Genomic DNA, 70724 nt, shown 5'->3' on the forward strand with positions numbered 1-70724 from the left:
ACGTGCAGAAAAGTGGCACACGCGGTTTGCGTGCCCTTCTCCGGTGCGATCCGGTGCAGGCATGTTTGTTGCTGCTTCGGACCCTGCATCCCGCTGCTCCTAGAGCTGCAGCAGCCTCCCGCAGCAGCTCCGCGACCGTCTTTTCCACGTTATTGCTATATATGTCACAACGCTAGGCATAGAAAAGAAAGTGCTAAGTGCTAGGGCGTGGATGATCAGCTGGTCTGACGAGGAAGTGACGTAGTTCCCCGCCCAGACGCGAATGGCTGATACGTTTTGCAAAATCTTTTGCAAAACGTTTCACAAAATCGTTTGCAAAGCTTTTTGTGTATTGAAATGTAATTTGAATTTCGCACCACACGGAGCCTGGCGAAGTGCATTGCAATCACGGGGACGCTATAGCTGTTCAATTTGAATAAAGGAACTCAAAGAAATGGACAAAATGTCATTCTTTTTTTGTTATTATAACTTTTGTAAATTTAATTGAGGATTTCATTGTCACTTTGCATATTAAAATACACTTTGAATAAGGTATTTACAAATTACATTATTAAATTGCATAATGAATTGTCAATGGCATAATGTAATGACTTGCAAATTGCATTGCCATTTGAATTTTGCTACATATATGCTTCCATAGAATCAGGTAATTTGTGTGATTGATTATTTACCTTCCAATCAAGATTATCTGAGTAATTAACCATGCCTAAAAGCCCAAAACTGTATGTTACAGTATGTTAATTACACAATTAGTAGTTGCATACAAACAATGGTGATGGCAGATGAGAAATATCCAACTATGGCAAAGTGTATTTATTCAACAAAGCGCTCATGAAGGAGAAAACATTCAATACAAAACAAGTTAAGTAAGCAGTGACTTAACCTGTTTCATTCTTAACGTGCATTAAAGTAAGTAAGAGCATTTCAAATCGACATTAAAATGACAAATACAAAGAAAACTCCAAGCACACATTTCACAGGAGAATTAAGGGCTTTCTTAAAATAGTACAGATCTGAAAATTTGCACTGTTAATGGTATCCACCTAATGATAGCCGTATTGTAGCTATACAATAACGAAATGGTCATATAGGCAAAATGGGTTGAGACTGTGGACGTTTGGCTTTTCTACGAAATTGTGGGAAAAGTAAACATTTTTAGAGCAGAAGACCAGGTTGAAAAAGATCCATCTGATTTTAGAGATAAATATGATGAAAGAATTTTGAGTCCAGGTCAATCTAGCGAGGAGAATTAAGGCTAGTTCATAATTATTTTTTAAATATCGCCACCTTTGGGTGCAGTACCACAATTTGGGTTTATGGGGGGGTATTGGTATCCACCAAATAAAAGTCGTATGTTTTTTTTATACAATAACAAAATGGTCATGTAAGAAAAATGGGCTAACTGCTACAACTTTATTGGCCAATATTTCTCAAATGGAACTAAATAAAACAAATTCTGTTTGATGATTTTTTGGAGGCTTGGTCTAAAGATTTTATGTGGCGATACATGATGAATTTTTGATTATTTTTGTACCCTTTGAATATTTTTATCATGTTTGGCTTTAATATGAAATTGTGGGAAAAGTAAAAGTTTTTTTCATTTCCAGGGTTTTATAGATGCATCTGAATCTAGAGATTAATATTATAAACTAATTTTGAGTCCAGGTCAATCTGGTGAGGAGAAATAAGTAAATTTGGGTTTATGGGTATTGGGGGTTATGGTAACCATACCTGAAAATGTCAAGAGTTTTCGACTTACGGTATAGACTGCAGTATGACTTTTACAGTATTTGTGGGGGAAAAAAAACGTTACAGAAACAATAGGGGACCAAGCAGCTTCGCTGCTCGGACACCTAATAAATCTCTTCACGGGCGCAGCCATTTTGTTGATAGCGTCATCACTGCTCTCGGTCTACTCTCAGAATTCCGAAAGATGAAGACAAAAAGGGGGCGTGCCTCCGAGAAATGCCGTAAGAAAGCTGGGAGATCTTCGACTTTCGACCGAAAGTCTTGCGTCCGAGGATTGAGGAACACACCATTACCCCCGAGAGAACATCGGCCCTGGAGGGAACGTCTCTCTTGTGCTCTTCGACTCTCGGTCTGGGAGCCGACAGCAGGAAAGATGTAACGCTTCGATTTCACCCAAGGCTGGATTCAAAGTACATGTCTTTCTAAATGTTGGTCATCAACGAGGTTGTAAAGTAGTAACTTCAGGCACATCTGTCAAAATAAATGTTTTTTTTTACGAATGACGGGGATATTCTCTGATATTATGAATCTTAAAGGAAAACTTCACCACAGAACCGGCGTTCTATCATAAAATGGCTATTATAATATATATTTAAAAAAAGTTTTTTCTTCTCGGAAAATCTCCCAGAGTCACGCCCCCTTTTTGTCTTCAACTCTCGGAATACTCTTGCACACTTGATTACATTGCTACTTTATTCCGGTCACCAATTTATGCATTGCATGCATGGTCTTGCTGTGCGTGAAGTACAATGTAAAGTTGTGTTGTTTGTTTTCGAGCTGGTTTGCTAAAGAGGCTAATGTAGCTAACAATAAACAACGACTAGCCATTTTTATGACACAATCATGAAGTCGAACAGGAACGCTATAAATGCTACAAGACCGGAAATGACATCAAAAGTGCAACTCGGAAGGCTAGCATCCGAGGATTTAGGAACACACCATTTGCTTGCCTGCTAGAAGGGGCAGGGACTACAAACCACTGGTTCCGCAAATTTGTAAGCCCACCAATAAGGAATGAGGGGGGCGAGAGCTAGCGTACGAGATGTAAACACAATGTCCGCCATTTTCTTCGACGCTTAGCTAAAGAACTAGACCGACACAAACCTCCGACCATGGCAGAAGCAAATTTGCAATGAGAAACAGCCGAAGTGGAGACCCGTGTATTGATTCTCGGCCATGGTGGAGAAGGAATTGGGGGAAACCGTTGGCTTTGACTCTCTGGAGTCCAGATTGAACTGCAACTTCAGATTGATGTGGAAGGACCAGAGACGTCAGAGAACCCGACGCAGTCGTTTCTTCATAATATCATCTCAAACGACTGCGTCCTGGTCTCCGACGTCTCTGGTTCTTCCACTTCCACATCAATCTGAAGTAGACTGAACTGCGACATGGAGGAGAAAGGGATTGTTGCCTTCGATTTTTGAGCGCAATTGTCATCCGCCAGAGCCCCGCTGCCCGTGCCGAGGCACCACCGCCTCGGCAGCGGGCAGAAGTGTGAACACGGCCTTAGATTGCTGTGCAAAAAAAGCACATCATCCACTGCAGACAGTTTTAGTTGACTCCTTTGCTTCTGAATAACATCTCCAGCACCGGAGAAGTGTTGCCCTAAATCGCAAAACCCGTGACCGACCCGACCCGCTGCTGGTCGGGTCGGTCACGGGTATTTTTCCCCCGTTTCTTTCAAATTGTGCATGTGCAGATCACCCGTCGGGTAGCCTACCCGAACCCGTGCAGGACTCTGGCCGAGATAACCCCCACTACGAGTCTTTACTTGTTGTGGAAGTAGCCTACCAGAGACGTCCGAGAAGCCGACGCTTCTCGGATTCCGACGTCTTTAATTCATAATATCAACCGGAGGCGCACACAGCTTTTGGCCGTGATATTATATATTATATTATATTATATAGATACATATATATATTATATTATTTAGATATAGAGCTCCTGGAGTCCACAAACGGCAACAATCCCTTCTCCTCCATGCTGCTGTTCACGCTGGACTGCAGGGAGTGAACGCTGATTGGCTGTTATGTTACGTCCCTCAGGGTGTGAAGGCTTATTGGCATTATGGGAGTTGTCGTCTTCAATAGTGGGGTCGGATGCATGTGTAATTTTTCTCAGTCATTTCAAATTCGTGTTAAAGTTTGGTTTTCACTTCTAAGTTGAAGTTTAGGGTCTATAGAAAAATTTGAGTCCGAGCGTCAAACACACAGATAAAAAATGGCCTCTAGAGGGCGCCGCAAAATATGCAAACTGCTACAACTTTTGATTAGATTAACCAAATTTAACAAATGAGGTATGTATGGATTCAGAATTAAAAGGAGAAACTGGTATGCTAAGCATTAGATAAAAATAAATACACTTTTAGCCCAAAATATTACATGGACACAAGCGAAATTATGCTTTTTTAAAGATAAAGTCTGAAAATATCCTCACAGTTGCTAAGGAATTTTACTTTTTAATGTTATTTCACAAGTCAAGACTGTGTGGTGATTAAACTGAAATTGAAATGCTCCTCACTCTTCTATTCTATGCCCTAGGAGGCGCCTTGGCAGTGCCAGAGATGCGTTGTCGGGTGCCTGATCCTCGCTTTTCTCTTGTTCCTCTTTTGATTGTCAAAGCACGATACTGGTCCCAGATGATGTCCACTCGTGTTGATCTTTTCAGGTCATGTTGAACTCTTGGGCAGAACACCTTGTCGAAGTAGGACTCAAAGGTCTTCCCTTGGACAGTCGTGCCAGGCAGTGAATGAATAAGTGCTCCACCTTCAATGACAATGAAATCATAAAGATCTGGTGCAACTATCTCCTCACTGTCAGATATTCCTCCACTCTTAGGATTCCCCAGGATGTAAAACAACAAATCTGATTTCGTACAGGAGTTGAGGGATCCTTCGCATGACAATGCAGGTGGGTATGGAGAAGACTCGTGGCAGAAAAAATCTTCCAAATTCCCACTCCGGCTTTCCAGCACAATGAAAGCTTTCCCATAAAGCTCTGCATGACGTTTAAAGTGCTGCATCCTCAGTTTAGCTGCTGTCTTCTTGCGTGTTTTCTTCTCATGGAACAACATCAAGTTGTTTCGCTTGATCGGAGCTGTCAGTGGTGTGTCATGTGAGTCCAGCACATTCTTTTTGAAGTTGTTGTACTGCTCTTGTCCCATTGACTCAACTTTAAGGACCGATGCTGCAGCGGCTGCAGACTCGCACACCTTGTTATCTAAAGTAACCAGGTCTTTACTGCTCTCCTTAAAGGGATTCCCATTGCTGAGCAACAGCTCCATCAGGTCTTTGGTGTGACATTGAAAACGCTGCTGTGATGCTGATCCTTCCTCGTGATGAGGACGCCATTCGGAGTCATCACTGTCATTTACAGTGGTAAACTCTTCCAGGACACGGCTGATTTCCGGGCCTGTCACAATCCAGTGTTCCAACATGTCCGGGTTCTCTGTGAGGCCAATTATGCCACCCACTCCTTTCACCCTTTTGTTGGCTTGCTCGTGTGCTTGGTCAATCGGCATAGCTGAAAAGCATCGATTGCTGCGAGTTACCGTCCAATGTCCCTTTTCGAACTCTGCCCGGATACTATCTGGGAGACAGTCCATGTCCTTTATAAAGACTGGAAGCCACCGGGCAAAGTTATGATGGTCGAGAGCAAAGAACAGAGGAACAAGCTTCTGCAGGGTTGTGACCATGAGTTCGATCTTCCGTTCGCGATGTGCTCGTATGAACATGAAGATACTCTGTTGGTACTTGTACACAAGCAGCCAGAAGGAGAATGTTGGGCTCTCATGGGCAACTCTCTCAATCCAGTCCTCAAGGACCATCTCAGTTCCACTGTCCTCATAGGCTCGCTGTAGAAGGCTGTGGAGTACCACAACAGAAACTTGATGGGCATATCTTGTTCTCATTACATTGGATGCCTTCAGAAATGATGTGGCTGCTGCCACTGAATTCACCCAGCTTCTTTACTGAAGAAGCCCAGCTTCTTTCAGGGCTTCAGGCCATCCTGATCCACGCAGAAAATCTCCCATGGTACTCCACAAAGCCATTTCAATGTGGAGCCCACCTAACATCACCACAAACTTGTCTTCTCCGAAGATGTCAGGGAAGGTCCACTGCATTTTTTTTGCAAGGTCATACAGGGGTTGGTCCACTACCATCACAGGGACTTGTTGTGGGTTGAGGTGCTCAGTGTTTTTCTTCACCAGGTTCATTCCATGGTGAATCATTTCTGGGGTTGCTGCTTTGTCATGAAAAAGTGGCAGGAGGTCCTCAATGCTTTTTTCCGGCTGTCCAACAACATCAGATCGAGCAGCATGGAATGAAGACCACATTGTTGGAGTGCCACTTTCTAAATCAGAATTGACATAGAGGATGTCATTTACTGCCTTCATCCATGCCTCCTCATGCTGTCTCTCTGCATCAAATGAACCTCTCACCACTGGCTGCACAACTTTAACTGGAGGTTGGGTAACAAGATTCCGGCCCACAGGTAGTACAGATGTATACGAATGAGGCAGGATGGGTCCTACTATGCTGCTTTCTCCTGATTTCTTTGAGTTGATTTTCAGACATTCTTGGTGCAACCCAGGCTTCTCTGATGTAGGAAACTGAAATAGTGAAATCCCAGTTCCATGGAAGGATGAGCTTGCAGTGCGTGGGATTATGATCCAAGTTATCAAGGGCTGCAACTGTGAAAATTTGCCAACGCAAATTTGTAGGACAGACTATATCTGCATTCTTCCTGGTCTGTTGTGCAATGGCCTGTGCAAAGCAAACTTCCATGCTGAGGACCTTCTCATATGATACTGTGAGTTTATATTTGTGTAGCAGATTGACTAACTTCTTGCTTCTTGTTTCCGAATGCAAATCAAGGGCAAGGAACACTGCAAGTGGAGGCTCACATTTCAAGTTTGTTGAAAGAGAGGTCATATTTAGCATGGCCACCTGACTCACAGACAGAGTCTGTCCGGAATTATCTTGATCTGTTGAGGATTTGGGTCCTGTGAGGAGATGGCGGAAGAAACACTTCATTTTCTGGGGAACAGACGTCTCTTCACAACCACTGGGAAATGAGCCATCAAATTTAAATGGAGATTCATGATTAAAAACTGCTTTTCTGAGGATTGAAGCTGCCATTAGTAATGTGTGCGCTTCTTCATCTGGTGTTTGTGATGTGTCTGATATGATCTTCCTAGCAGTTTTCGAACACATAATGAAAACTCTGTCCCTGATACCTTTCTCCTCTGTCAAATCAGGGAAGTTCTTGAGGACTGTTTCCTTTAGGCGTGTCCGGTTCACGATTTTCTGGATACCATATTGTTCCAGTCTCTCAGTCATCATCTTTGTTAGATCTTGCAAAGCAAAGACTCTACTACCCCCGCTAATTTCTTCTTTTATGAATTGTAGCAATTCATTTTCTGCTGTGATTTCAAGGTTTTCACTCACTGTGGTTTGTTTACAAATCACATTGTAACGGCGGTTAAACATTGTGTAGCATTTCAGATGATACTTTGCTTCAATAGCAACCAGATCTCCTTCTGCAAGGAGTGCCAGAATACGATCTTCTCCTAGTTTAACTGCCTTGTCATGTATCTCTTGGGTAAGTGATAATTTCTGGAAAGAATGGTCTACTGCATCTGTTTCTTTAGCACAGAAGAGACATAGATTGCGGTTAACAGGTTCTCCAGTCCGACAAGATCTTCTATTTACACCAGGCAATCCCTCACGGGCAGTGCGTTTTTTTGCGTGTTCAAATGCTGAGGATCTGTAAAGCTGACGACATGATTTGTGCCAGGATGCACGATTCTGCTGCATCAATTCTTCATCTGGAAGATCTACATCTGGGTGGGGAGCCGCACCAATAGCTCTAAACTGACTCACAAGGTTGATGATTTCTTTGTAGGCTCCCACTCTACGACTGGTAACTGGATTAGCAAGAGGGCAAACAAGTTGTTCCTCAGTTTCTTTTTGGCACAGAATGCACAATTCCCATTATCTTGCCTCAGCCATCTCATAAAAACAGAATTCAAGCAGCCCATACCCTGCTTGTTGAACTCCTGTATTTTGTCAACAGGAAAGATAAAATATAATAGTTTTGTATTTACCTTATTGTAACCAAATCAAACTTAAGTATGTTATGTAAAATAAACAGCTAAAAACCTAAAATTTACACAAGTGCAAGACCCAGTAGACCTATTCATTCCATCCTGCTGCCAGCATTAAAGTTAGCTTTAACTGGTGCTAGCAAAATGACTAATGTTAATGCTAGCTACTGTTTGGATTTATTAGCTACTAGCTGTGGTTGATATTTTACAATTTATCACACATTATTTGTCGTACAAGTTCATTAAAAACATAACTTAGCATCCAAACATGTTCATTGTTGTTTTCTTACCTTCAACATACCAATATTGCCAGAGAGAAATTAGCACAGATGCTTGATTGTCAAATGAAGGGAAATGTGTCTGCTAGTCTGCCCTCTTGTGGCAGTAGATGGCATAACTCTACTATAACCTTATTTTTCATGGATGAAAGCAGCAAAATAATTAAAAAGTGCAACAATAACAAAAGGCCTGCAAGTTGGGTGCTTCATATCACGTAGGCTATATGCAGCCATATTTGTGTACGGGTATCCTAGCTATGTTTGTGCTATAGGGATATTCTGAACACCAATCTTAAATCCAGTTGAGTCATTACACAGCGTTTATTTACAATAACTTTAAAAATCATGTTTCATAGCAACTTTGAGGACATTTCCAGACTTTATCTCCAAAAAAAGCATAATTTCGCTTGTGTCCATGTAATATTTTGGGATAAAAGTGTATTTATTTTTATCTGGTCACCAAATGCTTGGTAGACCTGTTTCTTCTTTTAATTCTGAATCCATACATACCTCATATGTTAAAATTGGATAATCTAATCAAAAGTTGTAGCAGTTTACATATTTTGCGGTGCCCCCTAGAGGCCATTTTTCATCTGTGTTTGACACTCGGACTCAAATTTTTCTGTAGACCTTAAACTTCAACTTGGAAGTGAAAACCAAACTTTAACACGAATTTGAAATGACTGAGCCTAATACGACCCCACTATAGTCCCTTTTTCCGCCAAGATGCCCTAGAGCAGGGGTCGGCAACCCTAGGCACGCGTGCCACCACTGGCACGGGGCAGCATAATCATTGGCACACTTGGAAAACTTTTTTTTTTAATGTTTATTATTATTATTATTATGATTATTATTATTATTATTATTAAAAAAATTCACAGCACAATGCGGCAACATAATCATTGCTACCATTTTTTTTTTGCACTTTATTCTGTTTTGGGCATTTCCTCCCAGTGCAAATATGTTTAAATTAGCTACAGAAAGCAGTGTTCTGAAATGGGATCAATTAATAGTTTTTAAACCTATGTTGTGAGTAATAGAGAAGAAAATATTTAAAATATTGTTGCAAGTGGCCTGTATGCATTGCCTTCACATGGTTTTGCAAAGCTGTACATGTCTTAAAGACATTGATGTGGATGGTTCCAACATTCTCATATATTCTAATTTTTTACATTTCTCATAGTGCAAATATGTTTTTTGAATGAGTTTCTGAATGTTTCTGACATGTAGTTATAATTTGTAAGCCCATGTTGCAAATATAACAAACCAAAAAACTTTTAAAATGTTGATGCATGATTGTGGACTATATGGAAATAGTACAATTCCAGGTCTGCTGGAAATGTTTTTGGTCGCTGTGTCATAATTCAGCTTAATTTTTAATATATTGTTGCTTAAGGCACACTCATTAACGAGAAAATGTCAAACTGGCACTGCATGTTGAAAAGGTTGCTGACCCCTGCCCTAGAGGGAGTCGAAACAGCGACCAATCGACCCATAAAGTGTTATAGAACCATCACAATGACTCTTAACCTGTTATGTTAATGTTAATTAAGCCAAAAAAGTTGCATAGTTCCCCTTTAAAGAAGCGAACAATACCAAATCGAGAAGAGAGCAATCAATGCCAGAGCACTGAAACTCTGCGAGCAGCGGGGCGCTCTGCTATCAGACAGAAACACGCTAACCTTAAAGCACGTGCAATGCATGTCGCTCCTTTATTTCCTCATAAACACTGAGAAAGCCCTGTGCAGATAACATCCGTCGGTGACACCGACTTATCCCGACCCCTCTTTCTTTAACCTTGCTGATAGCCGTACATGAGGCCAACTCCGGTCTGATATGTCGGCATCCATTGTGCGCCACCCTACCAACGAACGCCATCTGCCCCGCCGTCGGCTCGGCCAATCCCGTCTCCCCTGAACTTCTCTGAGCATATTCATGAGGCTTTACCACCGGGCTTTTACTGCTTTGTATTGCGTGTTGCTCTGCAGCTGCTGGTTCCTGTGTGCATAGTTGCCAGATTGGGCCGAATTTCCCGCCCAATCTGGCAACAGTGGCTCCAGCTCGCTGCAGCCAGTGTTGCCAGATTGGGAAAGATGTCCCGCCCAATCTGGCAACACTGACTATGAGCGCTGAGGAGGGAGGGCGAGAGATAGCGAGAGGGACGGCGCGTCGGCGGAGAGAGAGAGAGAGAGATTGCAGAGCAGCAGAGCTTCGGAGGCTTCAGCCATGTTAGTTTTGTCTTGTGCGGGCCAGCGATGAGAAGGAGCCACCATGGCCTTTTCACTGAGCGGAGACGAGGAGGATTACGAGTCAGATGCCGAACAGGTCAGTACTCATGGATTCTTTGTTTATCCTGCCTGCTGCTGCTGCAGTATTGTCAATTAGTGTGTGTGTGTGTGTGTGTTTGTGTTTGTGTTTGTGTTTGTGTGTGTGTGTGTGTGTGTGTGTGTGTGTGTGTGTGTGTGTGTGTGTGTCTAAATAGCGATACCTTTTTTGTAAATGATACACATTCTCTTCATTCGAATAAGCGCATCTTTCCTTTTTGAGAGAAATTAAGATGCATTTCAATACCCGTTTCACAAGACCCCTCTGCGAGGATAATGGCTTAATATCCGAATTATGTTTACATTGGAACCCACCTGGAGATCACTAGATAATTTTCCTTCAGCCTTTGGTTGTAGCACGCAGTGACCCGTCTTAATATAGTCGTATGTGACGCGGCCTGACTGATGGCGACGTTATCGTTATGCACACGGATGCCATGACTTGACTCTATATGAACCCCTTTGACTTTTAGGAAAACATTCTCCTTCAGCCCGGGCCATAGCATCGATTTGAATGTTTACGTTGAAGCGCAGTAGTTGGGCCTGGGGAGCCTTGTTGTGTTGTCTGCTTTCCCCCCCATATGCGCTCCACCAAGTGCCCCCTGCGCCTTTAAGAGAGCTGCAGGCTTCAGTGTTGTGAAGCAGGAACTGAAGGGGGATGGGGAGCAGGAACAATGAGGTGGCTCTTACAGCACTTTGCCTGTTAGGTCAACAAAAAGCCCATAATGATCATCAGACCCGTGTTATCATATGAGGAAACGCATAATTTGTTTTCGCATTTGATAGATGGCATTGCAATGCAATGCAGGACCACTCCTCTGTTGTAACATATCAACAGTGTGGAGGAACCGGTTTATTACACCAACAGTGAGCCATATGACTTTCCAGTGAAATCCAGACGGATGCTAACACGCATAACATAAGTAATAGACCGTGCTGTTTTTTTTGATAAGCACTAGGCAAATAAATCTCCAAATTCCTGAAGTATTACACATTCAAGTTACTGTAGCTACAGTATAGGTCAGCTGATCTCCTGCCTCCGGGCAATATCTGTAATAACAGCCACTGACTGTTCTTCTGTTCTGGTTTTAAGTTGTGATGTTGATTTAGTGATTTAAGACACAGGTTTAAGGAAGTAATCTACAACTTGAGTCGAAAATGGAAATGCCATGGAGTGGATAGAGAAACCAAGCAGGCCTTTTACTGACATTGCTAACAGTTGTTCCTAAATAGACCTAATCTAAAAAGCCCCCTGGTCACAGATTTCTGACGAGGGGTGCACAGTAAGAAAAAGGTTAAATGGAAACTGCTCTCATGGTTCAGAATTGGAAAACATCTGCTGCTTCCCGCTCATTCGTATACTAGTACCCTCTGTCTTAGTTCTTTATTTCACAACATATTTCATGAAAATAGGAGCATGACCCCATGACTCAACCTCTTGTATGTTTCAGATTTTAGTGTTTGTTGAATAGGGCAAACTGAGCAAGACGTCTCTCGAATGGAGTGGTGCTCCACCTAGACTCATTATGTTGGGTCGCCTACAGCTCCTTGCTGTGCTCTTGTTTTGAACAAGCGTCTAATGGGAAACAAGCAACCACTACCAGTGTAAACAAACATGCTTCTATGTTTTTCCTGGTCATCCTACAGGAGTTTCCATCTCGTCTATTTAGCAAGATATGTCATCACACTTGTTTCTGTAGTCTTGTCAACAAAGCTGCCGGGCTGGGACAATGTGATTAATCACGTTGATTTTGTGTACTAAAGTCAATCTGAGCAAAAGTGCGGGAAACAGAAATTAAGTAAGAAAAAGCTAAATAAAATGTCAACACCCAAATGAGAGGCTACTTTGTGAGTGGCCCTGACTTCCGGACTGGATGTTCCCTCTCTTTTTGGTACTTTGATGTAAACAAATCGGCCTGGATTTGAATTTAGCCTGGAATGTTCTCATGCTAAGGTCGTATTATTTATTTACTTATTTTTTTATAAATACACTGCATGTAAAATAAGGATTTTCATAGTGGACATCGGGCACGACGTGTTTGTAAATGTGTTTTAACCACAATGTGGGTGATTTATCATTATGAGCGATGGGAAGACTGGGTCGTTTCATTATGTTAAAATAACTAACTGCATTCATCTTTGCCATGGCAACAAATGCCCCTGCTTTGCATTCCCTGCCAGAGACCAACAGCAACTAAAATGATCCCAGTCCAACATAAGGCCTAGTGAGACCGAGACAGCCTGGTATATTTTTCTTTCTGGTTAATAAGGCCCATCTCGGCTGCTTCGCACCTCTGGATTACCACTAGTGAGCCAATGTGTTGCCAGGGAAATTATTCTTCCTGCAGCGGGAATCCCAGAACTGATGGGGTGTGCCTAGTCCTGTCTCCCTGTTCTTTCATGGGAAATGGGAAGTTGGAGAATGTTTCATGTAGGTAGTGTTAATATCCTCGCCCGGGGGGGGGGGGGGGGGGGGGTAGAGGACGATCGGGTTGTGGTCGGGGTCATTCGAGGGGAACGTTGCCCGGTTTGGGGGTCTGATAAGGAAAGAAACTGTGAGGACAAGACCTTGTGTCTTACTACATTTTTTCCTTGAGCTCGGAGCCACACTGAAACAATCCCTCTCTCTGTCTCTGCTTGTCTTGTGTGCGTAGCAACGGGCCGCCAATCGCCCGAAGCCCAAGGTGGGAACGTCGGCGGCCATCAAGCTGCCGTCCAACCGCAACTCTTCAGGAGCGCGGCGCCGGCGGACGCGATGCAGGAAGTGCGAGGCGTGCCTGCGCACAGAGTGTGGCGAGTGCCACTTCTGCAAGGACATGAAGAAGTTCGGGGGGCCGGGGCGCATGAAGCAGTCATGCATAATGCGTCAGTGCATCGCGGTGAGTCCCGACCGGCGGTCAAAGACGAGCACTTAACACACCTGGGGACAATGCCCGCCCTACGAGAGCACTTCATTAGTTATTGTAGTAAGTTATGTGGAGTTACACTTTGTTTGTCCTCTAGGGGGGGAGGCGGGCCGGACACCCGTGGTTCATTGAGACCGGTCATCATTCACACATCAAGGATTCAATAAACAACGTGTGTGTATGTGTGTGTATGTGTCCCATCAGCCGGTGCTGCCCCACACGGCGGTGTGTGTGGTGTGCAAAGAGGCTGGGAAGGAGGACACACTGGAGGAGGAGGAGGACAAGTTCAACTTCATGCTAATGGAGTGCTCCATCTGCAACGAGATCGTCCACCCCAACTGTCTCAAGGTGAGGACGGGAGGGGCGTGTGTGGGAGTGAAGTCTGTCTTTGACTCTCACCCAGAAAACCGATGAGTCACAGCACGGGCATTCCACGCTCTCTCCTGGCACACATGTTTGTGTGTTTGTGTGTGTGTGTGTGTGTGTGTGTTACAGTAACACAAAAGGCATCCCGGAAGTCGAACCCTCTGCTTTGTTCAGGCTGACTCACGGGACTGACTCAGAGGCCTCAGACCGCTTAGTCACAATGAACACAGCAGTTACTCACTACACTTACTATACATTATTTTGAGCGACTGTTTTTATCCCCCATAGGCATCCATTGCGAGGATATGTGTCATCTTTTGACACGTGTCTTGTGTCAAATCACAGGAATTATTTTAGATCAGGCCAGGCTTAAAGGTCCCATGGCATGCTACTTTATGGATGCTTTAATATAGATATTAGTAGGCCCCTAACACCGTATTTGAAGACGTTCCCCAAATTCAGCCGTGGTGAATTTGGGGAACGTCTTCAATGTGCGAAGTCGCACATTGAGCTTTCCCCAAATGTGCTGTTTCGGTGTCTGTAGCTTTAATGCAAATGAGGAGGAGAGAGGCGGGTCAAGGAGGAGGGTGGGGGTGGGGCCCTGAGCAGCTTGCGGCCGTGTCTCATTGGTGGGCCAAATTCTCTGGGCTGGCAATGCAGAGAAGGGGGAGGATGCATCTCCCCTTATGACGACATACAGGGAATATTCCAAAACGGCGCGTCTGATTTTCGTTATTTCAAAGGTGGAGCAGAATGCCTAGTGCTCGTTTTACACCCAACAAAAATTCTAGCTACTGAGGGAGGCTAGGGGAACTCATATTAATGTTAGAAAGCCTCAGGAAGTGAAGTGATTTTCATGCCACGGGATCTTTAACCAGTTTGATTTGAACAAAGGGCAGTAGAGCACGGCAGTACCCAACACATTTGTTCATCCTAATTCTTCTTAATAACGCTCTCTGCTACCTTCCTCCCTAAGTTTACCTACACTGAGAAGGGGTGCATTTCTCCCTCCCGGGATTGACGGGCAAAATGGATTCCTCAGAACAATTATGCCCTCATTGGTCAGAACTCAGCCGGGAGCGATGGAAACGGGCTCATCCAGAGGCAGGCGCAGTGTAGTTGATGATCTTTTTCCTGCTGTTTATTCCCCCAGGTGAGCGACGCTACGGGTGTGGTGAACGATGAACTGCCCAACTGTTGGGAATGTCCCAAGTGCAACCATGCAGGGAAAACAGGAAAAGTAAGTACCAACATAGAGGTGTTTTGATCAGGGTTCTGTTTTCACTCTTTAGCCTTTCAGTTGGATCAGGAAATAGTCCACTCCGCTTCTGGCAGTATGATATTAACGATGCAAAGGTGGACACTAGGCTACGTGTTTTGAGTTAACTATTCGTCAAAATCAAACATCCAAGACAGCATCCTCTCCAGTTACCAAGATCCGGCCTACCGCATGCGCTTCTGATTGGCTGGTGATGTGAGTGACAGCCCCTTGCTGTAAACTGAGGTGTTTATCAATACTTTCTGCTCTAGCAGCAACTCTGTGTTGGTGTGGCCACGAAGGAGTGTTAGTTTAGCGTTTGGTTAGGCCTGAGCATGTGTTAAATGCTGGTTTTACTTATCCACCACTGAGGTGGTTGCGTCTCAAATGGTAAGGCATGGGGTTATCCCTGCCAGGGTCTGCAGGTTCGATTCCCACTGGGCCCACTCTCTGCCAAGATGTGTATGCCCTCATGGTGTTGTGTGACGCCGTTGACAGAATCCAGCAGATTGCTTGTTTGTTGATGCATTTATTCACGTAGATTATACTCCTCGCGTAGCCATCAGCTCCGGTGGCTCTGCCGGTTCGCGATAGGCTGAAGGTATAAAGTTGTCTCTCTCCGTTTCCCCCCCTCTGGTATGTAAGCAAAAAAGAGGCCCAGGATTCAAGTATGCCTCCAACCTCCCGGGCTCTCTGCTGCGGGAACAGAGGCCCCAGAAGGAGGAGGGGGGCGAGGTCCTGGTGGCCCAGGTCGCCAAGAAGCGCCCCGACCGGGAGGAGACGCCCAGGTACCGGCCGGAGGAGGTCCTGCACCACCGGCAGCCCCCCATGCTGTCCCCCAGCGGCCTGAGCCGACCGCGCTTCGAGGAGAAGCTGAGGAAGAAGAGGAAGCTCTTTGACGAGGACGAGTACGAGGATCTGGGCGTCAATAAGAAGGTAGGTCTGGTGTTTCCACGTCAAAAGCCGGTGACTTTAAGACGCTTCCGGAGGTTGTTGCATTGGTAAAGTTGTCCCTTTGTTTCTCCTCCCACAGGAAAGATCGGACGAGCCCTTCTACCCCAAACTCCTGCATCAGATCAAAAGGGAAGAGGAGGACCAAGAGGAGGAGGAGGAAGACTACGACGAAGAAGACAAGGAGCCCCACTACCGCTCGGCGGTGGCGGAGAGACGCGGGCGCCCCGGGGACGAGTTGGACGACAAGGAGCATAAGGCCGACCTGCTGCCCCCGCCCGTCAAGACGCCGGTGCCCGACAGCGACCAGTCGCTCTGCAGCTCCCCGCAGGCGGGCCCCAGCAGCGAGGGAGGCAGCGAGACGCCTGAGAAGGGCCCGCGGCCCAAAGTGCGGCGCAAGCGGCGGCTGCCCAACAAGGAGCTGAGCCGGGAGCTGAGCAAGGCCCTGAACCAGGAGATCCAGAAGACGGAGGACTGCCTGGCCAACGAGAACCGCCAGCCCTTCAAGACGGAGCCCGAGAGCGAGAACGAGGAGCCCAAGAAGCCCTTCCGCCACCACGGCGGCGACCTGGGGGACCAGCGGGCCCACCTCCGCGCCAAGGAGATGAACGGCGGCACGCCCTGGGAGCTGCGCCACTTCTACCCCAGCCCCATCACCCCGCTGGGCTTCAACCGCAGCACGCCCACCACCCGCCCGCTGCCGCCACACTCGCCGCCCAAGTGCGTCCAGATGGAGCGCCATGTGATCCGGCCGCCCCCCATCAGCCCCCCGCCGGACCGGCTGCCCACCAGGGAGGGCCGGACCCACGTGCTGCAGCGGGAGCTGTGGATGAGGGCGTTTGGTTTCCTCTCGCACAAGGAGCTGTGCGCCTGCATGCGGGTCTGCAAGACGTGGAACAGATGGTGAGCACGCCGCGGCGCTCGATCTTGTGGGGATGGTATGTGAGTCAGTGGGGGGGGGGGGGGGGGGCTCTTGGATGTAATTCAGAGCTCCTGTGCGGACCCTTGGGAATTAAGTATGGTAGAGTCATGTGTTGAGCTGGCGCCCCTTAAATGTTGTTGTTGTTATTGTTGTTGTAACTAGGGATCGACCGATACAGATTTTTTAGGGCCGATACCGATTTATTTTCATCAGCCATAACCGATAACCGATACGCCGATACCGATTTTCTTGAGCAGATATTTGGAGCCGATACTACCCTGGAAATCCAGAGTTCTCGCGAGAGCACAATTTGAATTTGCTCAGCGAGTCACTCTGGGAACGAGCAATATACTTGTGTATATTCTGGGCCTCCCCTGGCCCAGCACATTAATCAATCACATCGATGTATCAATATAGGCGGGCCAAAAGCCTTGCTGTTTTACAGACCGGATACGGGAAAAAAAAAAAAATCAGCCGATACTGAAAGAAATATCAACCGATACTGATACACGTAAAAAAACGCAAATATCGGCCGATATATCGGTTGATCACTAGTTAACAGTGGTTAAAAGGGGTGGTGTTGTGCCACCAAGCCCGAGTGTGATCAGCCATTACAAACTGTAGGAAAATCTGCCTTTTGCTGTGTTTAAGTGAGATCCAAAGTGGGAGTGTCCCCCTAGATGTATGCTGGATAGACCAGTTAACCAGCCTACCCAGTGGACTGTATGTAGCTGATGTTGCTTATCGTCTATGTGGACGCTCCCACTTGTTATGTCAGTAAAACATTTTTTGTTATATCAACAAAACAGATTTTCAAACGGCTTGTAATAGCTACTCACGCTCACACCTGATGCCATGATATCACGCCTTTAAGGTTCGGTCATGACTTGCAGCTGACGCAGCAGTGAAGGGATTCCTTGCGTTACACAGAAACCAGGAGAAGAACTTTAGATAAATAGTAAATGAGGTGTGGACGTCGAGTTGTTGGACCTGTTGTGTAGTAGTAAACCTTTAGAGGTCTTCTTAATGACAAATGGGCAAAAAGGATTTGTGTTCATAAAACATTCATTACCGTTAAACAACCTGGTGTGTTGACCTCATAAGGCTGAACCTCTCGAGTGGCAGGCCGTGAGGCGCCTGCCCGTCAGTTGTCACATTATGGGGTCTGACCTGTCCGTCCGTCTGTGCAGGTGCTGCGACAAGCGGCTGTGGACCACCATGGACCTGAACCGCTGCACGTCCATCACCCCGCTGATGCTGAGCGGGGTGATCCGCCGGCAGCCCGCCTCGCTGGACCTCAGCTGGACCAACATCTCCAAGAAGCAGCTCAGCTGGCTCATCAACCGGCTGCCAGGTGGGTGTGTGGGTGTGGGTGTGTGTGTGTGTGTGTGTGTGTGTGTGTGTGTGTGTGTGTGTGTGTGTGTGTGTGTGTGTGTGTGTGTGTGTGTGTGTGTGTGTGTGTGTGTGACAAGGCAACATGTATATTCTCAGGTAGATCCTGGTGGATTTCTTAACATTAATGGTTACCATTATTATGGTTTATTTAATATGTGACATGACTTCTTTATTAGGATTATTATAACTAGTACTACTGTTGTTATTATAACAAACGCGCCCTCCTGTGCCTTCAATACTAGTCATGTCAGGAATGTAAAGCTAACACAATCCATTCACAAGACAAGAAGACGTTCCCTGTGCAAAAGGACCTGTTTTGACTCCTGTGTGTGTGTGTCTGTGTGTGTGTGTGGGGGGGGTTCAGGCCTGCGCGTGCTGAAGCTCTGTGGGTGCTCCTGGGTGGCGGTGTCCGCCCTCTGCACCTCCAACTGCCCGCTGCTCCGCATGCTTGACGTCCAATGGGTGGAGGGCCTGAAGGACGCCCAGATGAGGGACCTGCTGTCCCCCCCCACGGACAACCGACCAGGTAGCCCATCACCTTGTGTGTGTGTGTGTGTGTGTGTGTGTGTGTGTGTGTGTGTGTGTGTGAGTGAAGGGGATGGGGAAACAACTGTTCAGTATGTGTGTTGACCAGTCCATGTTGGAAGAGGTTCACTGGACCTGCTGGAACTCACTCAAGCTAAGCTGCTTCTGGACCCACTAATCTCTGGATGGGCTCCAAACGCAGGTTGCATCGGACACAGAGGCAGTCAGCGCAGAGTTTCTCAGTTTAGAACTACCAAAAAGCCTTTCGGCTCGGAGGAGGGATTCCTCACTGAGACCTACTCACCCTCTCCCCCCTGCTGCCCCCTCCGTCCCGTCAGGCCAGCTGGACAACCGCTGCAAGCTGCGCAACGTGGTGGAGCTGCGTCTGGCGGGCCTGGACATCACGGACAGCTCGCTGCGCCTCATCAGCCGCCAGATGCCCCAGCTGGCGCGCCTGGACCTTAGCTACTGCAACCACGTCAACGACCAGTCGGTCAACCTGCTGACCGCCGCTGGCACCACCACCCGGGACTCGCTCACCGAGATCAACCTGTCAGGTGAGCCAGGCCGAATGAGGGGGACGGGGGGAGATCAGGGGTAGGGTGGGGGAGGATGGGGTACCTGATCACCCTGAAGAGGCTAAACACCGTCAAATGAACCGTCCTCTGATTTCCCTGTCTCATGTCCTTCTGACCTTGATTCCCTTTTGGGCCCTCGAACTCGGCACAGCCATTTGTGTATTTGCAAATTAAGTTTGAGCATTTAATGAGACGGTGACTTTGGTTACAGTATGTAAATGTCAGGAAAATAGCTTCTCCAATTTAGGAGCTGGTATTGTGTGATATGATAGGCACACCTGCAAACTTGTCGCTTTTCGGCGACAATCGCCGTTTTCTTGGTCAATTGGGTCATTCACGTGAATCACGTAGAACCGGAGAGGTTTTTTTTTTGGGGGGGTTGCGGGGAAGGCTGTCCTTCATATGAAACATTATTGGCTAATTGTTATAATTGACATTTCTCTGGGCCAATCGGAATCTCAGCACTTGCTTCAGCATCTTGAAGCACACAGCGCCAACTGAGCTCACCTTTGGATGAGACGCCTGGCTACCGCGTGAGTCTGAGGGAAACTCTCAACGTCAATTTGAAGTAGGGGTGTAGGCCTATATTATAAACGGTATAGAAAGTACACCAGTGTGAATCTGCACTACGGTATGGATTTTGACATTACCATGAGACCGGTGTGACCGGTAGACAGTGTTGTGTGTAACGCGTTACTGTTAATACAGTAACCTAACTACTTTTTCATCTAAAAAGTAAAGTTATGCGCAACTACTGAAAATATGGTAACGAACCATAGTTACTTTTCCCAGGGACAGATTTGACAGCGATACTGCCTTCTCAGACAGTATGCTATTGCGCAAGCACGCAGGCGCGCAGCAAGCGCTCCTGCATGCTTGCGCAATAGTCCCTTCACGAGCTCTCATTCCACACCGTACGAGACAGACGCTGGTAGCGTCCTTACACAGGTAAACAGTGACGGCGTTTGTTATCTTGTTCCGCCGCTGGCATTTTGTTGTAAGGACTGGCTTTCAAAATGCCTGCGGAAGGAATGTCTGATTGCATGGTTCCCTTTCAAAATGTCGATAGAAAGGGCTTTAAAGAGTTGGTCAAAACACTCGATCCCAGTTACCTGCCCGCACACACTTCAGACAAATTGAGATGCCAAAACTATACGGCAAGAAGATAAAATCAACATACCGTGATATAATACCGTTAACGTCTATGCCTCAAATCACACTGTGATATACATTTTAGTCCATACCATACAGCCCTAATTTGAAGGAACTATCTTATGTTATATTTGAGGTAAGTCAAGCTTTTTGGAGCAAAAACAACAGCTATTTGTTTGCTTGATTCAACTAATGTTAGCTTTTTCGATGTGATATAATTTACAATAATATTGTATTTTTAGGGCCGAGTCAACGCAGAGTACTGCACGAACGTAGACCTTGCATAAAGTTAGTACATTCTAACAACATAGGGCTATTTAGATAAATAATCTGGCAAGGGTGCTGTTCTAGGCTAATACACCAACAGCAAATTTCTGCATAATAAAGGGCTACATTTTGAATCCAAGTCTGTCATTTGAAATCTTTCCATTGTATTGTGTTCTACAACCTCCGTAATGAATATTCACGCTAACCCCCCCCTTGACACTGTCACCTTTTTTACTCTGAGGAGTTTGCAGGTGTGAATAGGGCACAATAAAACCACAAATGCACTTGATTTAGGGTTGAAACGTTGTGCCTCATCCTAACCGATCTGTGCTCCCCAGTGTGTAACCGGGTGACCGACCACTCGCTCACCTTCTTCAAGCGCTGCGGCAGCATCTGCCAGATCGACCTGCGCTACTGCAAGCAGGTGAGCAGCATGGCCTGCGAGCGCTTCATCGCAGAGATGTCTGTGAGCGTGCCCTTCGGTCTGAAGGAGGAGAGACTGCTGCAGAAGATCAGCTAGTTCTCCCCGGATGGCCAACGTGGACACAGACACTGTATTTGCACTAAGTGGAAGAAAACAAGTTTGGGATTACTCTCTATCATATCCTGTTTTGCTGAGATGTGACGCCGATTGAACTCAAGCGTGTTCAGTTCTGGGGGCTGCAATCTGTGACGGACTCCTTTTTGCCCTGGACAGACACAGGTTGGGGTAGGAGGGTTGGAAGATGCATGTTTTTGTGTTTTTAGGGGGAACCCCTTTCTTTTTTTATTTGCTTGTAATTGAGTGTCTGGCGGCGTTGGTTTTTGTTTAGCATTTTGGAAATTATTTTTATACAAGTTGTTTTATGAGTTTAGCCTGTCTTTCTGAAACTTTTTCCTCACCCGAATATATAATATTATAAAGCATGTATTTGAGCTAAATATTGTCCCTTTATTTTTCACTTAGCCTTGAAAACAACTATGTCTCTTATGTGCCATTGTGTTTCTGAAATTAGTGTTTCTGAAATTGTGTTTCAGAAATTATGATTATTGTCAGGACAGGCAAAACACATGTACAGTAATGGATATCTGAATAATTTATCACAAATACTTATTGAATATCCAGAATGTATTTCCATAAATATACTTAAAGAAAAACTAGAATATATGTCCATTACGGAGAGGAAGTGTCTTCTCTAATGACTGTGTGGGGGGGTCAGATCTGCCTGTATCTTCAACTTTAACTTATTGATTTGTATTCTGTATTTATTGTTTTGTTCAGTGTGTCATATTTTATACATGTTTCACACAGAATTGGCTAACATATCTGCAAATACTTGTATTCTAGTTTGAGCCTACATTTAGATACCGGATGTGTGGTGTCTACTATAAAGGAAAGTACTGTTGAAAGTACGCTCTGTGCTCTTTATAAGACAGTAAGGCCTTGATTGCATAAACACTCTTGTTGGCCAGGGTCACTTTTTTCAGTGAAACCACATCCATGTGATGCTTCCATACAGATAAAACAAAAAAACACGTCAAAAGCACTTCAAGTGCAGCAAGTTTTCATCGGTTTGCTTTTTTATACATTTTGTACTAGTTTTTATATTTTGGCCTTTTGTGGGGATTTGTATTGTGCTCAAATAGCTCCAGTTACCCCACGTGAATGTGCTTACCTTGTTTATATTTGTAAATCCAAAGCATCCCTGTTCTGATATTTCATTAAAATATGTCAGTTGTACCAGTGTTGAATACTTAATTCAGATACGATCAGTAATGTATTGTGCATTCCCACCGGCCTTTCCCTTCAAAAAATGCAATGCAATAATGTTTATTAAAATCTTTAATTACCAAAATAAAAAGTTTTAACATTCCCAAATACAAATACTGGCTCTGTTGTACAGAGTCTGAAGGAAAGGGCGACATGCTCAGCCACTGGCCACATGACATGCCTTCAGACAGCACCATGGATTAGACTGAAGTCTGCAGAGCATTTAACAAGGAGGGGAGGAAACACGCCCATATTGGTTCACCTAGGGAGGTAGGTGTGTGTGTGTGCTAAGTATTTTAAATCCTTTTCCCCACATGGCAAACCCAACAGTGCCAAGTCTTGCTGGTTTTTCCAGCCGTAGGGAACATTTAGAGCGAGACTCTCAAACACAAAGTTAATCTGATATTACACATTTGAAATCAAATAGAAAAAATATATCTGTACATCTCAGTGATATGGTTTTGTATAACTGTACCGCAAGTCACTTTTTTCATGTATAGTTAGTACCACAGCTGCCAGTAAACTCAAAGCTATATATATATCTATATTTATGTATATATTTTATACTTTTTACAACGTGTAATAAATGGACAGAAAAACAACAATGTTACCAATTCCCTTCACGGTGCATAACACAAAATAAATGGAAGACTACTGAGAAAAATCACATTGACCGTCGTTTTAAAACAGTTAATGAAAGTGAATTAGCACTAAGGTTGTATTGTTTGGTTGGGGGATCAATGAGGGGCTGAAATGGTGGCAATAGGGCGACGGCGTATTGCTCCAGATGTGCTCCATGTGATGTGTCTTCTGAGGGCAGTGACCTGGAGACAGGGCCACAGAGTGTGGCAGACCATCACTCAAGACCTTTAGGGCTTTCACTGTTATGCAGAGATCACTAAAAATGAAACCAAGCACATAAATAATGCATACCTTTACCATTCCCTTATCAGAATATATCCCATATTGAACAAAAAGAAAATTTACAAATTTTGAATGCAAAACTGTCTGTTGTGCATTCTAGGTATTGATACACTAGGTATCGATATTTTACATTATTTGCACTACCTGTATTGGTAATGTAAATAATTAGCTTTTCTGCAAACCCCGAAAGCTGGGGGGACTGCCATTGGTGCATCAAACTCTTAAGCATTGATGCCCCGGCTAAGGTCATTGGGTCATGGGTTGCGCTGGAATGATGGCATCGGTGAAACGAGCACAGAATGAGTACAAATCGAAAGGTGCTTTCCAGCTTACCGCTACCAACCAACCCTGGCCTGGACTGTCGGGACAAAAAGGGGTGATATTATGACACGAGGTGTGAGTGTGATTAGCCATTACAAGCCTTTTGAAAATATGCCCTTTTCTTTGTTTTAGTGACATCACAAGTGGGAGAGTCCACCTAGATGTATGCTGGGTAGATAAGCACCATCTGCTTAAGTCCACTGGGTAGGCTGGTAGACCGATCTATCCAGCATACACCTAGGTGGACACCACTTGTGATGTCACTAAAATCACAGTAAAATACTGATTTTCAAACGGCTTGTAAGGGCTCATCCCACACCTGGTGGCATAACATAACCCCTTTAGGTATTTTTGGCACCTGGTTTAATTGCCCCTTCCAGGTCCTTTGTATTGTAAGAAGCCTGCAGTGCAGGCCAGCAGGGTTTCAGCTGTGATTCACATTAAGATGTGCAGTGCTCCGGTTGCAGCAGGAAGTAGAGGACTGATCCGGTGGCTGTGGCTCACCGGCATAGTAAAGAGCGGCACTCAAACAGACTGAGCTGGGCTGAGAACCACACATTCTTCATTTCAAGTGGTTATTATTTGTAGGATTAAGATTTTAAACTAAATAACACATTCAGGAGCAAGCACATTATCAATAGCAAGTTATCAATAGGGTTAGTTGACTCATTAAGGAGCAGACTCTACATTACTTCTCTCTGTGGATTCCTTCAATCAAAGTCCTAGTTCTGAAACCAACATCGACATTACATCAGCTAAATCGATTTCATTTCCAGCAACAATTTTCCATTATATTGATTATTCTAAAAGTTATTATATATGTATATATATTCTCAAATACAGACAGATCTTCATCTTCGTCTCTCAACAGGGACCACAGACGCTCAGTGAACACACTCGCACACAGGAAACCAAACGTAAACCTGGCGGTTCAATCAGGGGCCGGGATGCTCTTCCCAGGAGGCCCTGCGGCGATGGCCGTACCTTCGAGGTGAGGTGAGGTGAAGTGCCGCGGTGTTAGGAGGAAGCTCAGGACTTGAAGACGTGCACGGCCCTAACCACGTACTGCCTGCAGATGGGACACTCGCTCATCCTCTTGCCACACTTGGTGCACGTGACCATGTGACCGCACTCAAGCAACACGCAGTCGATCACGGCGTCCATGCAGATGCGGCACAGGTGGTCGTCTTGGCTGGACAGCCTGGCCTTGTTGACATCTGCAGGGGGGGGGGGAGAGAACAAACAACAGATGAGAGTTGGCTGGACGATATAGAAGAGCCTGATGAAAAGCGAGGCGAGGGAGGGTGTCATGAGGATGCTTTCACGGGGTGGCATGCCATCGCCATAGAGAGATAGAGCGAGAGGAGTTGTAGTTGGTACTCTCATTTTCTCTGTGAAGCTTGTTCGCTCAGATGTGGATAGGTCAGCCTAATCAAAAGCCCCACTGCAGCAGAAAAAGGAATAGCTTTTAAAAGGAATAATTTTCTTTGATTTCCATTACAACCACTTAATGTTCTTTGACTGATCTGTCATGAGTGAAGTGAGGAAGCTTCATTGTTAGGATCTGCATGGTATTGTGATTCTAAAGGTCTTCTATCCTAACAATGACTACATGAACTTTGTTGTGAGCAGGGGGAGATGTCATTCAGGGACTTCTCAGCTTCTGATGCAACAGGAAAGTCAAAATGTAGACAGCTTGACGAAACAAATGCATTATTACCATCCCGTCTTTCTCTGATCCCTATTAGCACTGTGATCAGCATCACTTGTTGTTGTTGTTGTTGTTGTTTAGCACTTCCTCCGATATTGATTTAATGTTTATCTTGTTCTCAGTTTGACCTCGGTCACTTGATAACAGCAGCTGCTAAACAACCCACAACAGGTCACTGGCAAAAAGTGGCAACAATCATGGAAGGACTTGACAGAGGAACAAAGGCTTCTGCTGGGACAGTGAATGAATGAAGGCCCTGTTCACAGTGAGCGTGACGGCCAAGAGTGGTGATGGTCAGTGGAGGACGATGGGAGGGGGCCAATCACAGAGATGGACACACACGAAGACCAGCACGCAGTGAGCCTTTTGAGCCCTAGTGCCTTACCTCCGAGGACACCATTGCAGATAGGAGGAGGGGGAGGCAACGCCACCACTAGTGGGTGGGACAGGTAAAGCAAGAGTCCAGGTTAGGTGGCGCTTTGCGATCAAGTGATCAACCAGTGTATAAAAGCGGTAGCATGTCTGTCATTCCTTCACTGGTGTAGTCAGTATCAGTCATCCCTACACTGGTATACAGTGAGTATCAGTCAACCCTTCACTGGTGTAGTCAGTATCAGTCAACCCTTCACTGGTGTACAGTGAGTATCAGTCATCCCATCACTGGTGTACAATGAGTATCAGTCATCCCATCACTGGTGTACAGTGATCATCAGTCATCCCATCACTGGTGTACAGTGAGAATCAGTCATCCCATCACTGGTGTATAGTTAAGGTCAGGGAAGGGTTAAGAGATCAAGCATAGTCTCTAGTGTTTAGGCTGTTTGACCCCTGCTGAGATTCTGGGATGGAATGACAATCCTGCACAGCCCTTTTTACATGTGATCTTTCTTTTATTCTTAATTTCATTTGATTTAGCTTTTAATGCTCACTACTTTGCTGCACTTCCCCGTTTTGGATTAATAAAGTGCAATCTTACAATGCATCTTATATTGATGACAGCAGGAATTTAATATAGCTATAATATAAAGAGGCCATCATTATTGCAAAGGTTAAAATATATGGTTCTATTTGAATAGAAAAAGGAAATTAAGTTTCTAAAGGAAATTAGAATAAAATTGATATATAATTATAGGACTTACAGTGCATGCTCATTAGGATCTACCGAACACACACCAAATATGTAGAATACAAGCTGCTTCTTACCTGCAGTCACAGCAGCACTCAGGTTGTCCACTGAAGAAAAAGAAGATGGCTGTTAGCATTGTTCAAAAGTGTAACACCAACGGGATATTATTAAGATATTAATAAATATGACTAATCTTGGAATTTATATATGTGTAATTTCGTCTTAACTAACTATGTTAATTAAATAATTACTGTTATTCCGGTAAGTATTGGGGTGCATATGATAAGTACAAAGCTTGATATTTGAAAAAAAAGGTACAATATGTAACAATTGTATTGTCCAAGATCCTAAAAGGGCCATGTTATGTCATCAAATATTGAGGAAACATGCTTTGTCTAAATATCGGCTTCTCTGACCACAATAGTACAGCTAGTAAGTTCTCGTCTGAAATGTCACTTCCCTGTTGGACCGTTTGGTTTGTTTTGCCACATGAGCTGGTTTGCAAACAAATACATCAGCTGATCAACTTACAGTGTAGGGCTGGCTGTCGCTCGTCATTGTCCAAATACAATAACTGCGCTCTTCTCAAAATATAATGTTGTACTTGGCTCACCTTGAGACTTTATTCGTACAGTCTCAACCTGGCAACCCGAGTGAGATCACTATTTCCAGTATTGTGATTTGTGAATTTAGAGAGCAGTTCCCAAGAAAATATTTTAAGAAAATATATAACAAAAAATATATAACAAAAAAACATAAACACTTACACAACAAGGGCCGAACGATATAGGAAAAAAATCTTATTGCAATATTTTGTCTTCTGCGATACGTATTGCGATATGACAAAAAAATAAAAAAATAAATAACAATAATTCTTATATTTTTCCTACATTGAAAAATGATTGGGGTGATCTTGTAGCGTTTCACAGTCTTTATACAGAGCCTTATGGTGCCGAATTAAATGGGGATGCTTTTTGTCGTGTTGCCTTTTGTTGTGGAAACAATTACAATGCACTCTTGACAAAGTACCGTTTTTTGGTCAACGTCGTCTTTTCTGTAACCAAAATGATTCCATACAACTGACATTGTTCTTTTTGGAAGTAATTATTTTTGCTTGCTCATTTTGAAGCTTTGTTCTATGACTAGCAGGGGCTGTCTACGACTTCTTTGGTTGTCAGATCATAAATTATCAACATCATCGGTGGTTCGGTGGGCATGCAGAGCCTGCATGTCGCTCCCTAGCAACGAACTGTATGCAGGAACCCTTACACCTGAGTAAATTCCTTGTATCAGACCGACAGAGTTCGATGCGAAAACTTTATATATCGTGCAGCCCCACACACAACAATGCATCCAAAACATGGTAGCACAGAACTGAGCCACAGGATGGGAGGACGGCGGCACCTACTTGATCTCCGGTTCTCCTCCGTCTCCCGGTACAGACGGCTCACCCGCTCCACCAGCTCCCACTTCTCACAGCACCCAGAGTAGTTGACAAAGTTCCTGGCCAGGATCTCTTTCAGCTGCCGGACCGACAGGCTCTCGATGTCCCGTGCCCCCGAGAGGTCAGACAGCGAGGCCCGTGCCCGCCTCCGCGCCTGGGGGGTCACCTGGGAAGGGGAGGGGCCCACACACGTGAGTCCTATGGAAGGACTCTGCAGAGGCGCTCACCACCTTCCGCAAAAGACTCAGGACTCACTTATATAGAGTTCACCTAGACTCTGCATAGCCTCCCCCTTACCCCCCCCCACACACCCCTCTTATGCACTTATTGTATGTTGTATGCCCTGGTACTTAATGTATGCACTTATTGTAGGTTGTACATGCTTGCATTTAAAAATAGTACTTAGCATTGAGTAGCATCTTATCCTAGCTATCGTTGTTGTATACAGGGAAAGGGTTAACCTAGCAATTCGAAGTGCTTGGCACTTCGAATTGCTAGGTTAACCCTTTCCCTTTCTTCTGACAAATGTACTTCTTTCTTCTGACAAATGTACTTATTGTAAGTCGCTTTAGATAAAAGCGTCTGCTAAATGCCCTTAATGTAAAACAATGGGGATGCTCATCATGTTTCCCTGATGAACACACTTTGTACTGAGCATGGCACTCTTCTTGATTTACACTTCATCAAGAAGGATCGTAAAAGTAGATTGATAAAATCAATGAATCACCTCAGGAGTGGGGACGCTTGGGTCCAAGTTGAGGAGGGAGACAGACGTGGCATCGCCGTTGTCCTGCACATACAACATACAAAAACAAACGCACCTTAAGATGAGTGTGCTGTATGTAATGCTGCACCACAATCCGAAACAAACGCAACTAAACGCTAATGGGAAGTATGTAAGGCTGTACAATAATCCGAAACAAACGCACCAAAGCGCTAGTGGGATATATGTTTTGTTGCACCACAATCTGAAACAAAAACACCTAAACTCAAGTGAGAAGTGTGTCATTCTGCACAGTAATCAGAAACAAACGCATCCAACCATGAGTGTGTTTTGTAATCCTGCACCACAAACACAAAAAAAGCCCATCTAACCATGTGCAGTATTTAATCCTGCACCACAATCGGAAACACATGCACTGTGCACAAATAAACTGTGCAGTTTTGGTGCACAGTTGCTTTAACATAATGAAGATCAAAATATTGCCATTGGTGTGGAGCACAGAAAACCAAGACTACTTGCTGCTAGGATCAGGATAAGGTTGTCGATACCGTGAGAAATAAAATGCTTTCCTTAGAGGAGTACTGATATTTACAAATATACATACATTGTCTTAGGCTTCAGTTGATATAGCTTTTTCAAACATAAATCTCATCATACATCATCTTACACATACTTAACTACATAAGCACACTCTCCTAGCTGACAAATCGCTATTGCTTTTCAAATTAAACCACAGCGCTTGATACTCCCCTGCAGCACCTTTAAGAACGGTAAAAACAAAAGCCTGGCTGCTCACCTGGCTGCTCACCTGGCTGCTCACCTGGCTGCTCACCTGGCTGCTCACCTGGTTGCTCACCTGGTTGCTCTCGGAGCCGTCGCCCCTGCTGAGCGGCCCCTCCCTGGGGGGCGCGGGGAGGGCCGCTGGCTCTGCCACCAAGGGGGCGACCAAGGCCGGCGGCGCAGGGGGCGAGCGAGGGCGGAGGCCGGCGGTGTGGGGGTGGTGGTCCTCATGGGGGGGGGGGCCCGCGCGGTCCGCCTCGTGCTGGTGGACGTCTTCCCCCTCAGAGCGGCGGTGGCAGAGCACCAGGTCCACCAGGTCCTCCTTCTCGCGGCAGGTGTCCGTTGGGATGTCGCGCAGCAACAGGTACTGCCGCAGGTCCTTCACACGCAGCCGCATGAGCCGCGGCCGCTGGAAGGCGGTGGCCCTCAGCAGGCTGCAGGTGGCGCACGCGCGCAGGCCCTCCTGGAGCAGCGAGCACAGCGAGCAGAAGCACTTCTTGCAGTCGCAGCAGACGTGCTGTGTGTGCGTGACGATGGGGGAGACACAGTAAAGCATGAACTGATTGAGGTAGACGGTTCAGAAGGTGCACGACCGATGCAGATCACGCATGAACTTAACAGTGACCATGGAGCTAAAAACATGGCCGTAGTCAATCTATGAGGCTTCCCCAAAAGTATTTGGTGAAGCACTTCTTGCAGTCGCACTCGCAACAGACCTGCTGGTGTGCATGATGATGATGCTGATGATGATGATGATAAGTGAGAGAGAGAGAGAGAGAGAGAGAGAGAGAGAGAGAGAGAGAGAGAGAGAAAGAACAGTACAGCGTGAACCGATTGAGGTAAAGATAGTGTGCGAATTAAGTGCCGGTTTAGAAGTTGCATGACTGAGGCGTTTCATCTATGAACTTAACCGTTGTCACATAGCTAAAAACATGGCCATAGTCCATTTATGGAGGACAAAACACGAGTATTTGCGGAAGCACTTCAGTGTCATCACAGTCACAGCCTTTTTTCAATCCTCCACATCTGCTCTTTCCTCAAGAGAGGTGGAGTCAGAGAGACAGAGATGTCTTCTAAGTGACAAACATCAAAGGATCCTGCTCATGCTCTCTCACATGAACAGACAAACATGCTCCCATAGCATGCAAGCTATATCATATGCATGCTATGGGAGCAGGATTGAGGTCCAGAGCTTGGATTTGACACTTCGAAAGCTTCAGGCTTCAAGAAGAGCAGGTTCACTCCACCGACACTCACTAAGACCAGAGTGGGGTGTTTCTGCATCAACTTGTATTGGCCGGCCAGCATCACTAACAAGTATTCCATTTTATTTGAGGGTTCAAGTTGTCCTCGCCAGTACGGGACTGATGATGTAATAGTGCTTGTTACGAAAGCATCAGAGACCCCATAGGATTACATCAGTAACCGAAAAGCCAAATAATACCACTGTAATTTCCAATAACATCATGTTCAAGAGAACTAATGCTCAATAATACTTTGAAAACATGGGCTGAAGACTATTACATCTTTACACATGCATAACATAAATTAGATATATGGCTGGCTGGGTTAAGCAACAAATGAAATAAATGCTTTAACAATTAATATGATACAAGTCCAACAGCCTTCGACGGTGTCCAGCCACCTTACCTTGCGTCTGAAGACAGAAAAGGTCTGGCCACAGGCTTTGCACACAAGACTTGGGGTCCCCGAGGCGGTCGGTGGATACGTAGAGTATCCCGCACTGGGTGCGAAGCGAAAGGGTCCAGCACCAGCTCCAAAGCCTGGCTGCTGGCCTCTCACTGCCCCCGTGCCCATGACCTCATTCAGCAGACCACAGCATGAAGCCCACATGGACGAGGCCCCTGCCTGACGAACACAAAACAAAAATCGTCATGTGTTTGGTGGTGCTGGTGTGTTCGAGTTCTTTCGTGCTCCACTCAAAGGTAGATTCGTGCGATCCAAAAACAGCAGCACTATCTGAAATATTGATAGGCCGATCTGTGGTGTCTTGAATATAACATGCACAAACGACTGCACGAAAATTGAATAATTATTGAAAAAGGGTTGTCATTTTCCCAGTGCAGAAGTTAAATACATGCAAAAAACATTGTAATATAAATTTAACAGCCCCTAGACACATCAAGACCAATATCGTTTAAACAAATGCCTGTACGACGCACAGTCTGTCCAGCTAATGTGTATTATGTATCCGTTCACTAGCAAGCATACAGTAAAAAAAACAGTATTAACAAGATTATCTCTGGTAAATGCAATGCAAACATCCTCCATGATATCTGCTAGTAGCTATGAAGAGTCTTGGCCAAACCACCCATAATAAATTAATGTATTCACAAGAACAAATACAATAATTTATGTCTATTAAGCGGTGTTTATCTACCTGTATGTATCTAGTTGTTGGGTATTCAGTAGTCAGTAATCCCGCCGTCAGCTGAACCTGCCGACCTAACAACATTAGAGGAGCTGCGGGAGCTGACGGCTGCTAGCTAACAGGACAACAACACGTATCGGACTAGCGGGGTTTGAGCTCACACAGACGGAACATAATAATAAATACAGAAGCGGACCTTCATCGCAGCTCCAGTGTGTGGACTGAGGGAGGGCAGACGGACGGTCCGGTCATTGCGACGAGTAGCACTTTCGAGCTAGCCTAGCCTTCTCCTTCTCGGTCCACGGACCCATCGGGACGCGCTGGTCCACACTCTGCTGGTGCGCAGTGTTGCCAGATTGGGCCCGATTTCCCGCACAGTCTGGCAACACTGGCTGCAGTAGGCTGCAGCCACTGTGTCCAGCATTGCCAGAAGGGAAATCTGGCCCAATCTGGCAACGTTGCCTCTGGTGCGGCTGACGGTGACTTGACGGTTGTGAATCCACCAACGGCAATCCACCAACGGTATAACGGCAGCTTCCTGTATAAGCAGTGTCAGCCTACAGCTGACACTGCGTTAACGCAGGACGGCTAACACGGCATAGGAAGTCTCAAAATATATTTTAATTGGAGATAGGGTTGTTTAAGCACCGCCTCTCGGGTGCTCTCAGATGTAGATTAGATCATATATTTCCTTATATGAGTCAAATATGCTCAGCTCATCAAGTGTTTCCATTATAATCAAATTCATTAGAATAACACATTCAAGGACAATTACTGAATATATTAAAGTGGAGAGGAGAAGGGAACAAGATGGATCATCAAATATACAATATATGTTCACATCAAACATATGTATTCATATCAATATAATATATATATATAATATAGATATTCATATAGATATATTTATACATTAGCTTATCAAAGATTTTGATTGTATATTTATTGCGTGTTTATTATTATGTTATTATTTGAGTTTTGACATCTACATATTAAACAATGTACTTTTCTACTGTATTGTAAGTTGTGCTTGTGACTGTTGGCCGTGCACCTAAAAAGGTGCGGGACCCTTAAATAAAATTAAATAAATCCAAAATCGATCAATCAAATGTATATTTATATTAAATTTAATTGAACGTTCTTATTATGCATGACATCTTATATTCATGTTTGAATTGGTAGATAGTGACGTAATAATAACGCATATCGAGTGTTCTAAGCTCGATTGGTCGGGCTTCCGGAATCTGTGACGTATTTCAAAATGGACCGGAGGGTTTTTTTGAAGCGACCCATTTTTTTTATCACATGAAATACAAATGACACGAGCAAAGTAACTTCTGCTCCTGTGTGGCTTGTATGTAGATCTATTATTATATATTTTTATTGTGGTCCTTTCAATGCAAGTGGTTAAGCTTGCTGGAGTTGGTTGATGGCCAACTAGTATCTCAAGGCTGCAAACCAGATCATCTGTCATCAGAGATTCGCACATCAATATTTCGTTTTATGCCAAAGAACGAGTCACTTTTCAACAATGGCAAGCGTACACGAGAGTTTATATTTCAACCCCATGATGACAAATGGAGTAGTTCACGCCAATGTGTTCGGTATTAAAGACTGGGTGACGCCGTACAAAATCTCCGTCCTTGCCTTGCTTTACGAGATGACTACTTCCAAGATCGCTCTGCAAGAAAAAAGACGACTCAACAAACTGATTTTGCCCTTACAACAGGTACACTGCACAGTAGGTGATATGCAAGTATTCAACAATACTACAATGGTTCTCGTTACCTGAGACTTTGTAATTTTCGTTTTGGGATCATCATTAGGGTCCAGACCTGACACTTGGACAGTTCCTTAAAACTGTAGAGGACTGTTGCCCCCAAACTGCATTCGCTGTAAAAATCAGGTAACGTTAATGTCCTCATGTAGGTGTCTCAGCTTTAGTCTTCCATCTGCTGTTTGCAGTTTGACATTTGTTTTTACATATCATCAAAGGTTGAATGAGATGGCTGATGGAGAACTTAAAGACATGGAGTTCTTCTTCACAACCCTACCTAATCCGACATTTGACTCTGAGGCATATAAAACAAGTGTCGTCGGTGAGTTTAGCGTGCATCCTTATTTGAAATGCCTCTTTAGACTCGTCTTTGTCTTTATTCCTAAAACGACCAAATCTTCCTTTTTCCCAGGTCTGTTTATTAGACACATGCTCCTAGCCTACAACAAGCTGTCCTTTAGCCAGGTGTACAAGCTATACAAGTCCCTGCAGCACTACTGTCACGTTTACGATACCAAGCCAGGCGATGGGCAGATGGAGGTGCCGACGTTTGTCGGCGATGAGTCGGATATGGACCTCACCAGTACTGAAGTAACCATTGGGGACAAGATGGAGAGGGAGTTGGACTCCCCTCTGCTTGTATCAGAGCTTCGGTTAGTGATGCTTTTCATTATCAAGTTCAACATCGGCCTGACTTGATGTGACCTAAGTTATGCAAGTGTGGAGCTGAACCAAAGCTAGGAGAGTCTAAGCAGAGGTACTGTTAATTGATGATGGTTTTAAGTGTACATGTTGGTTGTTTGGTTGTTAACGAGGACTTTTTGCGTTAGAAATGAAGATCCAGTCAGCAGAGGTCCCCTCTCACAGAAACAAGCGGAATACTTTCTTGCCAAACAGGTGAGTAAGATCATAGGGGGATACAACTTTTGTTATAACGGTGGGGTTGTAAATGAGAGGGGGGTGGAGGACGGGTCTTCAGTTTGGGCGGGACAACCTTATGTCAGGGGTGGCGCTTAAGCTGTGATTGGGCAGATCGGTCTTGACACAAAAAAAATAAACTTGAGATGGGCGTCTTGACCAATGACTGGCTGCAAACAGAAGTAAGGGATCTAACCTGGTAAAAGCAACGTGTTGGGTCAGACTAGAGGAAGCCTATCTCAGGGGTAAATAGTAAACTGCAGTTTATGAAAAACCTTCCTCCTCCAAGGCGTACCTCCTGAAGAACGATGACAACAAAGCCCTCAGGCCTGCCGCGCTCCAGGAGGAACTCAACAACATGCTCAAGTTCAACCCCGACTTCGCTGAAGCGGTGAGACTCTGTTCCGATCCACTGACACACCCACCTCAGTTTAAACACGCGTCGTTCAGGAGTTGGTGTTCTTGGTTTTCTTCGTTACATTTTCTTATGAATGAATGCATTATCTTTTTGATTTCTTTATAGCATTACCTGGATTTCGAGACTGTTAACATATACAGTCTTGAATGAAGATTGTATAAGTAGTAATATTTTAAAAATAAAGTATTAATAAAGGCATGCTGTAACTGCACAGAGACCCAGCACATGATGCGGCGATACATTTATCACTACGTCCTTAGTTCATCCTCCATTTCTTCCTCATCCTCCGGCCCCGCAGCACTACCTGAACTACCTGAACAGCATGCGGGTCCAGGACATTTACATCTCCACCCACAGCCTGCTGCACTACTTCGACCGCCTCATCCTGTCCGGCAGCGAGGGCAAGAGCAACGGGGACGAGGGCTACGGGCGCAGTCTTCGCTACGCCGCGCTCAATCTGGCCAGCCTCCACTGCCGCTTCGGCCACTAGTGAGTGCAAGGGGGTTTGACTCTTGACGCAGGTTCAATCCCCAGTGTCCACAGCCTACCCTGAAACGATCCTTGAGCAAGAGTTCTAACCCCTACTTGCTTTTGAATGACAGGATTCTGAATTCACTTTGGCTAAGCGTTTCTGCTAAAGGACTAAATGGTCATGTTTAGTCACTGTGTAGTTTAAAGTGGATCCCTTATTCACCCTCGACCCCTCTTTTATGGGCATTTAGTCAACTGGCTGACCTCGCTCTGCAAGAGGCTATCCGCATCGCCCAGGAGTCCAACGACCACGTGTGTCTTCAGCATTGCCTGGTAAAAAAACAACAACAATATCCGTTATTATCGGTTATAAAATCTCAGTCAGGTTTTCCGGCTCTGTGATGGTTCTTCTTCACGCGTCTTTGTGTTTCGCTCCATTCGCCAGAGCTGGCTCTACACGCTGGAGCAGATGAAAGGGTCCGACAGCTCGGTGCTGACAGAGGACTCGGTGAAGATGGCCGCCCACTTCTGCCTGCCGGTAGGAAGTGAGGGTCCTGACGGGAGGGAGTTAGTGGATCTGTAGCACAACAGATGCTGTCCTGCTTTGTGTACACCTTTCTTAAAGCAGCGTGCTGTTTTGAAAATGGAGGTGGGAGGGAACGTCTGAATGCTCGATGACTTAAAGGTCCTTGCCGTTGGTTTAATGCTTTCTTATTTAAACTGAAATACTTTTAAAAGCATCTCTATTAACATCACTGCACAATGCAAACCCTCTAGATTTAATAATATTGAATTTTCTGAAAGTATTAGGCTGGCAAAATGAAACGGTGGGTGGTCATGGACATTTTCAGTGTTGCAGACTGAATAATAATCCCTACTCATGTCTGGTTTGCAACAAAGAAAATAACAAATATAACATGTTATTGTGCAAATGCTGTATGTAGTTAATTGAGGTAGAGTGAAGACATTCAACAATCGCTAGCTGCTATGCTAACTCAAGATATGATAATGAATATTTCGCCTAATTCTCTTATTTTTGTTTAAAGGTCCCATGGCATGAAAATTTCCCTTTATGAGGTTTTTCAACATTAATATGAGTTCCCGTAGCCTGCCTATGGTACCCCAGTAGCTAGAAATGGCGTTAAGTGTAAAACGAGCACTAGGTATCCTGCTCCACCTTTGAGAAATGAAAGCCCAGATGCTCCAATTTCAAATTTGGCCCCATATGTCGTCATAAGGGGCCAAGTTACCTCCCATTTCTCTGCCTTGCCCGCCCAGAGAATTTGGCCCGCCAATGCGCTACGAACGTGCGAGTACCACGTGTGTGTGTGTGTGTGTGTGTGTGTGTGTGTGTGTGTGTGTGTGTGTGTGTGTGTGACACTTGTTACAGTGTGTGTGAATACACACACTGTAACAAGTGTTATACACTTCTTTGTCATTTGGATAACCGTTCTGCTGTTGGTGTTATGGCGCATAACACGTCGGCTCTTTGACGTTTCTGGTATTTCCACAACGAGACTCGTAGTGGGGTTTATCTCAGCTGAGAAGGAATTAGGAGAAAGGAACTTTGGCCTTGACTCCCTGAAGTACATGAACCGCGACATGGAGGAGAAAGGGATTGTTGCCCGTGTTTGCCTCCCGCCGGAGCCCTGCTGCCGCGAGGCACCACCACCTCGGCACTGCCCGCTGCCAAGGCGGTGGTGCCTCGGCAGCGGGCAGTGAGCCTCCGTCAGGAGGCAATCGTGGGCAACAATCGTTTCTCCTCCATGTCGCGGTTCAGTCTACTTCAGATTGAAGTGGAAGAACCAGAGACGTCGGAGAACCCGACGCAGTCGTTTGAGATTCATAATATCGTCTGGAGGCGCACACAGCTTTTGGCCCTGATAATATGTATTATATGATATAGATATCTATGCATGATATGATATTATTTAGATATAGAGCTCCAGGACTGCCGCCGGAGCACCCTGAATGTTCTAGAATATTTTACAGAGCACGGCCAAAAGCTGTGTGCGCCTTGCCATTGCAATACATCCACTGTAAACACGAGCGCATGGTACCGTGATCGCAAGCTGCTCAGGGCCAGACCCTACCCTCCACCTTGGCCCACCTCTAAAAAACGTCACGTTTGTGGAAAGCTCATTGTGGGACTGGCTCATAGTGGCTGTAATTCGGCACCAAGGCTGAATTTCTTGAACATCTTCAAGTACTGTATTAGGGGCCCACTAACAGCTATATAAAAGCATTCATAAAGTAGCATGCCATGGGACCTTTAATTTCTTTCTCAATCTGGACACGTTTCACTGCCAAATGTTTGGGGTTTGTTTTGGTTTATTACCTTTTTAGCAGCGTCCACCACAAATCATATTGGTTAGAATGGACATGTTACTGAAGTGGACATGTACAGTCCAAACATTGTGTGTTAGGGAGTTGGCAGATGAAGTTTGTTGAATAGGTCAATATTCACTTGGAGGGTTTGTTGGGATGGGGTGCAGTCGTTTTTAGTGCTTACCGCACACATTATTTGGGGTACACATCTTAGAAACACAACTGCTGTGTTGGCACATTTCTTATGATACATCAGAATGTACAGATGTAGGATGGTGTTAATGTGGATTCTGGTGGCAGGGACCTTGAAGATCATTTGGCTGAGCGGTCAAAGTGTTCATCATACAAACCCGAGGTTGTCTGCTTGGCAAGAAGAGGTCATTCATCCATGTCTTGCTGTAGTTTTACAAAAACCTGTGTTTTACTTTCTCGGTTCCGTAGGAAAGCACAATGACCACTAGCCACCATGGGGGATTCCTTATGATCACAATATTAACACCTTGTCACCCTTAAACGCTAGGCTCATAGCCCCATATTGCAATTAATCCACAGTTTGAAGTTGTATTTGGCACGGCTTTCTCAGTTTCCCTGCACAGTAAGATATGTACTAAAATATGTTGCATGAAGCGCTACAATGAAATATGAATGTACCCATTTCAAATTGTTAAAAGATTGTTAATGTATTGGTCCCACTATCGATCATAGAATCCGACGTTCTCTCTCTCCCTCTCTCCAACACACTGACAACAGACCATCTGTTAATATCCTCTCCGTGCTCATTCTGAACCACAACATGGCCATGCGTGGGAGGAAGGATTGATGTAAGCTTTTCCCTGCAGAGAAGATGGCTGGCCAAATTCATTAATTTAATCAATCCTGAGTTTCCAGCATCCATATAATGTATGCTTGAAATTCCACAAATTTCTATCAAATATGCGGTCTGAATCTCAATGAGTTCTTCTTGAGAGCACATTTTAAACAAAAAAGTGTAGCATATTGTACCTTTCAATCCACATGCACACACTTCCTTTACTACCAATGTAATTACATATGTTAGTTCACATGAAACAAATAATTACACCGTTAGTATGTGCTCATCAGTCCACCCTGCCCATTAACTGCTCTCTCTTCTCCAGTACTTGGCCTCTCTGGGCATCCAGTCACTGGTCCAGCAGGGGGCGGTCCAGGGCAAGTCAGCCCACGAGCTGATGGACGCGCTGAAAGACACGGACATCCTGCACTGGAAGCACAGTCTTTCGGAGCTCATCGAGATCAGCCTGGCGCAGACCATCTCCATATGGAGGATGTACGGCAAGAGGTCGGTACTGCCCCGCCCTCCCTCCCATGCCCCGCCCTCCTTCCCATGCCCCGCCCTACCTCCCTCCTTCCCAAGCCCCACTTCCCCCCATACTATCTCTCCCTCCCATGCTATCTCTCACTCCCATGCTATCCTTCCCTCCAATGCTGTCCCTCCGATGCCCTCCATTGGTTGAGCCCACGACTCACATCTCAAAGCTGTTTAACGAGCCTCTCTTTGGATGAGGAAACGTTACTACTGCAATTACTCGGATACTATTTCTATTTCTATTTCTCTCATTGTATTCACTAACATACATACATAGTTGTGTGCAAGCGTGCCTAGTGTCCAAGCCCCAATTCAGATGTAGTTTCTAATGCAACATTATGATTAGGGCTGTCCCCACAAAGTCGATGATTTGAATCATCAGTCGGGAAACCCCGCCGTCTTCCTTTATTTATTTATTTATTTATTTATTTATTTATTTATTTATTTATATATTTATTTTCTTTTTTTAAAGACCCAACCTATAGTGTAGACTTGTCAGACCATATGCATTAATCGACACATTTATTGTGACTTTTTATTATTCTTCTGCAGCGGTTGAGAGTTGGTGCTGAAAATAAATTGCAAACTGCGCGTACAGATGCCACCGCAGGCTTAATATTCACCATTTGCATCATAGCTCTAATGATAATAATAAAGAGAAGCTTTATTTAGACACTGTCCATGTCACTGTGGCGATTGATTCATTGTAACTTTGTTTGCTAGACAGAATCTCGCGGCTGTCTCCCCTTACATTATTCCTACATTTTCTCTAGGATCTCAGTCAGTGTGGCGACACAGCGCTGTGTATTCTTTCGGGCTCAATAAATGCAATCAGATCGTGAATACGGGGCTCATATAGTGGATTATCCACTAGCCTATACATGAGCCCCGTGTTCATTATCGGACCGCATTATGGGCAGGAGCCTAATTAAAACCCGACTGGAATAACTTGGCTACAATTCCGACGAGTTTGATTGACAGAAAACTGTTCAGGTGAGAACGTAATGAGCGCAACGCGCAAGCATATATAAAAGGCCTATAGCCTACCAAAACAGAGTGTTAATAGAAAGAAAACTAATTTTTTAAACCTCCAAAAGACCTGCCCCGCACGGCCGCCGAATAGTCGAATCTGGACTGAAAAGGTAGATCTGATTAGACTCAGAAAATTCAGAGTCGGGGGCAGCCCTAATTATGATAAGTTACTTTTACTTTAGTTAGTTTTATGCTTATATGTCAGTGGTGATTTCTCTAAGACTGCAAGGGAAGCTCAGCTTCCCCTAAAATTAAAAAAATTAAATGGTCAAATATATACTGGTGTGTTAACATTTCATTGCGTTAGAACACGTACATCTCAAAGAGAGTTAGTTCAGAATCAGCTGCTTACCGCAGGTTGACTGACTCAATTTCCTTCTCATGCATTCCCGTAGTGTCACAGTGCATTCGCCTGTTGAAGCTCAGCGTTCATCCACTTAAATGGGGCTGCAACACCTTTTTTGAAGGATAAAATGTTGCCGGAGCTCTCTTTAGTCCACAGCTCAGTCCCATCGTGGATTTTGTAAAGTCGAAGCCAAACTGCAACCTATTTCTTGATATTTGCTTGGCGAAACTGCTTGACAATTTTCATCATACATTTCATACACTTATACACACAATTCCTTGTTTCAGTTTAACAGAATTCCCACATTTCCTTGTTTGACTTTAATATCGTTTTGGTAGTTGGCCATCACTTTGATTCAGGCCGCCCGAGGTATCAATTTCGAGTCCTGTATTCAGATCAGGACTTGCAGGGTGACAGGGGAAAGCTGTGTGATTTCTTGGTGTTTCTTAAAGACACAGTTGGACAGTTCAATGCCTCAGCTTTACAAACTGTTCTCATAAGTGGCAACGATTGGAGCTACATCTGCAGGTGTAGAAAGGAGCTTCTCCTGTTTAAAGCGGCTCAAGTCCTACACCCTTAACACAATGGGCCAAGGCTGTTTAAGAATGCTGGCCAATGAGAGGAGACTGGTCAAGTCAAGACAGCTAGTTTGTATGGCAGAGTCACAGAGCATTTCCTTGAAAAGGAACGGGGAGCAGAATTTACATATAAATAAAATGACAATTTATAGGATGTAGGCCGAAAATTAGCTTCCCCTCTTTGACCGACCAGGAGCCGCCACTATTATATGTATATAATATATGTTTGATGCAGACAAATGATGAACCTCCCTGTCTAAATGCACGTGCATGGAGGAGCCACCAGAGTGTGCCACGTGTTGGTACGGTGGTGGCCGTGTCCATGGGGTACTGATTAGAGATAGACCGATATGTTTTTTTTCACGGCCGATACCGATTATTAGTAGTCAAGGGGGCCGATAACCGATATTTGGAGCCGATATTAATTTACAGAAAAAGGGAAAAGATTGGCGTTGGAATTTTGCATAATACAAACTCCAACACTTAACTTCATTCATGAAGTTGTTTAATAAACACAACAGCTTATCAGATTTGCAACATAACACAATTTAAACAACTAAATGGCTCACTAAAATTTTCCTGAACTGAAATATTAATGTTTTACTTATCTTTCTTTTAAGTTCAAACAAAAGCAAAAAGTGCAGGGTGTTCTAATGAAGTTTACTGTACATTTAAATCAATAAATAGTTCCCTAGTTAAACAGCCATTATTGCCCAACAGTTTTCTCTCAGACAGACAGTGCTTTGCTGACAGTTTGTGCAGCTTCTCATGTGGCTTACACACACACACACACACACACACACACACACACACACACACACACACACACACACACACACACACACACACACTATTCTCTAGCCATCCCCTCGTCGTGCTTCCCTGCAATAAAACTAACTGAATTTTTCTCTCTCTCTCTCTCTCTCTCTCTCTCTCTCTCTCTCTCACACTTCTTACTTTTATCACTGACTATTTCCCTATCAATATTATCAGCAACCTTGTTTCAAGTGATTCAACCGTTAAAAAACACTAAATAGCCTACAGCATCTTCACTTAAATAATCAGTGTTTATCATAGGAACAGACAGCTGCTGCTAACGTATTGGGCCTCACACTAACGTTAGTAGTCGTGAATTGTAGTTTCGCTACAGTCTGCTGAGCGTCCAGAGCCAGAGAAGGAGAAAGCGGACCGCTGGGCTCTGCGTGTAACCAGAGCGTGTAACCAATCAGATGGTGCTGCGGGTGGGACAATGCTGGAGACACCATAGTGACAGCAGACAGAGAGGCGCGACTGCATCAGAGCCAAAATAACCCAGTTTTAAATTGATCTCTTATCGGCCGTCGGACCAAAAAAAAAGGCTGATATGCGTCACAATGCCGAATATCTGCGCCGATAATCGTTCGATCCCTAGTACTGATCTCAGCTCTGCTGTGTTCCTCTGCAGCACCATGGCCCAGCAGCAGGCCCAGCTGCTTCTCAACATGAGCAGTCTGGAGCCCGTCAACTTTGGTGTCACGCAGAACAACACGGAGGCCTTCGCCGTGGCTCTCTGCCACCTGGCCGAGCTGCACGCTGAGCAGGTAACTCTCTCTCCATCGCTGTCTGTCTCTGTCTCTCTCTCTCTCGCTGTCTGTCTCTGTCTCTCTAGCTGTCTGTCTCTCTCTCTCTCTCGCTGTCTTTCTCTGTCTCTCTCTCTCGCTGTCTTTCTCTGTCTCTCTCACTCTCTCTCTCTGACTCTTTCTCTCGCTGTTGGTCTGTCTCTCTTTCTCTCGCTGTCTTTCTGTCTCTTTCTCTCTCTTTCTCTCACTGTCTTGTCTCTTTTTTTTTTACAGTCTGTTTGTCTGTCTCTGGCTTGCCTCTGCAACATCTGTTAAATATCCATTAGTGCAGCTATAAAGGTAATGGAAATAAATAAATCAGGCTCTCATGTCTGGGCTTGTTTAGGAAGTGGGAGGGGAATTTCATATCTTCATATCTTTCGTTAATGTTTTTGTGGTTTTGTTGTGTTGCAGGGCCTCTATGGGGGCACCACAGAGATTTTCAAGCACCTCAAGGAGCAGTTTCCTCCACACACGCAACACGCCAAAGTAAGTGGAGTGACACGGACAAACAAAACAGGATTGGGCTGAGCCAGCTGAATACAGGCTCAATGGGGGGTTGGATTTTGCCAAGCGAAACCGCCCACCTTTTAGTTCAGACTGAAAAGTCTGGATCCCTTTAGTCGAATCCACCTTTTGTTCTGTGATTGCTCCTTTGTATTCTCCTCTCAGCTCTGGATGCTGTGTGACCTGAAGATCCAGTTTGAGAAGCACATGAACGACGGGAAGTACCACCTGGCCCAGCCTCTGGTCCCCGCCATCAGGGCCCAGAACAAGACAGAGGGTCTCTACAGGTACCCCCCCCCCCCACCCCGCCTGTCTGTCGTGGCTGTTCCTCTTTCTGTTCACAGTGTGCAGCCTGACCGACCACCCCACCTAACCATAACCCCACCCCGCAGGAAGGCCCAGGTGTTGAAGTCGCTCAGCCGCACCACGGAGGCGTACCGCATCCTGCAGAAGCTCCAGGTGCACTGTGAGAAGACCAGGTGCACCGAGACCATCATCAGGTAGGACGCAGAGGGCCTGGGGGGGGGGGGTCTGGGGCGATATGCAGCATGAAGTCCTCATGTTCTTTTAGGGGGGTGTGTGTGTGTGTGAGACTAGGCAACATGTATTTTATCAGGTAGTTCCTGGTGGATTTCTTTACATTATGGGTTACCATTAATATGGTTTATTTAATATGTGACATGACTTCTTTATTAGGATGCGTGCGTGTGTATTGGTATGGTTGTGTGTGTGTGTGTGTGTGTGTATTGGTATGGGTGCGGGTGTGTGTAGTAACATCGTGGGTTGGCTGGGACCCGTGTCTCCTCCAGGGTCCTGCTCTCCACGGCGGAGCTCCACTGGGAGTCCTCAGACTTCTCCACAGGGCTTCCCCTGCTGCTGCAGGCCCTGACCCTGTCCCGCAAGCACCACCTCCAGGCCTTGGCCTCCAGGACCCTCCTCCACCTGGCCTTCACCCAGGTCTGCACCCCCAACCGGCACAGTAACATCCACAGTGCTATCGGCGCAAACGGTTCAGATATAAATGTCTACAATACAAACTATCACTTTTCATGGATGCAGAGATGAAAGAGCAGAAGGTGGAATGTGAATCTCTCTCCCCCCTAATGTACTGTTCTTGCGGTGGTCCGGTCCCCCCCCCCCCCCCATGGGCTGTTCCTGTGTCTGTCCGGTATCCTTGCCCCCCCCCATGTGCTGTTCCTGTGTCTGTCCGGTCTCCTCGCCCCCCCCCATGTGCTGTTCCTGTGTCTGTCCGGTCTCCTCGCCCCCCCATAATGTGCTGTTCCTGCGGTGGTCCGGTCTCCTCGCCCCCCCCCTAATGTGCTGTTCCTGTGTCTGTCCTGTCTCCTCACCCCCCCCATAATGTGCTGTTCCTGCGGTGGTCCGGTCTCCTCGCCCCCCCCCCTAATGTGCTGTTCCTGCGGTGGTCCGGTCTCCTCGCCCCCCCCCCTAATGTGCTGTTCCTGTGTCTGTCCGGTCTCCTCGCCCCCCCATAATGTGCTGTTCCTGCGGTGGTCCGGTCTCCTCGCCCCCCCCCTAATGTGCTGTTCCTGTGTCTGTCCGGTCTCCTCGCCCCCCCCCATAATGTGCTGTTCCTGCGGTGGTCCGGTCTCCTCGCCCCCCCCCTAATGTGCTGTTCCTGCGGTGGTCCGGTCTCCTCGCCCCCCCCATAATGTGCTGTTCCTGCGGTGGTCCGGTCTCCTCGCCCCCCCCCCCTAATGTGCTGTTCCTGCGGTGGTCCGGTCTCCTCGCCCCCCCCCCCTAATGTGCTGTTCCTGCGGTGGTCCGGTCTCCTCGCCCCCCCCCCCCCTAATGTGCTGTTCCTGTGTCTGTCCGGTCTCCCCTCCCCCCCTAATGTGCTGTTCCTGCGTCTGTCCGGTCTCCCCTCCCCCCCTAATGTGCTGTTCCTGCGTCTGTCCGGTCTCCCCTCCCCCCCTAATGTGCTGTTCCTGCGGTGGTCCGGTCTCCTCGCCCCCCCCCTAATGTGCTGTTCCTGCGTCTGTCCGGTCTCCTCGCCCCCCCCATAATGTGCTGTTCCTGTGTCTGTCCGGTCTCCTCGCCCCCCCCTAATGTGCTGTTCCTGCGGTGGTCCGGTCTCCTCGCCCCCCCTAATGTGCTGTTCCTGCGTCTGTCCGGTCTCCCCTCCCCCCCTAATGTGCTGTTCCTGCGTCTGTCCGGTCTCCTCGCCCCCCCCATAATGTGCTGTTCCTGCGTCTGTCCGGTCTCCTCGCCCCCCCCCTAATGTGCTGTTCCTGCGTCTGTCCGGTCTCCCCTCCCCCCCTAATGTGCTGTTCCTGCGTCTGTCCGGTCTCCTCGCCCCCCCCTAATGTGCTGTTCCTGCGGTGGTCCGGTCTCCTCGCCCCCCCCCTAATGTGCTGTTCCTGCGTCTGTCCGGTCTCCCCTCCCCCCCTAATGTGCTGTTCCTGCGTCTGTCCGGTCTCCTCGCCCCCCCCCTAATGTGCTGTTCCTGCGTCTGTCCGGTCTCCTCGCCCCCCCTAATGTGCTGTTCCTGCGTCTGTCCGGTCTCCTCGCCCCCCCTAATGTGCTGTTCCTGCGTCTGTCCGGTCTCCCCTCCCCAGCTGATGTTGGGGGTCCCTGAGCAGGCGCTCAGCGTCCTCCACGAGGCCCTGGAGCCCATCCTGGCCCACGGCGGCATCATGGACAAAGGGCGCGCGCTGATGCTGGCAGCCCGCTGTCAGATGGCCCTGGTGGCCACGCGGCCCAACGGACGAGAGCAAGCAGGTGAGGACCGCCCCCTCCCCCTGCACCCCGCCCAGCGTCCGCTCTTGTTTCACAACAGTTTTATTGAAGGGTCCAATGTGTAGGATCCGGTAGCAGCTAGCGGAGTGGGCTTATGGCAACCAACTGAAAAACTCTCTCAGCCCTCGCTTTCCAATGGCCACGGTAGCCTGGGCTGGCCTGTATTTTGGCAGGCACTGGTAGGTATTTCCATTTTGCAAAAAAAACAGCATTTATTTGAATCGCACCAAGGGGGATTTTTGCCGGCTCTAGCTGGCAAATAGATCAGTTTAATCAATCACAATCAGGTATCTTTTGCATAGTCACCAGTGATACTGTACATGTTGTAGGACGTAGGGGAGGTGGCAGACTGTTTACGTTTTTCGACACGAAGACCTCACTGCATCCATTGTGGTAAACTACATTCATAGACCTGTCGGATCAGATCGCTGTGTGTATTGTTCATTCATCTTGATTGCAATCGGCGTGTGTTGACTTTCATGGCGGTGCTCGAATAGAGGTTGATGAAAGGATGGTGTCATCAACAGTGTTGGGCAAGTTACTTTAAAAAAGTAATTAGTTACTAGTTACTTCTCCAAAAAAGTAACTCAATTAGTTACTCTGTTACAAATTATAAAAGTAACTTGTTACTGTGTAAAGTAACTATTGCATTACTTTCAAGTACATTTTTAAATGATCAAATGTGTCAAATAATTTGGACCCAATGTCCACCTCCACCCCTCTTTAACAGAACTCAAAATACATGTGCATGTTCAAGCACGTAAGCATGGTATCCACTAAGGCATGGAATGCAAGGAAGCATGCAACGTTGTTTAAAGATGTTTAAATTACTTGACACCGACGTGGAGAGACACTTTGTCCAGGGCATAATGTGCGTTTCACGATTACACTCGTTCATTTAATTTCTTGGAGGGAAAAGTAATACTATGCTTCCATTCAAAGAAGGATTTTTTGAGATTATTGGGCTCGCCATTTCTGTTTCACGTTGACTCACTTGTGTCGTTGTGTGTCTGATTTATGCGTGCTTTTGAATGTTTGTGTAAACAACACCCTCCAAACTCTACCTCTGATTGGCTTACCTTGACAAGTTAATCTACCCCAGCCAATCGTTATCATTAATGCAATTGTCTCGTGCCCACTGAGAGAGAGAGAGAGAGAGAGAGAGAGAGAGAGAGAGAGAGAGAGAGAGAGAGAGAGAGAGAGAGAGAGAGAGAGAGAGAGAGAGAGAGAGAGAGAGAGAGAGAGAGAGAGAGAGAGAGAGAGAGAGAGAGAGAGAGAGAGAGAGAGAGATCGATATCTAGTGGGTCTGATGAAAAAACTGCTCAAAATATAGTATACTCCATATATATATTATATATTTCATAATACTATTTACGTTAAATGATTCTGTACAATTTTCAAAAACTAGACTTGTGTGGGGAATCCCCTCGCGGTTTGCATAGTCTAATAATCATAATGATTATGATGAAAAAAAAGGGTAATGACGAAAAACCAAAACCTCACACACATCGTCGTCATAATGATTATGACAATTTGTTACCCATGTTTGAACCCTGTTTTCTGTAATGTTTGTCTCTCATTGATAAAACTTTATCAAAAGTCAAGTCTGATAGTGTCTAACGCGCTTTTACTGCGAGCCTCGCTAGTGCGTTTCCTCAACGCACGGGTAGACTCACCCTCAGCCGTTTGGATGGCCGAGGATGCGTTGGATGTGTCATGGATGTAAAAGTGGTTCCTCCTGATTTCTCACACTCTGTTGGCACTATTCCTCCTCCTCCTCCTCCTCCTCCTCTCAAAACCAGCCGTGGCCATCCACACTCTGGACGAGGCCGCCTCCTACTTCTCCACCCTCAACTGTAAGGAGCGGCTGCGGGATGTCCGCTACCTGCAGGCGCGTCTCCACGGCTCACTGGGGCAGACCGCCCAGCGCAACCGCTGCGCCATGCTCTTCCACCTCCTGGACCGCGAGCTGCAGACCCCCAGGGCGCCCACCGACATGAGGCTCTGACCCCCTGCTGCGAAGACCACACCCTTTGCATCTGTGGACTTCTCTAAAAGATAGAATGTACCTGCCCAGGCCGTGGATCGTTTGGTGTAAAGTTTCTGTGCGAGGATTGAATGTTTTTTTGTGACTCAAACGTAAACATCGATTCAATACACGTCTTATGAATTTATGTATTGTTTAATCTCCATTTGTGTTACACTAGTACACTACCTTAAGTGCGTGCGTCTATTTCCAACCCGGTATTTGTGTGCTGCCTATTGGTCCACTAGATGGAGATCTTCTCCTATCTTCCTCAGCTCTGTGTTTTCTTACACTCTGGTTAATTTAGTACCACCCCAGCTGATCCTCTGGACCCCACAGTCAGTATCCTCCCCTCCCACCCCGTAATCCAAGTCAAAAACCAAATCAGAATAATCCCTTCATCTCTAACTGACTCACTCCCGACTGGTTCAGAGCGGGATTGTGATTACAAACCCGTATCGTTCATGTCGAACACGCCCGGGCCTGTCCAACACGAGGGGAGCACAGCCGGCCTGCTGCCTTATCAGGCCGCATCAGTGGGCCGGCGCTGGGTGATGAATGAGGGCGATATCTCTGATCGCAACAAGATGGATATGTTCTGGAGCGCTGGATGATTCCTGTGACCCTCGCTGAATACTGATGAAGACCGGTTCTGTTGTTGCAGAGCAGGACAACGTTCTCTCTTCAAGGTTACGTTATAATCTGATCGTCTGGAGGTAACGAGACATGATAGTATTTCATCTGAAATGTGAAACAAATTCATTCTGAACCGGTTTTCAACAATTTTGGCAGGAATGAATTTGTCAAATATCTTTTAGGAAATATATCATAATGGAAACCAGAAAATGTATTTCCTGAAGAAAATGCGGTGAGTGCTGTAGTACAAAGTGAGGTTAATTTTTTTTTTTAAATAAAGCCACATAGATTAAGACATAAAGAAACGTTAAATGGCTTAAATCAAATGAAGAATTGAACAAAAGTTCAAAAGTCTAAATGGAGTAAACAATGTAAACATGCACACAATTTAAGAAAATGTAAATGGTTGAAAACAAATGAAGTGACAGCTGAATGAAAAGCGCAAAGCATTGCTAGAAATGTAAAATGAATGCAACTGAAGAATCTGAAAGGTGTATGTGTGTGTGTGAAATTCCGTTTAGATATTATTGAAGATACAAGTGTGTAGATTTGTTAAATGGTTTGAACGAAGATAAAAGGTTGAAAATTGATTTAGTTACGTCTTAAACAGCGGCTCTATCGTCCTCCCATTGACTCCCATGATTAAAAAAAAATAGTATTTTAAAAGTAGAATATCTTAAAAAGTATAAAATATTTAAAAAATCTGAAAAGAAGCGCGCGATTCCAGGTGAAGAATTGAGGAAGGAGATAGGTCCCAACGTTTGTAGAGAATAATAAAGAGGAAAGAAAGAAGAAAACTTGTGAAGAACAATAGTTGAGCGCTGCATGCAGCACTAACCTACGATGGAAATGAAATTTAGTTTCCCTTGCATGTGTGTACTGATTGAATAAAGTAACCTATAGTGCATTACATCCCAGAGGTGGATAACCGCTCAAAAGCAGATTTACTTGGGGAAGTCCAGGGACGTTCAAGTGGGTTGATGATTCAGTAATTCATCTGCATTGGGTTGGTGAACCAACCTTTATTTATCATTAAAGAAACTCACAGTTTGGTATTTTTTATAAAGGGCAGATCTGCCACGCTCTGCAGGGACCCGCGGTGGTTTCTGATAACTCTACTACGGGCTTCAGAGGCCAACAGCCTTTCCCTAACAATCCAGCGGCTGTGTTTGCCTCTGCAGTAAACAAATCCATTCCGGGGGTTCTTGTCGCTACTTGGATGTAAACCTAATAGTGGACCGTGACGCTACCGGCGTGTTTATGCTCATAACGTCAGTGCGGGAACGGGGGTCTGGACCGAGAAGGAGCCCCAAGCCCGGCCGTTGAACAATGGCTTCTCGAGATTGTATTTAGGAAAGCGAATTCAATTTGCAGAGTTGGTCACATGCCTATAACATTCAAATTACACAAGTTAGGAATTGAATTCCCTGATCTAGCAGGCTTCTTGCTGATGCTCGCTTCTAAGAAGTAGGTCTATGTCTAAATAGACATGAACAAAATAAGACTTTTGTCCACTAAATAGCGCCTTTTAAGGCGCTATTTAGTTAGATCTTCATTTTACAAATATCAATAAATGCCATTTGATGATTAATCAAACTGCACCTAAAAAATGGAACTATTTGGTTTAATTCAATTGAGCTCATTGTACAATATGGTGAGGCTGGTTGAAGCAGCCTCACCTGGCCTGAGTCAGACTGATTGGACTCAGGCTGGGTGAGGAAGCACACCTGTGGTGCATTGACCAATCGATTCACACAGGTTAAACCAGCCATCATCACACACATAGCAGCGTACTATATGGCGTGGAGGAGGGACCATTGCTACAGTATAGTGATGCATTTACGGAAGCACATTTGAAAAATATATATATTTAAATGTTTAATAACCAGCATGATTGAACAATGCATGTTTATAAAAATATATGTGCAAATGTATATTTTCAAGATACACTTTACATCACCTAACCTCTACTCAGTATTAAACATTGACATAAATCCGTTCAGGCTGCCACAACACTCAATGCAGATCCATGGAAACAAAATAATCATCTGTTGAGTTTATGAAATATGACACACAACGGCCGGTTGCAGAATCGTTTCTGAACAACTTATTTTAGATATAATTGTTAATATAGCCAATATCAGGACAATCTGAAGTGTCTTAATAGTTTCCATGTCCAATCTTTTTGTATGCGGTATGAACCGAGAACCAACTCCCCCCACTAGATTAGTTTTGGCGATTCTTGTTTGGGAAAAGAGCGAACTGTTGATATAGGACAGATGGACTCTATAATGTCTATAATGTTATTAACCATTCTGTCCTCTACTGGAATATCTTGGATGATAAGGACCTGTCTCCATCAATACATCTGTACACAATTGCTTGCTTAAATATAAAGTCTGATTGCATTTTATCTATATATTATTATAGTAAATCACATGACTATCAGATTTTTCCATGGCACTTTGCTGGCCTGGACTGGCTCTGCTCGACTTGGCTGGGGTTTGCGTCTCCGTCAAAAGGGCGACCCCTGGGAAGCGTGCCTTTAACTGATTACTTTATATTACAGCATACCGTCACATTTTATTGATTAGTTTATGAGACATTTAATTTCGTAGATTTGTTTCAGACAGACCGACCACAGAACATGATATCCGCGATGATGAATTAGTTTGACCTTTAATATCCCCTCCCCCCCCCCTTTGCTTCCTAATCTCAATATCTCATTGAGAGATTAATTTCAGATAAATCCTTAGACAATCTTTCATATTGTCCCATGTCCAGTCTTCAGAACAATAATCAGAAAGAAAGCTGTCCTATTTCAACGAGCTATTTTGTTTTGTTAGCGTTGTCAAACTAAAATCACTGCGGTGCGCTTCTATATAAATCTTCATTAACCTTTTAAATTAGGCAACAAAATTATGGGAATGACCGAATCATAGCGAATCACGCTATTGCGACTCTAGCCATAATCTGCGTGCATGGCGATGCGCCTCAGGCACAAGAAACACAGTTTATTGTGTTTATATCGGTCTATATATAAATATATATTTGATAGCTCTTCAATTTGAGAGACGACTTCTCGCTCCGAACAGCAACCAGGGCTAACGTCACCGCGGGCGGGGGGGTGGGGGGGGGCAGACGGTCCATGTCGAGCGCGAAGCGGCGCGCTTAAACTGTTCACGGAGACGCAAAGGATACGTCATGGTCTGACTCAGCACGGCAGAAAGTGCTGATGGAAAAACACAATGATGATCCCCGTTTTGGTCACCATCAGCTCACCATCAGGCATAAATGATTTGGATTTCTTTTGAATTTGAAGTAAAATTTTCAAGAGAGGAATCAAAAAAGAGGAAATCTGTTTCTCCATATTTGACTTAAAAGAGGTTCAACTCAAACAACATTGGCTGTGTCCATAGCTTAACAAGTCGCTGGTGTCCCTCTGAGGCTGTCGAAGCGTCCTGTTCCCCCTCGTCCCGTCCTGTCCCGTCCCGTCCCGACAGCACGGATCCACAGCTGCACCAGGCGTGCCTCTCAGTACCCCGCCGGGTAGCCTCCCTTCCTGGGGTCGGACTCGGCACAGAGGTGGTCCCCCTGCCGCACCACCGCCTGCACCACCGAGTCGGGGATGGGCAGCAGCTCCGTCACGTGGTTTTTCAGGGTCAGCCCCTCCAGGACGCTCTGGGGAGACAGCATCACCCCCATCAACTGCATCATCTTCAACATCACCCTCATCCCCATTGACATTGACATTAACATGTGGTAAGTGAATATAAGACCACATTGTTATTAGTTATCGGTTATTTTTGTAGTTAGGTGAACCACCCTTCAGTCTTCAGCCTCACTGTGTGTTTGTTAGTCACACACTAATGAGGTGAGCAGAGCCATGCCAACAAAGGGAGATGGCCTGAGACGCACCTCCTCGAAGCCCTGCTCCACCACCGTCATGTTGGGGTTGAGCTGGTTGTGGACTCTGGGTTCTGTGACGGCCTTCTTCAGGTCATAGTTGAAGAACAGCGAATTCAGGATCACCTATGAACAGGAAAAACTTAAATGATAAAGCACTGTGATAGTAGGACATCAGAGCTGTACCAAAAGTGTGTGTGTGTGTGTGTGTGTGTGTGTGTGTGTGTGTGTGTGTGTGTGCGTGTGCGTGTGCGTGTGGGCGTGTGTGTATGGGCGTGTTTGCGCGTGTGTGTGTGTGTGTTTGCGTGCATGAATGGGTGTGCATGTCTGCGTGCATGCATGCCTGTGGGTACATGCATGTGTGTGTGTGTGTGTGTGTGTGTTTGTGTGTATGCTCACTAAGGCAGTGGCTGTGGTGATCTTTGTTCCCCCCGAAGCTCCAACCACCATTTTAACTTTGTTGTCTTTATCGAAGATGATGGCTGGGCACATGGAGGAGAGCGGCCTCTTGCCTGGATGAGAGCATTAACCAGCATTGTAGGGTGGACAGTTTTATCAGTTAAATCATCTGCTTTGATAAAGTACATTATGAGCAATAAATGTGTCCCTTCAATCACAGAAGATATAGTATCTTATGAAGAGCCGGGTTGAGGTGCCCTGGCCAAAGAGCAAAAGGCAATCCTGCAATTGAACCCATACTGTGGCAAGCCTGCTGTACCCCCTCCCTGCCATCCCCCCCCGCCCCCCTCCCTCCCTGCCATCCCCTCCCTAGCATCCCCTCCCTCCCTGCCATCTCCTTCCACTCTCCCTCCCTGCAATCTCCTCCCCCCCTCCCTGCCATCCCCTCTCACCCCCCCCCTTCCCTGCAATCCCTTCTCTCCCTCCTTCCCCCTCTCTCCCTCCCTACCTCCCTCCCTCCCCCCCTCCCTCCCTGCAATCCCTTCCTTCCCTCCCTCCCTGCCATCCCCTCCCTCCCTATCTCTCCCTCCCTCCCTCCCTCCCTCCATCCATCCATACAGCAAGGCATCCTGAAGCCTTGCAGTCAAACAGTCTGTTTCTAGGGTCCCGACCTGGTTGGATAAAGTTGCTTGGTGATGGGGGGACACCAAAGCCGTTGGTTATGTGCGGGGAGCCAAAGTCATCCATCTCGTCGTTGAAGATAATCCCGGTGGTCTTGGACATGACCTTTGAACCAAAACTGAGGAATGTGGGAAAGCGGAGAAGATTATGCATGAAGTGAATAACATAAGAGTAGTAGCAGATCCCTTCCCATTTAGCGAAACTCCTCTGCAACTTTCCATAATACGATTTCACATTGAATGGAAATGCACGGTTGACTGATGAGTCTGCATGCATTCGAGCCGTCAAACTGTCTTACTAGAAGTTAATGGTGCTGGTGGCCGCCACCGCGCTGCCGTCCTCAGCGATGACGGACAGATGGGCCGTCCCGTGGTTGTCAGGGACGAAGTACTCTGGCTCGTAGTAGCTGTCAGGGTGCGTGGTGTCGTCTGTGATCCGGCTCCTAATGCCATCGCCAAAGAAGTCCGACGTCATGTTGTGGATCAGCTGAGGAGAACGTAGCACAGGTTTACAGACCGGAACCAGGGGAACGGATCCCCTCGGTTCCACGGGTACCGTTGTAACAGCAGGTCCCTGATGCCTCTGTGCTCAGTGGGATGTTACAATATCTGCAACAATTCGTACACAGCAGCAGTAACAACCTGCTGTTACATGCAATAGGTGACCAAGCCCTTAAGGTAAGCTTGTAAGGACCACAAGTGTAACTCAACATGACGCCACTGCAGACTGGGAGATTAACGCTGAGTCATCGTGTACGAATAGTAGTTAGGCGTTTGTTGGTCCAGACGTATCCTCCGAAATAGGTCTGCTTGTCGGGGACACAAACACTTTCTCCGCAATATCTTATCAAATATAAACCAAAGATAAACTGATTCAAATACAAGTCATCGGATTTACTCAGCTGACCCAAGAGTGCCCTTAAGCAAGGGCATTTTAGTGCAAGATTTGTATTAAGATTGAGGTGTCATTGTTGTACCATTCAGCACCAGGTGTCTAACCACAGGAACGAGTGTTCAAGCTTTCTCAGTTCCATTCACATCTTAGCCAAAGCACTTACATCTGTGATGTTCAGGTAGCGCGGGTCGCCCAGTTTGCTCCTCTTGGCGTAAGCGAAGCGAAATGCTTCAAGGATGCGGTGGTAGGTCAGGGTCTTCTTCGCCGCCGTCGAGACGCTCCTCCCCGTGAAGTTATACCCTGTAATATACAGGAGACAGATCCTGTTGACACCAGGTGGGCTCTCTCTCTTTGATAACTCACTAAAGGCGCTGTCAGCTCACAACTATGACTGTGAATAGGGTGGAATCACAAGAACCAGAAGAAAACAAAGGCAGGGCAGCTTCAGAGCATATTTTGAAACATCATGGATAACATTTCCTGGGGACACCTAAAATAGAAGTACATTGATTAACCATTAATCAACATTAGTTAATGCAGTGATAAGCATTCTTATATAGCATTGGCAGATGTGAAGAGTTATGGGTTTTACTCTGGTTGCATTGGACCACCATCTCCAATCCTCCAAGTCGGTTAGGGTAAACCCTAACCCATACCGTATTAAATAATGTATAAATGAATGCCTTAGAACATCATTACCTTTATCAACATGAACACCAATAGTTAACATGAACACCATTACTTTAGTAAATATGCACACTAGTTGTTAACATGAACACCATTACCTTCGTTAACATGCACACTAGTAGTTAACATGAATACCATTAGTAAATGATGACTAGACCGTGAGTTAGTTGTTAATTAGCTGTTAGCTAATGCTTACTGACTAACGTTACTTAATTGTTGTCTTAATTGTGTCATGATCTCCCCTCTCAGTCATCTCATTCACCTTAGCTCTCAGTGTTTTTCCACTGGCCCCTCCTTCTCCTCACCTACCTGCCTGCCACTCTCTGCTCATCAGTCCAACTCTCCTCACCTGTTACGCCCAGCTGCCTCTGATCACCAATCAATCCGGCATATGGACTCTCCTCTCAGTTCACTCAGTTCCAGATTGTCCTATGTCCTCCATACTAGTCTCTCCACCGTTTTCCGGACTGATTCCCCGGTATCGACCCTGCCTGTCCCCGACCTGCCTGAACTGTCTCTGTCCCGGTGATCGACCCTGCCTTCTGCCCCCCGCCCCCCGACAACGGATTCTGCCTGTGCCCTGCCTGATATCTTCGAACTGTCCATAAGTAACGTGATAAAATAAAGTCATGAACGACTGTCTGCCTGCCTTCGTGTGCTGCATTTGGGTCCTCTTCCGACCCGTTACAAATTGTTCTTAATAATGGTAAATAATGGTAAAAGCTTTTTGATTCCTGCTCAGCAGGTTGCGGAGGAACAGTGATGACCCATCCAGGGTCCCTGTAGGGCTGCTGCTGAGAGCCCCAGGGCCCGGAGCTCACCGTCTAGGATGTTGAGGATGAGGGCAAGCACGGGGCCGCTGGAGGGGGCGTCTGGGACCTGCATGGTGTAGTCCCCCACATTGAGCTTCTGGGGACGCTCATTCAGCACAGGCCGGTACTGCAACAAGTCCTCCAACGTGATGATGCCGCCTGAAAACACACGCACGCACATAGGCGTGAACACATGCACACACACACACACACACACACACACACACACACACACACACACACACACACACACACACAGGCATGAACACACACACACAGGTACACACACACACACACACACACACACAGGTACACACAAACACACACACACACACACACACACACACACACACACAGGTACACACGCACACTCAAGTAAATTCAAAGTCAAGGTCAAATATTTCCTCACTATCCATAAAATAATATAATAACAAAATGTCTACATCCATCTGGTATACAGAAATGTTGGCGATGATAAGTCATCAGGAGTGAACATTTAGTTCCTGATGGCTCTGGTCCTGGTTCGTTCGGACAGTAGTGAGCGTCTGTGCAGCAGGTACCTGCTTGCTGGACATCCTCCACGATGCTGCGGGCCAGGGAGCCGCTGTAGAAGACGTCGGCCCCCCCGTCCGCGATCCGCTCGTACGTGTCTGCCAGTTTGGGGAAGCGAAGAATGTCGTTTTCTTTCAGGATGTTTCTCTCAGAGTCACAAAACACGTCGCTGGAACAGGAACACAAGGACAACAGCAGAGGAGAACGTCCTGTGAGATGTCTAACATTGAGTTAACTTACTTACTTTAACTTACAACCAGAACTAATTCTGCAGGAATCAACAGAAATATAGTGTGTATATTTAGATCTTACAATTTAAAAAATGTTGTGACCATCAAGAGACAAAAATGCAAAACATCCTTGAAAGGACTCCCACTGCCAACGTCCTATACGTCAGGAAAACCTCCACTACTTTCACAGCACAGACTGGCCAAAGTCTAGTGTCTTATTTTCCTCTGAACGCTCACCACAGGGTGCCGTCTTGCTGAATGGACTCTTTGCTCTTGAAGATGGCGTGTGCCAGGGCCTTTCCCACGGGGAAGCCGTCGCGGGCCAGGGCTATGCTGGGCTGGAACAGCTCCCTCCAGGGCAGCCTGCCATGTCTCTTGTGTGCCATCTCGTAGCCGCGGATCTCCCCCGGAATGGCGATGGACAATCCGCCTGTGGTGCAGAAAGAGCGAACCCATTGGCGACAGCCCATGAAACCCCCGCCCCCTCTCTATTATGCAACAGTATGTCGCCCCCGCGTTCCGGCGTAAGCCCGGGCCACCAGTGTCCTGAGGGTTGAACCGAGGCCACGGGAGGGGTTTCGACTGTGTTCCTCTGTCTTTAAGAGGAGGATACAAGCCAAGGTGGGACGGTAGGACGTACACAACACACCGCCGTGTCTGTGCTCATCATCTCTGACTCATCCTGCTGATGCCGATGTGTGCGGTCACCTGGATTAAAGAGGCGGTAGGAAAATGACAGTAGAGGCAGCTCATTCTCATAGCCAATGAGCTGCCCTCCTCCTGTGGGGCTCCGGTCTGGTTTTAACCTGTTGGATGTGCTGCTCCTACCTTTATGCGAGAGATGGGTGTTATTGCCGAACATATCTTCAGTGGCCTTCATCGGCGCTGTCTCTCTGGCGTCGATGGTCTCGGTTTTACCTGTGGAGGGAGGACAGTGAGAGAGGGTCCCATGAAGATGATACGGGACGGGGCCCCCGACCCCAACAACGGACGTGGACTGGGCTCACCGGTGGAGGCATTGTATATGACGAGGAAGAGCCCCCCGCCGATGCCCATGCTGTGGGCGTTCAGGAGCCCCACGCAGAGCAGGGAGGCGATGGCCGCGTCCACCGCCGAGCCGTTCCTCTTCAGGATGTCTCTGGGAACCCAACACACAGGTCACGGCCACGCCCGGGAGCTTCTCTCACGGAGCACCCCAAGCATTAAGATTTAGACGCGGGTGCGCGTCCTCGACACGTGACCACGCAGAATCAGGAGGTTATTATGGTAAATTGACTGCATTTATAAAGTGGCCACTCAAAGCGCTTTTTACAATATTGCAATATTGCCAATATTACAACATAGATTCACAGACACATTCACACACCGACGGCAAAGTCCACCATGCAAGGCAACAGCCATCTCGTCAAGAGCAGTTAGGGTGAGGTATCTTTCTCAGGAACACCTAAATATTAGGAGTAGACAGGGATCGAACTAGAAACCTTCCAATTAACCGCCAATCCGCTCTACCTCCTGAGCCATATGCCGCCCTATTATGTTGGCATCTGAACCACATCAACCAGCTCAGAACAACAACAACAACATTTTCAGGTACAGAAAGACTAGGATGCACACACGAACACACACACACAGACACACAGACACACACACACACACACACACACACACACACACACACACACAAATACATACATTAATAAATTCACACACACACCCGGACAAACACATTAGCAATGAAACATTTCACCGGGGGGGAATCGAAAGCCGCAGGCTACATACCTCCCCACTTCTGAGCACGTGCCAGCGTCGGCGGCCACGGCGGCCTTGGAGTAGAAGTGGTCGGTGGGAGCAGTGCGCTCCCTCTTCCCCATCCCGAGGAGCAGGCCCAGGAGCAGGCCCGCCGCCATCACAAGCACCGCCAGCAGCCCGGCCACCAGGGACTTCCTGACCATTCTTCTTCCCGACAGCATCCAGCAACACAACCAACGGAGAGGGTTAGACCAGTGAGGAGGCAAACGTTGTAGCCACCGAAAGCACCTCCACAGCAGTGACAGCAGGGCAATGGGCAGAATAATGGCCTCTCTGCTCCAAACGTCTTTACCTTATAATCATTGGGGGGGAGAGTCATCGTCCCTTATTTAGCTGTTGTCATCAGAGTCCTCAAAGGAAACCCACACGATTGCGCAAACGGGCAAGGCCAGGGTGGAATGATACAATAGTAGTTATGACGAGCTGTGATTAATGCCAGTTTCGTATACCCGGTGTGTCAGCTGTGACTTAACTGGAAGATCACAGCCTTTAATCCAACCGCATGAGCATGGAGGATAATGGGTTAAATGTAAAATATGTACATCTCAGATAGACTGCAAAAGTAAATTAGGAAGTGGGAAAATCACTTAACAAATCTAGTGCACGCCTTTATGTAATAGTAGAGCCGTGTACATTTCAGAACTTTCATCACTCTATCGGTTCCAAACTATTTTTACTTTTTTACAAGATGCAATAGAATAGCTGTTTACACATGCAGACATCGTTCAGACCCCAGTCAGGCCCCCCTGATTGGCTCTGCCTGAAGCTCTGCTCTGCAATAGCATTGTCACATCCTATTTGGCCTTCTCCTCCCGCCCCAAATGAAAGGCCTTGGACTTCTGAGACTGTACCTGGCAGTGACACCGGCAGCACTGTGACCGGTTCCTCACAGTGCTGCAATCTTCACCAGCACACACGCATTCACTCCTACAGTCATTCTGGCTGTGTTTGTGTGTATTAGTGTGTGTGTGTGTGTGTGTGTGTGTGTGTGTGTGTGTGTGTGTGTGTGTGTGTGTGTGTGTCCATGCCTGTGTGTGTGTGTGTGTTTTCAGGCATGTTAACTACTGGTCTTCATGTTAACTCATTACTCCAAATGACTCAACATTTCTGTCTACATGATGGATGTAAAAAGAAATGTTGATGGATAGTGAGGAAATATTTGACCTTGACTTTGAATTCAGTGTGTGTGTGTATGTGTGTGTGTGTGTGTGTGTGTGTGTGTGTGTGTGTGTGTGTTTGTGTTCATGTTAACTAACTTAGTTAACATGAACACCATTACCGTAGTTAACATGAACACCATTACCGTAGTTAACGTGAACACCATTACCATAGTTAAACTAAGGTAATGGTGTTCATGTTAACTACGGCAATGGTGTTCATGTTAACTAAGGTAATGCATTCTACTAAGGCATTCATTTATCCATTGTTTATTATGGTATGGGTTAGGTTTAACCCCAACCCTAACCCTAACCCACTACTAAGGACTGGCGATGGTTGGCCAGTGCAACCAGAGTGCCAATGCTATTTAAGAACGCTCATCACTGCATTAAATAATGTTGATTAATGTTTTAGAAATGAAAGAATGAAGAAATGTACTTCTATTTTAGGTGTCCTCAGGAAATGTTATCACCAATGTTTCAAGATATGCTCTGAAGCTGCCCTGCCTTTATTTTCCTCAGATTCTTGTGATTCCACCCTATTACAAGTCCTAGATGTGAGCTGAGAGGCATGTTGTCCATCTTGTGTGTCTGTCTGTGAGTGTGTTCTTGCCAAGTAACTGTTAATACAACAATATATTAATAATAATACTGACAAAAATAATACTGATTTTAGTTAATTAAAAAAAGTTGATGATCTCAGGTGCTTAATTTGTGCTCCCGCAATCCGAGTGATGTTTTTTTATTTAAATGAACAAGACATTTACTAAATAAAGATTTGTCTGATTCAACCAGTTGTAATGCTTGTGCTTGCAAAAGAATGTCGAAGAAAAATGCACAAAACAACAATTTTCCTTTATCCATGCTACATTTATTACGTAGTATAGTTATTTATGATTTCAACCATGATTATAACCATGATTATTATATCATGAATAAAAACCGTAATATAACTGTGATATGTAATATGTTTAGTTATGACTTGTGATTTAATTAAAAAAAATAGAATTGGAGAATGATGCTCCTAGCCCAACGCGCTTTGATTGGCTGGCCGCTCCATCAGCTCGCGCGGCACCCTGCAGCGCTGCACGAAACACAAACAGCAGCGCACGATGTACACGGTCACACGTGACGACCACCGGAGCTACGTCCTCTCCATCCTTCAGCACGCGCGCGTCCCCGCCACGGAAGACGACCCTTCGGATCACGTGGATGACGTTCACGCGCTAGAGTCGTCGACGCGTTGTTTGGCTCCGGAGGAGAGCCCATCTGACGGCAGACACACAGTAGGGGTCACGTCGAGCAGACAGGGCAGTGTTGCGTTCAACCCTTATGAAGATATGTTTTTGTTGTTGTTGTTGTTGTCAGCGTTTTGAAGACAGAAGGGCGCGTGCATGCAGGTTTGCCCGTATGATATATTGATAGCGCGCTTGCTTGCAAAAATTCGAGTTTGCATTTCTAGAAAATTAAAATGGGTTCTAGACTGAGCAGACAGAGTAGTCTGGACAACGATCACTTCACCAAGAAGCGTCGCCAGCATCTAGACAGCACCGGACACGGCGACCGGGGGAACCGCGGCGGCGGCGGAGACTTTTTGTTTGCGTTGATGCTGAAATCGGACAAGCTGCCCGGGATGCTGCGGAGAGCCAACCACAGCCCGTACACCCGGCGGGTGGCGTGGATCAAGGAGATCCAGAAGCTGCTTCGTGATCGCAGAATAGAGCAAGCCACCGACGTGCTCAAACTCTTAAGGAAGGTGAGAACAAAGTGCATCTTTGGGGTTCGATCAAGGGTCAAGTTGAACTAGGTCAGCGGGGGGTTATAGGTCAACACTGTTTACCAATTAGTGAACAACAGATGAAGAAAACCGACATAATAGGATTTGCCTTAGCATCAGCCTCTGGTAATCCATGGCATCAAGTTACGTTACGACCTTTGGCCGCCAAATCAGAGATGCGGAGAGGGTTCAGTTGTATTCGATTGTGATTATTTAATTAATTTGTCTCACACTTGGATTCGGTTGTGCCGTCCACAGGTGCTCTGCTGCAGTGTAGCCTGTATCGCCAAGAGGACGCTGGTGGTGTCGCCGGTCTAATGTCACCACGTCTCTCTATGTCGTTTCCATTTTATTGTTGGATTGGTTTTGAATGTCTTTTCAACCTCACTGCACGTTTAGGTATATCAGTGAATATATTCTTAGTGCGTTGTGCTGTGTACGGAGACAGGAAGATAGTACCTTCTTCATTCTCACGTTCTGCTTCAGAAAAACGTTGCAGAACTTGATATCTGGTCAGGGCTATGTAAAACATATCTAGAAACAACTGGAAACTTTAGCACTTTTTCTTCTCCCGGTCTTCAAATCCACTCCTCCTCATCCTGCATGGTGGTTTGACCCACCGCCCCTCTCCCCCCTCCCCCTCTCCCCCTCCCCTAATGGACCAGTCCACCTGCGATATTACTACTGAGTCTTTAATTACGGCCTCAGTTGTTGCCCGTAGTAGAACGGTGACAGAGGATCGAGTGACCTATAACTTGGATTGTTTGGTGGCCCACTATAGCAACACGTTGGCAATCAGGTGTAGCCTATAGGAGACAGGATCCTAAGGTCATATTGAGTGATTGTAGACCCACTTGATGGATGGTTCCCTTGTTCAACCAGCTGATGATGATGATGGTGTGTGTGTGTGTGTGTGTCGGGGGGTGGTTCTGGTGTGATCAGTCTTTTAATTTAACGAGTAGAAGAATAAAGCTTTAGAAACATTGGCTTGGCTAGTTTCTGTTCTCTCCTGCTCTCTTGCTTTCTTTCTCTCTCTGTCTCTTTGTAGCTCATTATCTCTCTCTCTCTCTCTCTCTCTCTCTCTCTCTCTCTCTCTCTCTCTCTCTCTCTCTCTCTCTCTCTCTCTCTCTCTCAGCCCAATCAGATGTTAATTAGCTCTAGGCCTAGGGAGGCCTGCGGAGGCCTGGGGAGGGGGGCGAAAGTGGGGCTGTATCTGGGAGCTCTTTAATCAAGCCAACCAGATAAACCGGCCAGCCCAGAGATCGGCATGGCGACGGAAAAGACATCGGGGGCCTGAGCTCTTTCCCCCTTTTCAAATGAACCCGGGTCTGTTCAATTTGAAAAGAGCCTTGTTTCCCCTCGCTGCTCCGAGTAAACATGTCAGAGTATTCTACTCTGGTATCCATCTCCATTTAAGAACAAAAGTAGGGCTCCAATAGCAAATCACCTTTTAATTGGCCGGTTAAAGCTAGCTGCTGCCTTGGATGGATGGGGGCCAGCCCTTTAATTCCATCGAAATAAAGCAGGGGAGCCGAGGGTTGAGGCGTCGGTGGGACTCGTGCATTGATCCTGTCTACACTGCAGGTTATTTTTACACCCTTGGTTCTGCAGCGTCTCACTTTTCATCGCTGTTTACTGGGGCCCTTGTTAACTGGCTGGCCGCTGATGAGGAAACGTCTGCCTCCCACTCCTACTGTCCAACATAATCAACACCACTGGGCTTTGATTATCTGTGTGTGTGGGTGTGTGTCTGTGCGTGTGAGTACGTGTGTGTGTGTGCATGTGTGTGTGTTTGACGTCTTGTTTCATTACAGTGCGCTGGTCAGTATAGAATGGCCATTACATGGTTTACCTCATTAGGTAGCCAGACAGACCGCATGGAATCAGATTCTGAAAGTCAGCCAGTCGAAAGGATTCAATTTAATTCACACAGCTCACCAGATATCCATCTCTCTCCCTCTCTCTGTCTCTAGCTCTCACTCACGCTCGTTTTCTTCCTGTACCTAACATTATTATATATTTATTTCTTGCTGATTTAATTCATGTGTTGTCCTGACCCCAATCTGTCATTTTCCCTCTATCTCCTAAGAAAAACATTGTTATTGCTGCTAATGGTTATTGTCAGAATAAGTGATCCTTCTGTGTGTGGCGGGGTCCCACGCACGCACTGAAACTGTCTTTTGGATCCCGAGCTTAAAATAGTTTTGAACCCCCCCCCAGACGGTAGAGGACGTTGATGTTATCTGTTCTCTGATCGCTCAGGATCTGGGCCTGGAAGGCTCCTCGCTGAACGACATCCTGTACAAGAACGCGGCCTTCCTCAACCTGGTGGACCCCATCTCCCACGACCTGCTGCTCAGCCTGGCCCGGGAGATGCAGTGCCCCAAGAAGGTGAGCCTCCAGAGAGTGGCTCCACTGGCCACCTCATCCTCCTCTATGTAACACATGAGAGTATAACGTATGGGTTCCTCCACAGTCTCCTGACCTACAGCTCATTTGACATTCTGCCCTCAATATATATTCATGATTTGATTATGGATCCATCCTCCTATGTAGCGGTCGTATTTTATGTATTATATATACAGCATGGATAGATAACAGACGAGGTTGGGGAAAACGGTCATGAGTTTTGCCGTGTGGCTTCCTGTGGTGTTTGGTGTGTTGCATTGAAACAATGTCACTTTAATTCGGCAAAGGCACTTAAATTGAAGAAAGTTAGATTGGCATTGTCATTTGCCAAATCAACAACAAAACAAGAACAAACACAACGGCTTGTGCATCTTCAGTGTGACCCGGTGAATGCTAAAAGCCGCGGGTACATCAGACGCCCGGGGCTGTGTCCCCGGCGGAGGAGTGAAAGCTTGCAGTGAATCGTCAACACATTGTTCGTCATCCTCGCACTCTTCCATTCGGCCGGGCTTCTGAAAGCTCCCCTCTCCCCTGTTGCTCCCACAGGACGCGGACACCATCAAGTCATCAGACAAGATCTGCAGGCAGCTCATTTACCACCTCACCCCTCACTCCAAGTGGCTGAGGCAAAGCATGTCCAGACGCAAGTCCCAGGCCTGGTGAGTTGGAGCTGAACCGTCGGGACTAGTAATGGATTTCACTATTCTTTTCCTTGATTCAGTTCGCATCGGTCAGTTCGCCAAGAAGAATCGTTCAGAATCGTTTGTCAGACTCAGCTCCCCCCTCGTTCTCATTCTCAAACGATTGTGCAAGTCAGTCATCAATCAACACAACATTATAACTTTAACCAAACACAGCGGGATGGGGGGGGTGTAGTTGATTATTGGATGTTTAACATATCAGCAAGATAATAGACTTGATTTAGCAATGATGGAGTTTAAAAGTTTGATGAGACATTCAAATATTGTATTAATCTGGCATGACACAGAAAATAGAAAGACAGCATGCATTTACCATTTCACTGATATTTAATCGTGTTAACGTACGCTCGCTCACTAAGCCCATTTGTTTTTTTTCCAAAAAAACGGTTGATAAACGAGAGCGTCCTAGACTCAGTCCTAGAACAGCATACGATTGGCTGGCTCTCGTGAGTCGAGGCATCTCTCAGTCGGTCCCTCTTCACCACTGAAGAGTAAGTGAATGAACAGCGACTAGTGGGTCTGGGAGGAGTCAAGTCTGAGAACGAATGAGACGAAAGAGAGAGAAGAATCAGGTCGGTTCGTTCTTGTTAAGGATTTGTTCATTCTAACTGATTTGGTCGCAAATGACCCATCACTAGTCGGTTCCCTTGCTTTGGGCATCGTGATGATGGAAGCTCAAAAGACTGTAATGGCGTTTTTTTTACGCACTTATTGTACGTTGTACGTCTTTGCACTTAAAAATAGTACTTAGCATTGTGTAGTTTCTTATCCTTGCTATCTTTGTTGTTTATTGGGGAATGGGTTAACCTAAGTGCTCTGCACTTATTTCTATGAACATCCTTACTATGCCGACGGCAATTTATTGTTGTTTCTCTTTCTTCTGACAAATGTACTTATTTTAAGTCACTACAGCTGAGTCACTTCCATCTTTGGAGCTTAAGTTAGGGCCCGGGAGGAGGGCGGGCAGATGTGGCCCGATGAGGGATAACATGGTGACCTGTCAGTCATCTTTCAGTTAGCGGCTGTGGTAATGTCTCTGGACAGAGCGGGACAGCCGCAGACTGTCTCCTATCACGGTTATGGGTCTGGTTTTGGACCACGACAGTGACATGTAGGGAGGCGATGCTCGGAGGATGAAGAGCATCCTGTGAGCGGATCGCTTTTGATGTGCAAAGCGGTGAGCGTAAGTCAACCTTTAGAAGGGGGGACGTTGCGTTAAATCTACACTGACAGTCAGTGTGCCCGCATCGCTCTTCATATAAGAGTCCTGCGCTGCCATCGTCATGAGACGCTGCTGGGAGCCAGAGCCTGGAGTCTGCCACCAGCTGAGACAGCAGGGGCCGCATGAATCATTAATGATAACGGGAGAGAGAAAGGCTCAGACGTAACACAGGACTCTCAGTGTTCCCGATCTGGGACACTGCCTCTCAGTCGTGTTGCCTACTGATGAATAGATCTATCTCCACCAGATGGAAATGCTAAATAACAACAATACTAACAACAATGATCATAATGATTATTAAATAATATAATTATAAACCAGTTATTATTATAAAATAGTAGCTGCTGTAGGAGGTCACACACACACACACACACACACTCACACTCACACTCACATTCACACACCCTTTCCCACTTGTATCTGTCAGATTAAATTGGTTCCAGAAGTTACCTCTGAAATACTTTTTGAGTAAGTTAACATAGCGGGAATGTTTGGAAATGTATCTAACAGCCTGACAACGTCCGCTGTCAGGCTGCAAGCAATTTGTTCATCCATATATATACTGTATGTGTATATATAGGGAGATAAAGATCTCTGAAACAATATTGTTCTGCCCTTCATTATCTAGCATCAGCATTAGCATTGCTGCTGAGGATACTGATTGAAAAGCCAGACTGAATTAGGTAGTGTCTGATTCACACTAAGCCCACTAATATCTAGAACTAGTTTATTTGGGTTTCAGTAGGAATTATTAGTTTTTTAATTGATACCACAAGAAGGCCAGCATAGCATGACTTCGGTCTAGTGAGTGATCTAGACACCAAGTGGCAGTCTTAAATAGAGAGGATTTTAAGGTAGAATAAGACATTCAAGCTTAGAAAAGCCTGCCACATGTTAAATATGTTGTTTAATATTTCATGCCTCTGATTCTTTGTGTGCTTTATATCCTCTACCAAGCAGGTTAGGTTTTCTGTCGTTCTGTCGTTCTGTCGTTCTGTCGTTCTGTCGTTCTGTCGTTCTGTCGTTCTGTCGTTCTGTCGTTCTGTCTGTCTGTCTGTCTGTCTGTCTGTCTGTCTGTCGGCTGTGTGAACAAAACACATTAGAGTCATGCTTGGCTTCATTAAATGTAGCAGACGCCGGCTATAATGAAGTTATTGCTATGGGTTTAATTACAACTAGAGGTTGAGCGAAAACTCGCGTGCGTGCGTCCGTGTGTGTGAGTGAGTGCGAGTCAGAGAGTGAGTGTGTGTGTGTCCGGGTGCATGTGTGTTTGTTATGCAGTGTCTCCTCTCATTAATGTTTGCTGGATAGTGTAGGCGCCGCATCCGCGCGTTGGTCCTGTCTGATAGAAAGTGGCAGGTAATGCAGGCCGTGCCACCTTAGCTTTTGTCACACATCACCCTTTCTGCTCCAAGCTCTCTGCTTCTAGTGTTTTCAACAGCCAAACTTAGCGTTCAGAAACTGCAGCAAGGCTAAAGAGTTGATCGACCACATTGGACTTAAACTTGATTCAATTTTGACTAGATTAGATTTAAACTAGATGCGATAAGTATTTGGAGGTTTATTTGTTTGTTATTTTACAGGTGATTTTCTTCTATTTTTTGCCATGTCTTGAGACAAGGAGTCATGTAACATTTAGTTGCACTTATTGTGTGACTTCATTTAGTTTTGTACTTTAGACTCTTGAATAGTGGGTTTGCAGGTATATATTGCTGCACTCTGTTCAATGCAACACAAATGGAGATTGATCATCCAAAGCCTGAAGGTCCCTTAAGAGATATAATACAAGCTGTGCGCTCTACTATCTGGAGGGAATATCTAGTAGCTTCATTAGTGTGCTTGTATCATGCTCTGTGGACAACAGTAGGACACAAATAGTGATTTAAAGGGGAAGAGGTTCATCATTGTTTTAAAAGGCTCACGATTGACATGTATGCTGACATATACAGTACTGTGATTATAATATAGATAATAGTTAATGTAATTATAATTCATGACGGTGAACTTGAGCAAACATGGAGCACGTTTGAATGGCTACATCCAATGTGCTTTAGTGCATTTCCTTCACCCTTTCTTTTTAGTTCCATGTTCCCCTTAAAAGAATAGGCACTGAACCCATCAGAACCCATTCACCCTTGCAGGAGAGTCCAGGTGGGGAGAGACCATTCGGCCCTTTGTGCTTCTGGTTGCAGATGCTTTATTCCTTTGGTCTGATGAAGGACAGAGGAGCGGTAGTGGGACAATACAGCTGAAGGAGGGACGTTCGTCATTAGACCTGTTCACCTTTCTAACACAGCAGCGGCCATGTTGACCAGATCTGTAGATTCGGCGCCCACAACCCCCCCGTACCCAATGCATTCTCCCCTATTGTTAACCTTCCCCGTGACGTGCTCAGGTGTGTTCATAAACAACTGTACTAGAAAGGGGTCGCAAGTTCAAATTGTGATATCTAACCTAACTCTACTCTCATTACGCTGCTGATTCACTGTGCCTCATTGGCTATATCCTAAGCCAATCAGAGTGCTTCATTGACTTTGAGGAGAGGCACAGACTGAGAGGCATTTTAACCTCTAAATACAAGATGAAGATTCAAATATGACTTAAGGCAATTATGCTATGAGGCTTGCAATATCCAGTTAGGCACTTCAGATTTCACAAATGGGAGGGTTTTCAGGAATGTATTCAGAGTTGACATGAGCTTTTATCGGGGATCTGAGCAAAATCTCCCCACCGCAGACGGAAGGGTCAGTGGCAACACCAATGACGGCTGCCGTAATGGATGTCACACTAAGTCACTCAACACGGGAGGAGGCTATGATTCAAGAGACTACATCAGCAGGTCACGGCCCATACTCGCCACAGGGCCGAGAGAACACACACCCCGCTAAATCCCTTGTGAATTACAATTTAAGAGTGCACAGGTTTGAGTGAATAGCAGACCAGTACCAATCATTGAGAGTCAAGGCATAGCTGGTGGCAATATATTTAACAAATCCTGCTTTTTGCCATTTCCATGGCCCATTTTGCTGAGGATACACCTTAACAGTCATCTTTATCTCTTGAAAACAATTCCTGCAGCAATATATAAAGATTATGTTTGGTTTTTCTTTTAAATCAACATAATGGATATAATGAAAAACAACAGAGCTCGCACTCCAGTTCTCTGAAGGCAGAAGCTTGAGCATTCTGCAGTTCACTTACCGGCCAAAGAGGCCAGTATTGAGTAGGAACATCTTTACCCATAGTACCGTCAAATCCCAAAATATGAACATCGTTGCTACATTCACATCCATGTGTTATTTTGCATGCACTGATTCTCAGAATGGTAACACTGTGTGACATGAAGGGGAGATCTCTGTCTGGAACCCAGCAGCTCAGGGCTCCATGGCGCGTGGCGTGACACGGCTCAGGCTGCTGGCCCAGGGGGATGTTATGGCTCTCCTGTTAACGAATCCCTACGCCCGCGTCTCTGCCTCAGCGTTTCGCTGCTTCCCTGTCCTCCTTCCTTTTTTTCTGCTCCTTTTATGCAACACGAGAAACACCACATGGTGTCGCAGATCTCAGATAGAGAAAGAATTGGGGACGTCAAACGCCAACACATACATTGGCGTTTTGTCTTTTTTTTTTATGGAAATATTATAATATCGGAAAAGTGACAGGATTTATGCATTTTAAGGTGATTTGTCTCCCTTTTAATACGCCTCATTGGAGGAATGAATCCTCTTAGTGAACCATGCTCTCTCCCTCTCCATCAGCCTGAAGACCACCCTGCAGAAGAAGCTGTCCAGCGACGGGGTGGACCTGTCTGGCATCCCCTTGTCCAGCCGGGACGTGCGGCAGGTGGCCTTCTACCTGCAGAACAACGGCGACTCCATCGTCTCCGTGGACATCAGCTTCACGGAGCTCACCGACGACAACCTGCGGCTGCTGCTGCCCCTGCTGGGCCTCATGCCCAAGCTGGGCACGCTGGCGCTCAACGGCAACCGCCTCACGCTCGCCATCGTCAAGGACCTGACGGAGATGCTGAAGGAGCCCAAGCAGTTCTCCAGCCTGGCGTGGATCGACCTGGGCAACAACGTGGACATCTTCACCATGCCCCAGCCGCTGCTGGTGGCCCTGCGGCGGCGCTGCAGCCTCCGGAGCAGCCTGCCCACCATCTACGAGTACACGGAGGGGCAGCCCTACTGCTACCACCTGGAGACCTCCATCGAGGACCCCAGCCTCTACGAGGAGGAGGAGGAGGAGGAGGAGGAGGAGGTCGGGGAGGTGGAGGGGGCAGACGAGGAGCTGGAGGACGAGGACGACGTGGGGAGCAAAGCAGGGCTAGAGCCGTGGGGCCTAGGGGGCAAGCGGCTCTCCAAAGACTTCACCCTCCACTTCTGCCAGAGTTGATGGGGGGACGGGCCCGCGCTCTGTGCTCGCCACTGCGGTCGAACAGGTCTTCCCGCAGCACCCTGTTAGTTCCTTTGCCCTCCCGCCCACACACCATGAGCCCAGTCACCCTTTGAGGGGGCCAGTTCAGTTCAGCGCCCCCACCACCACCACCAGGCCTCGACTTCTCACACCAGACCTCCACCACTGTACTCCAAAGTCCTTTTCCCGGCACTGAGCGGCCCGCGACGACACGCAAACATCATCCCTGAGTAAACCCAGACAAGCACACGCGACGATGGCGACGGAGGACTTACTGTGTTGGCGGAGGGTGCTCTTGGGATTCAGGCGTGGTTTCATTGGAGGGGGGGCTGGACGAATTCCTGAACAGGTGGGTCCTCTCTGTCACCTCTCTCTTTGTGCGTGCGT

General features: G+C 46.2%; 5 protein-coding genes across 7 annotated transcripts; 3 read left to right on the plus strand and 2 right to left on the minus strand.

Moving 5' to 3' along the window:
• Nucleotides 1-10322: 10322 nt before the first annotated feature.
• kdm2ba (lysine (K)-specific demethylase 2Ba) lies at nucleotides 10323-22482 on the plus strand. 2 transcript variants are annotated; one of them, XM_079755785.1, is made up of 10 exons: nucleotides 10323-10460; nucleotides 13114-13338; nucleotides 13570-13713; nucleotides 14885-14971; nucleotides 15635-15925; nucleotides 16023-16843; nucleotides 18053-18216; nucleotides 18622-18783; nucleotides 19121-19339; nucleotides 21118-22482. In XM_079755785.1, the coding sequence occupies exons 1-10, from the start codon at nucleotides 10407-10409 to the stop codon at nucleotides 21297-21299; spliced, it is 2349 nt and encodes a 782-aa protein (XP_079611911.1). In that variant the 5' UTR covers nucleotides 10323-10406; the 3' UTR covers nucleotides 21300-22482. The 2 variants fall into 2 exon arrangements, with proteins under 2 accessions (XP_079611911.1, XP_079611910.1); XM_079755784.1 differs by having other exon boundaries at nucleotides 15626-15925; nucleotides 21118-22481.
• Nucleotides 22483-22583: 101 nt separating this feature from the next.
• Nucleotides 22584-32288, minus strand: rnf34a (ring finger protein 34a). 2 transcript variants are annotated; one of them, XM_079755806.1, is made up of 7 exons: nucleotides 32148-32288; nucleotides 31210-31428; nucleotides 29636-30076; nucleotides 28783-28845; nucleotides 28020-28221; nucleotides 26689-26718; nucleotides 22584-24991 (listed from the first exon to the last, which is right to left on the minus strand). In XM_079755806.1, exons 1-7 carry the CDS (start codon nucleotides 32151-32153, stop codon nucleotides 24804-24806), a joined length of 1149 nt encoding a protein of 382 aa, XP_079611932.1. In that variant the 5' UTR covers nucleotides 32154-32288; the 3' UTR covers nucleotides 22584-24803. The 2 variants fall into 2 exon arrangements, with proteins under 2 accessions (XP_079611932.1, XP_079611931.1); XM_079755805.1 differs by having other exon boundaries at nucleotides 29624-30076.
• A 942-nt stretch (nucleotides 32289-33230) lies between these two features.
• anapc5 (anaphase promoting complex subunit 5) lies at nucleotides 33231-49042 on the plus strand. Its single transcript, XM_079749034.1, has 17 exons — nucleotides 33231-33680; nucleotides 33778-33857; nucleotides 33947-34050; nucleotides 34141-34381; nucleotides 34559-34625; nucleotides 34936-35037; nucleotides 35363-35553; nucleotides 35787-35868; nucleotides 35981-36073; nucleotides 39000-39181; nucleotides 42609-42744; nucleotides 43177-43251; nucleotides 43435-43556; nucleotides 43662-43769; nucleotides 44079-44226; nucleotides 45846-46008; nucleotides 47829-49042. The coding sequence occupies exons 1-17, from the start codon at nucleotides 33483-33485 to the stop codon at nucleotides 48032-48034; spliced, it is 2298 nt and encodes a 765-aa protein (XP_079605160.1). The 5' UTR covers nucleotides 33231-33482; the 3' UTR covers nucleotides 48035-49042.
• Nucleotides 49043-52222: 3180 nt separating this feature from the next.
• Nucleotides 52223-58819, minus strand: ggt1a (gamma-glutamyltransferase 1a; the record flags this gene model as incomplete). Its single annotated transcript, XM_079729183.1, has 12 exons — nucleotides 52223-52369; nucleotides 52607-52720; nucleotides 52994-53106; nucleotides 53665-53792; nucleotides 53973-54160; nucleotides 54732-54868; nucleotides 56077-56226; nucleotides 56628-56788; nucleotides 57087-57279; nucleotides 57678-57767; nucleotides 57857-57987; nucleotides 58629-58819. 12 exons carry the CDS (start codon nucleotides 58817-58819, stop codon nucleotides 52223-52225), a joined length of 1743 nt encoding a protein of 580 aa, XP_079585309.1.
• A 2467-nt stretch (nucleotides 58820-61286) lies between these two features.
• Nucleotides 61287-70316, plus strand: lrrc75ba (leucine rich repeat containing 75Ba; the record flags this gene model as incomplete). Its single annotated transcript, XM_079729193.1, has 4 exons — nucleotides 61287-61571; nucleotides 63855-63983; nucleotides 64548-64660; nucleotides 69680-70316. The coding sequence occupies 4 exons, from the start codon at nucleotides 61287-61289 to the stop codon at nucleotides 70314-70316; spliced, it is 1164 nt and encodes a 387-aa protein (XP_079585319.1).
• Between the last annotated feature and the right edge of the window lie 408 nt (nucleotides 70317-70724).

Source organism: Pollachius pollachius (genome assembly GCF_949987615.1).
Source record: "Pollachius pollachius genome assembly, chromosome: 1".
Lineage (NCBI taxonomy): Eukaryota > Metazoa > Chordata > Actinopteri > Gadiformes > Gadidae > Pollachius > Pollachius pollachius.

Coding starts and splice junctions, on each gene's coding strand:
- rnf34a (XM_079755805.1), bottom strand. Junction 28,846..29,623: donor GCAACCAGGTGAGCAACCAG/GTGAGCAGCCAG, acceptor TTGTATGTGCAG/GACAACGGCGATGCCACGTC. Junction 28,222..28,782: donor CAAGCGTCCCCACTCCTGAG/GTGATTCATTGA, acceptor TCCCCTTCCCAG/GTGACCCCCCAGGCGCGGAG.
- kdm2ba (XM_079755784.1), top strand. CDS start 10,407: ATGGCCTTTTCACTGAGCGGAGACGAGGAGGATTACGAGTCAGATGCC. Junction 13,339..13,569: donor TAATGCGTCAGTGCATCGCG/GTGAGTCCCGAC, acceptor GTGTCCCATCAG/CCGGTGCTGCCCCACACGGC. Junction 15,926..16,022: donor ATCTGGGCGTCAATAAGAAG/GTAGGTCTGGTG, acceptor CTCCTCCCACAG/GAAAGATCGGACGAGCCCTT.
- anapc5 (XM_079749034.1), top strand. CDS start 33,483: ATGGCAAGCGTACACGAGAGTTTATATTTCAACCCCATGATGACAAAT. Junction 35,554..35,786: donor CACTGCCGCTTCGGCCACTA/GTGAGTGCAAGG, acceptor ATGGGCATTTAG/TCAACTGGCTGACCTCGCTC. Junction 39,182..42,608: donor TGGAGGATGTACGGCAAGAG/GTCGGTACTGCC, acceptor GTTCCTCTGCAG/CACCATGGCCCAGCAGCAGG.